Here is a 72,089-nt window from a genome sequence, read left to right as displayed (position 1 = left end):
CTTTTTAAAACGCTGTCTAGTTTGCTCATAGATTTTCTTTCAAGGAGAAAGTGTTTTTTAATTTCATGGCTGCAGTTACTGTCCACAGTGATATTGGAGCCCAAGAAAATAAACCCTCTCACTGTTTCCATTGTTTCCCCACCTATTTGCCATGAAGTGATGGGACAGGATGCCATCTTTGTTTTCTGAATGTTGAGCTTTAAGCCAACTTTTTCACTCTCCTCTTTCACTTTCATCAAGAGGCTCTTTAGTTCTTCACTTTCTGCCATAAGGGTGGTGTCATCTGCATATCTGAGTTTATTGATATTTCTCCTGGCAATCTTGATTCTAGCTTGTGCTTCATCCAGCTCAGCATTTCTCATGATGTACTCTGCATATAAGTTAAATAAGCAGGGTGACAATATACAGCCTTGACGTACTCCTTTCCCAATTTAGAACCAGTGCTGTTCTAACTGTTGCTTCTTGACCTGCATACAGGTTTTTCAGGAGGCAGGTCAGGTGGTCTGGTATTCCTATCTTTTGAAGAATTTTCCACAGTTTGTTGTGATCCACATAGTCAAAGGCTTTGGTGTAGTCAATAAAGCAGAAGTAGATGTTTTTCTGGAACTCTCTTGCTTTTTCCATGATCCAACAGATGTTAGCAATTTGATTCCTTGTTCCTCTGCCTTTTCTAAATCCAGCTTGAACATCTGAAAGTTCACGGTTCATGTACCGTTGAAGCCTGGCTTGGAGAATATTGAGCATTACTTTACTAGCGTGTGAGATGAGTGCAATTGTGTGGTAGTTTGAACATTCTTTGTCATTGCCCTTCTTTGGGATTGGAATGAAAAGTGACTTTTTCCAGTCCTGTGGCCACTGCTGAATTTTCCAAATTTGTTAGCACACTGACTGCAGCACTTTCACAGCATCATCTTTTAGGATTTGAAATAGCTCAATTAGAATTCCATCACCTCCACTAGCTTTGTTCATAGTGATGCTTCCTAAGGCCCACTTGACTTCACATTCCAGGGTGTCTGGCTCTAGGTGTGTGATCACACTATCATGGTCATCTGAGTCATCTTTAGCAGTACTTTAATTTTTCCCCAGCCACATCATATGTCTTTTGGGTTCTTAGTTTCTTAACCAGGAATAGAACACAGGTCCTCAGCAGTGATAGAACAGAGTCCTAACCACTGCATCACCAGGGAATTCCCTTAAAGTATTTAAAATTTTTTAATTTATTTATTTATGCAGTTTTGACTGTCCCAGGTCTTCGCTGTTGCATGGTCTTGGGTACACATAACAATATCTTTGAGTTCTCCTGCAGAACTTTACCCCATAACAAAAAAAAGACTTTAACTCCTGATGAGGCATTCTTTATTCCAGAGAGAAGGTCATAGTTTGATAACCTTGAGAACCACAGAAGCTCAACAGGAGACTGCCTGAGGCAAGATCAAAGGCATGCAGGCCCTGCACACACGCTTACTGGCAACCCCACCCTAGAACCACTGCCGTAAAACTCCTCACCAAATTCCCCCTGGTGAGGACACACAATTTTTGAGAGCACAAGCCCACGGTGCCCCTCTTTGCCTGAATTAAGCTATTCTTTTCTACTTCACTCAAAACTCTGTCTCTGAGATTTGATTTAGTACCAGTACACAATACACATACAAGGCATCAGTATGTATGTTGTTTTTTCAGACATAATGCTATTGCACACTTAATAGAGTACAGTATAGTGCAAATATAACTTTTAGATGCACTGGAAAGTAAAAAACAATCTGTGTGACTCCCTTTATTGCACTGGTTTAGAACTAAACCACCGTATCTCTGAGGTATGCCTGTACCTGGTCGGTACTAGTAAGGTAATCTGCCTGATAGAGCTCACCTTCCCACACCAGAAGGTGACCTTGCCTGAAATAATCTACTCCTTGCTAGAAACTTCCTCTTCCAGCCCCCTTTTGTCTATAAAAGCACTTCACTTTGTATAGCTCCTTGGAGCTCCTTTCTGTCTGCTAGATGGGATACTGCATGAAACACTGAATACAGTCAATTAAATCTTTACATTTACTCAGTTGAGTTTTGTGTTTTAACAAATCTTATAAGATAGCCCACCCCTGCCTCACCTCCCCACCATAAGACACACACTTCAAACACTAATCACAAGCCCAGGCTTGGACCCCTGAGCTTTTAACCAAATGGCTATAAATCAGAAGTTCCCACGACATCCTACTTGGGTTCAATTAATTTGCTAGAGCAGCTCACAGAACTCAGAAACATTTTACTTACTAGATTACTGGTTTGTTAGAAAAGGATGTAACTCGGGAACAGCCAGATGGAAGTGATATATAGGGCACAGCACAGGAAAATGGTGCAGAGCTCCCATGCCCTTCCCAGGCTCCACACTCTCTCCAATCTCCACATGTTCACAATCAGGAAGCTCTCCAAATTCCATTCTTTCGGGTTTATATGGAGGCTTCATTACATAGGCATGATTGATTGAATCACCAGTCATTGGTGACTGATTTAACTTCCAGCCCTTCTCCCCTCCCTGGAGGTTGGGAGTAGGATTAAAATTTCCAACCCTCTAATCTCATGGTTGGTTCCACTGTCACCTCATTAACATAGAAGATAGCTTTATCACTCTCCACACTGATGAAATTCCAAGGGTTTTGGAGCCTATTGAGCCAGGACCTGTGGATAGAGATAAATATACACGAGAAATATATTCTGGTCATCTGACTGACCAAATATATATTTCTCATAAATTATAATATCTCAAGTACTAAATTAGTTTTCTGCATTAATGTTGAGGGGTCTCCCTTCATTTGTAGGACTTTTATTTCCCCAGTACATGCAAATGATTTATTTTATCCTTTAGAAATAAAGCAAGAAAAAGAAGATGTGCCTTATATTGGGGACTATGCTCTAGAGAATAGAGATGGGATTTATTTATCAAAAGCAGAAATTTGGAACCAGAGAGACAAGGAGAAATGTGGTACTGCTCTTCTATTCTCCCTCCCCAGACATATCTTAACTCCTAGAGCTGTTCAGAATAACTCTGGGTTTCCAGTTATGAAGCTGGAAACAATTTCATGAGACTCTTCTTACATTATTTAATATCCTGGGTAAATAAATAAACCATTTAGTGTTTGACCTAACTGGCATCATCCTGTATAGATTGCTTTCATTTCTTTTTTTTAAAAAAGGAATATTTATGTTACATTCTCCCATGTTAAAGAACATTTTAAAAACATCAGCTTTGATGATGACTTGAATGGATATATAAAAATTATTTAATACTTTTTCTCTTTTCTTTTTTTGCTATTACAGATATTATTTCAATAAGTATCTCTGTTTTTTAGTTTTTAAAACTTTTTATTTGGATATGGGTTCAAACTCAAAGAAAATTTGCAAGAATAGAACAAAGAACACCCATATGCCTTCCATCAGATTCCCCTGTTATTTACATTTTGCTCCATTTGCTTTATCTTTTGCTCTTTATTGGGGGAAGAACTGTTCCTCTACCACCTCAGAGTGGGGTGGTGGAGGTCTGTGAATTAACTGACAATAGCCACATTCCAGGAGGAAAGACAATTATTTACATGCATGTAGCACCACTCATAACAGTTTGTATAGCAGTTTAAAAGAGGAAAAGTTTGAAAGTGGTTAAGGACTTTAGTTGGAAAATACAAAAGATTCTACTGGCTTTTTCATCGAGCCTCCTTCTTGGCTGGAAACTCCCCTGGAAGGGAAATTATGGCAGTTGAATTCTTACCTCTTGGTGCTAGAATTCCATTTTATCCCAAACATGCAACTCCCTTGTTTGGGAGGTGTTAAATGGCAGCTGCATTTTGGGGGGCTCTAATTTAGTCAGATACTGGCAATTCAGATAAGATATCCTAACGCATATTTTGCTCAAATTTTTATCATTGAAGGTTATCTTTAAGCCATTCTGGTAGATTATTAGTCCTCTCATCTCTATATATATCTATATCAATATCAAGATAGATATACAGATATAAACTCATTGAATATATGTATTTTCTGAACCACCTTTTTCCCACTGTATTTACCCCTAATACTTCAGTTTGTATGAATTATTAAAAAAAAAACTAAGGCATATTAAAAATATTAAGAGTTTACATGAACAAGAACTATTCCAATCAGGCAATACCAAACCAGAAGGAGAAAAGAGTGCTCCACCAACAGGAACTCAGGGAAAGATTTTTATAGAGAACAGGTAGAAACAAAGCAAGGAAATTATTTGATTGCCTCATTTGTAAAAGCCTAGTTTGCTGCTAGTGACTGGTTGTCCTTTGGTTTTGAGTTCTTCACCTTGAAGCATTTACAGACCTAGACTGTGGTTTGCTTATGCAAGCAAAGCACCTCAGTCTAATGGTTTCCTTGTTTAATTAATTTAACCTTACAAAGAACAAGGGTATCCCTCTCATTTAATCACAGTACCATTCTCAACTTTAGTACACTTAATCTGGATATAATTATATTTCCTAGATCTACCATCCACATTCCAGTTTTGTCAATTGACCCAATAATATATTTATAGCAAATATTTCCTTTCCAGCACAGAGTCCAATATAGAACTAGTTATTATATAGCAGACCCTTGAATAACATGGGTTTGAACTTCGTGAGTCCACTTATATAGGGATTTCTTTCACTGAATACATACTACAGTACTGCACGGTCCACAGTTGGTTGAATCCGAGGATACTGAACCTCAGATATGCACGGACCTCTGTAAAGCTAACTGTAGACTTTCAACCGTGAGGAAGATTGGTAACTCTAATTACCTCATTGTTCAAGGGCCAACTGTAGTTAGCTGTAACATCTCTTTAGTCTCCTTTAATATGGAACATTTCCTTGGGTTTTCACTGACTTTTATGAACTTAAAATTTTGGAAAAATATAGACCCTGTAAAATAAAAAAGTGGAATTTGTCTTATTTTGAGCTTGTTAATATTTCCTCATCATTAGTTTCAGATTTTGCATCCTGGCTACCTTGGTGGCATTGTGTCCTCAGTCCCTCATTTGTGATAATTTGTGCTCATTTTGATCTTCTGGTTAAGGTGTTATTCACATAGTTAGATATTGTTTACTCTTGTGACCAGTAAGCAACCTGTGAGAATTATTATTCAATAGCACACATTCGGTGGATACCAGAATCTAGTCCTATAAATTGTCTTTGAGATTTTTTACCTACATGTAAATTAGGCTGCATACTGAGTTCTTCTAATTTCAAGTATCTTGTGATGACTCTCCAAGCTAACATTTCTAATTTTCTTCCATTCATCTGACTTAAAGTCACTGAGAACAAAGGCTGCCCTTTTCTCTGTAAACCAAAGCTGGAAAACTTGATATAAACTTCAGAGCAATCACTGCAACAGTTCATGTGTGGCCAGCCTTCATGCCTGTTGATGTGTGGGCCACACGTAAAGTTCCTTAGATACCTGAGGACATCACCAGAGAGAGTCAAACCACAAAAATGCTTCACACCCAAATATTTCAAAATCACTGGCTCCCCTCAGAACTCAGAAATTGAACTTACAGTCTCTTTCAATTACTAACCTTTGTTACTATTTTGTTTCCCTAGAAATGCCTCTTATTAAATACCTAATGGCTTGAACCATATAAGCCTCACTTTTGGAGCCCAGCTATATCACCTATAGCCATAGGGGTTCAGAATCAGTTCAGTTCAGTTCAGTCGTTCAGTTATGTCCGAGTCTTTGTACATCACCATCTCCCAGAGTTCACTCAGACTCACGTCCATCAAGTCTGTGATGGACTTTTTTAAGTCTGTGATGGACATCAAAGTCTTTTCCAATGAGTCAGCTCTTCGCATGAGGTGGCCAAAGTACTGGAGTTTCAGCATCAGCATCATTCCTTCCAAAGAAATCCCAGGGCTGATCTTCAGAATGGACCGGTTGAATCTCCTTGCAGTCCAAGGGACTCTCAAGAGTCTTCTCCAACACCACAGTTCTAAAGCATCAATTCTTCGGCGCTCAGCCTTCTTCACAGTCCAGCTCTCACATCCATACATGACCACAGGAAAAACCATAGCCTTGACTAGACAGACTTTAGTCGGCAAAGCAGTGTCTCTTCTTTTGAATATACTATCTAGGCTGGTCATAACTTTTCTTCCAAAGAGTAAGCATCTTTTAATTTCATGGCTGCAATCACCATCTGCAGTGATTTTGGAGCCCCCCAAAATAAAGTCTGACACTGTTTCTACTGTTTCCCCATCTATTTCCCATGAAGTGATGGGACTGGATGCCATAATCTTCATTTTCTGAATGTTGAGCTTTAAGCCAACTTTTTCGCTCTCCTCTTTCCCTTTCATCAAGAGGCTTTTCAGTTCCTCTTCACTTTCTGCCATAAGGGTGGTGTCATCTGCATATCTGAGGTTATTGATATTTCTCCCAGCAATCTTGATTTCAGCTTGTGCTTCTTCCAGCCCAGCGTTTCTCATGATGTACTCTGCATAGAAGTTAAATAAGCAGAGTGACAATATACAGCCTTGATGTACTCCTTTTCCTATTTGGACCCAGTCTGTTGTTCCATGTCCAGTTCTAACTGTTGCTTCCTGACCTGCATACAGATTTCTCAAGAGGCAGGTCAGGTGGTCTGGTATTCCCATCTCTTTCAGAATTTTCCACAGTTGATTGTGATTCACACAGTCAAAGGCTGTGGCATAGTCAATAAAGCAGAAATAGATGTTTTTCTGGAACTCTCTTGCTTTTTCCATGATGCAGCATATGTTGGCAATTTGATCTCTGGTTCCTCTGCCTTTTCTAAAACCAGCTTGAACATCAGGGAGTTCACGGTTCACGTATTGCTGAAGCCTGGCTTGGAGAATTTTGAGCATTACTTTACTAGCACCCTAAAATATGCCACATTGGTATGCTGACTATTTTGAATTAAAGTTACTTTAGAAATGGCTGATGTAAGAATTCTGACCTTATTTTGTCCCCCCCTAAAAGTAGGAGATAAATCTCTCATGTGCAAGGTACCCTCCCTGTACCAGGAGAGTAGAAGGCATTTTTATCACCAGAGACAGGGAATTTAGGACCAAGAAAGCTGTAGAAACAAACCTTGCTACTTCATCACGTTACTACTCCAAGCCAAAACCCTCTTGTCTTGTCAATTCTTCACATGTTTGTTGTTTCTTTGTCTAAAAAGTATTGAAGGAGGAAACAGATGGAACAGGCTCCATCTTGAAAGCAGGATTCCATCTTGGGATGGACTGTGGGCTTTGAGCTATATGCCCAGTATCTATGGAAAGGACATACCAACTGGAAAACCAGACACCCCAGACGAAAGAGCCACAGGGCTTATACCTAGACTCTCCGTCACCTAAAAGAATACACTAATTATCTGTGTAACTAGATAGAATCATAAATTCTATTGTGCTTATTGGGGTATGACCACAGTTCTATTGGTAATTGTCCACTGTTAACTACCCAGGCTTAAGTCACATGAATCACGGGTTAACTTTGATTGTATCTTTCTTTTGTTCGGATTAGTTTCAGAGAATTTGGAGAGGTGGCTTTGAGCACGTACACTTAGGGTATATAAGGTTTTCAAAAAACCGGTGGGGGTCCTTGGCTAAGAGGAGACTCTGCCTTGGGCCCCCTGGTGTAATAAACTGCACTCCACTATCTGTATTGTCCTTCTGAGTGAGTTTGTTTCCTGGAACACATGGCTACAACAGTATAAAGTGTCCTGCTTTGCTCACTTTGAGTTTCATGTCTTTGTAGGGGGGCAGGGGGAGGGGACTCCCATATAATTATGTTTGTTTATCTCCTATTACTCTTTCTATTACAGGTGGGTCTCAGCCAAAAACCTGGGAGGATAGAGGGGAAATTATTTTTCCTCCCTTACACCACCTTCTGAAGTGAGACACAACTCTGTAACTGAACTGACCTATTCTCAGTACTAAGAGACTAGTTCAGTGAGACTACCAACTTCACAAAGACTGTGAAACTTAGCAGGGAACTTTCAAAGGATGGAATGAAAAGTAGCAGAATATGCCACTCCAAAACATACCTCTTTGGCATAAGGATTATTTTGAACTGATTGTTATTATTATTATTTTAAGAAACAGCAGGCACAGGAGAAGCTCCGAAAAAGAGCTGAATTTACCCTTTTCTAAGGGAAATCATATATTTCTAAGGGAAATCTTTTTTCTAAGGGAAATTTACCCTTTTCTAAGGGAAAGGAGTGGTGGCTGCATGGGCGCAGGAGGGCCTAGAGGAGCTATCCCACGCTGAAGGTCAGGAAGGGCAGTGCTGAGGAGATACCCTTCATCCAAGGTAAGGAGCAGCAGCTGCGCTTTGCTGGAGCAGCCGTGAAGAGATACCCCATGCCCAAGGTAAGAGAAACCCAAGTAAGATGGTAGGTGTTGCAAGAGGGCATCAGAGGGCAGACACACTGAAACCATACTCACAGAAAACTAGTCAATCTAATCACACTAGGACCACAGCCTTGCCTAACTCAATGAAACTAAGCCATGCCAGCGGGGCAACTCAAGATGGGCGGGTCATGGTGGAGAGGTCTGACAGAATGTGGTCCACTGGAGAAGGGAATGGCAAACCACTTCAGTATTCTTTTCTTGAGAACCCCATGAACAGTATGAAAAGGCAAAATGATAGGATACTGAAAGAGGAACTCCCCAAGTCAGTAGGTGCCCAATATGCTACTGGAGATCAGTAGAGAAATAACTCCAGAAAGAATGAAGGGATGGAGCCAAAGCAAAAACAATACCCAGTTGTGGATGTGACTAGTGATAGAAGCAAGATCCGATGCTGTAAAGAGCAATATTGCATAGGAACCTGGAATGTCAGGTCCATGAATCAAGGCAAATTGGAAGTGGTCAAACAAGAGATGGCAAGGGTGAACGTCGACATTCTAGGAATCAGTGAACTAAAATGGACTGGAATGGGTACATTTAACACAGATGACCATTATATCTACTACTGCAGGCAGGAATCCCTCAAAAGAAATGGAGTTGCCATCATGGTCAATAAAAGAATTCAAAATGCAGTACTTGGATGCAATCTCAAAAATGACAGAATGACCTCTGTTCGTTTCCAAGGCAAACCATTCAATATCACGGTAATCTAAGTCTATGCCCCAACCAGTAACACTGAAGAAGCTGAAGTTGAACGGTTCTATGAAGACCTACAAGATCTTTTAGAACTAACACCCCAAAAAGGATGTCCTTTTCATTATAGGGGACTGGAATGCAAAAGTAGGAAGTCAAGAAACACCTGGAGTAACAAGCAAATTTGGCCTTGGAATGCGGAATGAACCAGGGCAAAGACTAATAGAGTTTTGCCAAGAAAATGCACTGGTCATAGCAAACACCCTCTTCCAACAACACAAGAGAAGTTTCTACACATGGACATCACCAGACAGTCAACACCGAAATCAGATTGATTATATTCTTTGCAGCCAAATATGAAGAAACTCTATACAGTCAACAAAAACAAGACCAGGAGCTGACTGTGGCTCAGATCATGAACTCCTTATTACCAAATTCAGACTTAAATTGAAGAAAGTAGGGAAAACCGCTAGACCATTCAGGTATGACCTAAATCAAATCCCTTATGATTATACAGTGGAAGTGAGAAATAGATTTAAGGACCTAGATCTGATAGATAGAGTGCCTGATGAACTATGGAATGAGGTTCGTGACATTGTACAGGAGAGAGGGATCAAGACCATCCCCATGGAAAAGAGATGCAGAAAAGCAAAATGGCTGTCTGGCGAGGCCTTACAAATAGCTGTGAAAAGAAGAGAGGCGAAAAGCAAAAGAGAAAAGGAAAGATATAAGCATCTGAATACAGAGTTCCAAAGAATAGCAAGAAGAGATAAGAAAGCCTTCTTCAGCAATCAATGCAAAGAAATAGAGGACAAGAACAGAATGGGAAAGACTATAGATCTCTTCAAGAAAATTAGAGATATCAAGGGAACATTTCATGCAAAAATGGGCTCGATAAAGGACAGAAATGGTATGGACCTAACAGAAGCAGAAGATATTAAGAAGTGGTGGCAAGAATACACAGAAGAACTGTACAAAAAAGATATTCACGACCCAGATAATCACGATGGTGTGATCACTAATCTAGAGCCAGACATCATGCAATGTGAAGTCAAGTGGGCCTTAGGAAGCATCACTATGAACAAAGCTACTGGAGGTGATGGAATTCCAGTTGAGCTGTTTCAAATCCTGAAAGATGATGCTGTGAATGTGCTGCACTCAATATGCCAGCAAATTTGGAAAACTCAGCAAGTGGCCACAGGACTGGAAAAGGTCAGTTTTCATTCCAAGCCCAAATAAATCTAATGCCAAAGAATGCTCAAACTACCGCACAGTTGCACTCATCTCACATGCTAGTAAAGTAATGCTCAAAATTCTCCAAGCCAGGCTTTAGCGATACGTGAACTGTGAAGTTCCTGATGTTCAAGCTGATTTTAGAAAAGGCAGAGGAACCAGAGATCAAATTGCCAACAGCTGCTGGATCATGGAAAAAGCAAGAGAGTTCCAGAAAAACATCTATTTCTGCTTTATTGACTATGCCAAAGCCTTTGACTGCGTGGATCACAATAAACTGTGGAAAATTCTGAGAGAGATGGGAATACCAGACCACGTGACCTGCCTCTTGAGAAATCTGTATGCAGGTCAGGAAGCAACAGTTAGAACTGGACATGGAACAACAGATTTGTTCCAAATAGGAAAAGGAGTACGTCAAGGCTGTATATTGTCACTCTGCTTATTTAACTTATATGCAGACACATCATGAGAAACACTGGACTGGAAGAAGCACAAGCTGGAATCAGGATTGCCGGGAGAAATATCAATAACCTCAGATATGCAGATGACACCACCCTTATGACAGAAAGTGAAGAGGAACTAAAAAGCCTCTTGATGAAAGTGAAAGTGGAGAGTGAAAAATTTGACTTAAACTCAACATTCAGAAAACGAAGATTATGGCATCCAGTCCCATCACTCCATGGGAAATAGATGGGGAAACAGTGGAAACAGTGTCAGACTTTATTTTTTTGGGCTCCAAAATCACTGCAGATGGTGATTGCAGCAATGAAATTTAAAGACACTTACTCCTTGGTAGAAAAGTTACGACCAACCTAGATAGCATATTCAAAAGCAGAGACATTACTTTGCCGACTAAGGTCCATCTAGTCAAGGCTATGGTTTTTCCTTTGGTCATGTATGGATGTGAGAGTTGGACTGTGAAGAAGGCTGAGCGCCGAAGAATTGATGCTTTAAAACTGTGGTGTTGGAGAAGACTCTTGAGAGTCCCTTGGACTGCAAGGAGATTCAACCAGTCCATTCTAAAGGAGATAAGCCCTGAGTGTTCTTTGGAAGGAATGATGCTGACGCTGAAACTCCAGTACTTTGGCCACCTCATGCAAAGGGTTGACTCATTGGAAAAGACTTTGATGCTGGGAGGGATTGGGGGCAGGAGGAGAAGGGGACGACAGAGGATGAGATGGCTGGATGGCATCACTCACTCCATGGACGTTTCTGAGTGAACTCCAGGAATTGGTGATGGACAGGGACGCCTGGCGTGCTGCGATTCATGGGGTGGCAAAGAGTCGGACATGACTGAGTGAGTGAACTGAACTGTACTGAACTGAACTGAATGGAAATCTCCACTGATTACTGTGTCTTCCTCTCTGTACCAGGAAGAGAATGACTCTAAATCACAAAACTCATCCATGAAGAAGGTGCTGGCTTAAATCTGCATAACAACCTTACCCGGTTTACTGTGTTTTTCCTGATAACCTCCTGTAACTGCCCCCCCTAGTCCCCAACATCTTTCTGTTGTCTTTAGCTGAAGATAGTATTTCAAGTCATGGATTGGGCCATTTTAGAGTATTTTACTGTTTTTGTGGGTATCTCCCATGTATACATGATTTATATATGTTAATAAAACTTCTGTATGTTTTTCTCTTTTTAATCTGTGTTTTATTACAAGGGGTCTGATCACAGAATCTAGAAGGGTAAAGGAAATTACTATTCATAATAGTAAGAGTTATATGATAGAACTGTTAATTTAAAAATTGTGTGTTTATAAGAGTTCTTTTAGTATCAGGATCAGGATCTCCTTAGGATCAGGAGAGGTTGAAAGGTAACATGACAACATTAAGCAAAATATTAGTTGCTGTTGTTCATTTTTACAAAAGACCAAATGGAGTAAAGATGCCCTCTAGTGAAAGGTTAGGTACATTTTACAATCAAACTGAAAGAACAGAAAATCTATCCATAATTACATGGCAATTGCAATGTGGAGCTTTTGCTTTCTTTATAAACAATAAAATCAATAACAGAATTAAGAAATTAATTGACTTATATAATAAATTATGTTCTCATTCATATGTTCTTCCTGAATGAATTTTATTTATTTTAATTACTTCTAAGTTGTTTTCTTCTGTAAATTCGAATAACCAAATTGTCATTCTGTCAAGGAAATCTGTTGTTTCCGATTTGGGGGAGAAAAAAAAGGTCACTCTTTATTGACAAATATACTCTTTCTCACAAGTTTATAAAGTAAATATTGACTTGTCAACAGATAATCTGAATGTGTTATCAGAATTTAATTTTATAAAAGAAATATTTGAGAGAAAGTAATTTGCAAAGTTATGAAAAGATCTAATGATAAAGAGCTTCCCTGGTGGCTCAGTGGTAAAGGGTCTGCCAGTGCAGGAGATGTGGGTTTGACCCCTGATCTGGGAATATCTTACATACAGTGGCACAACTAAGCCTGTGTGCTACAATTGTTAAGCCTGTGCTCTAGAGCCAGTGGGCCACAACTACTGAGCCCACATGCCAAAACTACTGAAGCTCACACACCCTAGAGACCCTGCTCTGCAACAAGAGAAGCCACCACAATGAGAAGCCCACACACCAGAGCTACAGAGTAGCCTCCCCTCGCTGCAACTAGAGAAAAGTCCATGCAGCGCTCAAGACCCAGAACAGCCAAAGATAAGAAAGAAAGTTACTTAAAGCAAAAAGATATAATGTCAAATCTCTAGAAAAATAAGATGTTGACAGAAATTCTTATTTTATGACTTTCGGGGTCAAGGTGCTTGAGAAAAAGATAAAAGAATAAAGGGACTGTGTATAGAGTTGATGGTCACAGGGAGCAGAAGATTATGCTCAGCCCAGAGTCTTGTTTACAGTGAAAATCAATAAACATTGTTGACTGGAGGCGAGACAAGTTGTTCCCTAACAAACTGAAATAAAATCTCTTCTGGATGAATTGCTAAGATGGTTGGCAAATGCCAAAATTCAGTGTTTCATTGATTTAAAACTGTCCTGTAAGACAGGCTCACAGTCCCTTGGCTATGACAAAAGGAATACTAAAATACAGTGGTGAAAAGATGATCTTTTCAACAAAGGTTCTGAGCTTATTGAATGTCCATTGGCACACACACACAAATCAATCTTAGCTTCTACCTCATACCTTAAAGAAAAATCAGTTCCTATTAGATTGCAGATCTAAATGTGAAAGGTAAAACATCAAAGCTTCTAGAAGAAAACACGGCCACCTCAGGGATTGCAAATATTTCTCAAACTGGACGTGAACAGCACTAACCACAAAGCAAAGACCGTACTAACTGAAAATTAAGAACTTCTCTACTTAAAAAACACCACTAGAAGACCTATGCAATACGTATGTTCAATAAAGGACTTTTATCAAAAATACATAAAGAATTCCTACAAATCAATAGAGAAATGAACACAGAAGAAAAATGACTTAAAATTAATAGGGACTTTACAAAAAAAAGATAATCTACTGATTAATAAACTTATGAAAATGTGTTCAACTTTCTTAGTCATCAGGGAAAGAAAACATTACATCACAATGTGACAGCACTATAACCAGAGGTATCCTGGTAAATGTTCGACAGTCGGCTTTCTAGAAGGAGGAAAAGTGTGTATGTGTGTGTATCACAAATTGGCAAATAATCAAATATACAGTGTGTACTCTTTACTGTAAATTCCATACAGCCAACTGGTTCTTACAGAATTCTTTCTGATTTTTGTTGAACTTTTGCATCCTTATCTAAGGCTGTAATTCAACCATGCTTTGATAACTTTTTTAGCTATTCACAAGATACCAACTATATACATGAGACTTTTAAGTTTAATCTGCATTATTAATATTTCCCCCATCACTTTCTGAAGTCTGTATAAATCAAGCCCTGATTAGTGGCATGTCCCAGTTTTCATAGTATAAATATTCCACTGTGGTCAATCTCATACTACCTAGAAGATATTGCTAAAGAGATGCATAAATATTATGTATTATATAGTATTTCCATCATATGGATAAAATTACTATAAATAAACTCAATAGCATAGAATGATAGTTAAATGTAGCACAGTAATTAGGAGGTGATAGATTTTGAATACTTTTGTTTTAATATAACTTATTTATGTTTATGTAAGTTAATTTTTAATAATGGTTATTTTTAACAACCAGCTGTCAAAATTACTACAAATTTAACCTTTGGTCCCTGAGAGCTGGTCTGAGCCAACTCAGACATACCTTTGAACCTACCAGAATGAAAAGATAGCCAATACCACGAGATCTACGACAATTAATTCCTAGATAAATCCCCAACAGAAATGAACACCTAGGTTCATCAAAGACATGTATAAGAATGTTCACAGCAGCACTATTCATAATAGCCCTGAATGAAAAGCAACCCCAAAGTCATCAATAATAGAGTAGATAAATAAATCATATAATATTCAACGAGAATGAACACACTATTGTTACATGTACCAACATGGACGAATTTAATAAAGGTGAAGTAAACCAGACCCAAATGTATACATGGGCTTCCCTGATGGCTCAGACAGTAAAGAATCTGCCCACAATGCGGGAGACTTGGGTTCGATCCTTGGGTTGGGAAGATCCCCCAGAGGAGGGCAAGGCAACTCACTCCAGTATCCTTGCCTGGAGGATCCCCATGGATAGAGGAGCCTGGTTGGCTACCGTCCATGGGGTCACAAAGAGTCAGATACAACTAAGTGACTAAGCACAGCATAGCAAAAGAATACATGCTGTTTGTTTCCACTTATATAAATTCAAAAACAGACAAAAGTAGTCTACAGTGTCAAAGTCAGGAGAATGGAGTAAGTGCGCAAGGGAGACAATCGGTGTTCTGGTTGTGTTCTTTTTCTCAGTTGGCACAGTCTCCATAGTTGTGTCCAGTGTGTGAAAATTCTTTAAACTGTACCACTTAAGGTTTGTGTGATTTTCTGTGGATGTGGCATTTCAGGGTTTAAAACATTAAAATAAAAAAAATCTACTCCCTGGATTTAAAAAGGTAAAACTGACCTAACTGATAATTCTGAGGTAATATTAAGTTGGCTAATTTAATTATCTATAACTGAAGGAGTTGTTTAGTCATCAAGTCATGTCTGACTCTTTGCAAACTCCATGGACTGTAGCCTTGCTAGGCTCCTCTATCCATGGGATTTTTCAGGCCAGAATACTGGAGTGGACTGCCTTTTTCTTCTCCCAGGGATCTTCCTGACCCAGAGATCAAACCCAGGTGTCCTGCTTAGCAGGTGGAGTCTTTATCACTGAGCCACATGGGAAGGCCACTGAAGGAGTAAGGGAGTAGAAACCAGAAGGTTGATGAATGGAGTCCCACTGTCTCATCATGAGAGCCTCTGAAAGAACTTTTATTCCTTTTGTGACTCAATACTTTCTACTAACAAATAGAAGTGGATTACAAAAATCAGAGAATTAATGAAACACAAAGCTTACCAAATCTCTATACTAACCTTCAAAATAGCTTAACTCTATGAAGCCGTTTTGTAACAGAGAGCAATATATCCCCCAATAATTTACTTGGTCCTTGGAAATATGACTCTGTTAAGAGTCATATAGCCTTTTAAAGATTTTTCAGAGACATAATAATAACCTTGTTCATTTTTTCCCCATCTGGCCTGGATCCACACAGAGAAAATAGCCGCAAGCCAATAAAATAAAACGGAAGGAGTACTTCTCAGTAAAAGATAAGGGTAAATGGGTAAATGGTTAAATGGATGTTGGAAATGGAGTGAGAGCTCCATCAGCCGTAAACCCAGTGGAAGGAGCAGCTTTCTGTTGAGTGGAAGTTAATTTAACATTGTATGTTGCAGATAAAAATGTTTGCCAGAGATTATTCATTCCTACAGACCTATACCTAGATCTTCAAATTATTTTAAAATTACTTTTGAAAGCTTTCTCCTTCCATATCACAATATCGCATACAAAAATACATTAGACTCTGTTGCTACCTGAAGACTTTCCTTCTAGAAGCTTTATTGCTTTACAGCACATTTCACATTTCATAAATTTTGATGTCTGTTTTGCCCTAGACTTTCCTTTCTATGTGAGTTTATTTAGCAGAACTTAGTTTAAGATTATGTGATACATCTAAAAGAGTACTCATTTTAGATGGATGTGATAGAAATCTTTTCTCGAAGTTTCATTCATTACATTTTGTAAGGATAAGAACCATAACAGTATCAGTTTCACCATAAATCTACCCATCTCCTTTGCAAAGAGTCTATAATCAGCAAATCAGTGATCTGGGAATTATTTTAGACATTTAGCTCTGCACACACACCAACTTAATAAATGTGAATAATAGGCTCACACTGACTGGACAGTCAGAAGCAAACGACACTTGGGTAAATCAAACAAGGTTTATATATTTGAAGGTGCAGCATGAAGTCAGAACGGATTAGCTGGGTAGTCAACTCTCATTTCCTATTAACAGTCAGAAGTGCTTTTACTTGAGAACCCATCAAGGGGGCCACACCAGCAGATACACAGTTGGGGATGGTAAGTCTGAGCAAATGAGGCTCCCATCAGACCTTTCAAAGACTAGGACTGTCAGACCTAGTCTCATATACATAATGCTAAAGCAGTCCAGGATGTCTTGGTCTTGCTCGGGTACTTGCTGGAGACAAATGCACCCTGGCCAGGTATACCACAAGTACCAGGGAATCATAGGACCCATGCCAGATTTGCAGGAGTACATCACACTCACATTGTTTGTTTAGTCACTAAGTCATGTCTGACACTTTTGTGACCCCACGGACTGTAGCCTGCCAAGCTCCTCTGTCCGTGGGATTTCCCAGGCAAGAGCCCTGGAGTGGGTTGCCATTTCCTTCTCCAGTATAGTATTTGTACTGCTAAATAAACTCTTTGTTCATTGCTTTTAACCCCTCCAAACTATGACAGCATGTAATAGCATGGATGTAATTCTGAACTCCATGTCATGGAACCAGAGTAATGGGTAATCTGTTACCCAAATGGCTCTGGGAGTCATGCTAAATAACCCCTGGACCAGTTTTAGGATCCAATCAACAAGTCCAGAGTTATGTTGACAAGGAGTCATGAGATTAAATAAGGAAACAAAGGCTGCAAAATACACGCCCTGCTAAGTCACTTCAGTCATGTCCTACTCTGTGCAACCCTAAAGATAGCAGCTCACCAGGTTCCCCTGTCCCTGGGATTCTCCAGGCAAGAACACTGGAGTGGGTTGCCATTTCCTTCTCCAATGTATGAAAGTGAAAAGTGAAAGTGAAGTTGCTCAGTCATGTTTGACTCTTAGCGACCCCATGAACTGCAGCCCACCAGGCTCCTCCATCCATGGGATTTTCCAGTTAAGCGTACGGAAGTGGGGTGCCATTGCCTTTTCCGATACATGCCCTAGTGATAGACTATCCAATCATGTAGTCACTAAACATTGCAAGACAATTTTCTACATCATTATTATTTTTTTAAAAACTTTCCATGTTGCATTGGGGTATAGCCAATTAACAATATGATAGTTTCAGGTGAACAGTGAGAGACTCAGCCGCACACACACACACACACACACACACACACACACACACATATATATATATATATATATATATATATATATAAATTCTCTCCCATACTCCCCTCCTGCCACATAACACTGGGCAGAGTTCTATATGCTATACAGTAGGTGCCGGGAGCCAGCGTGAGGAATCCCGCCAATGGCAAGGGTCATGAAGAAGGAAGCCCTACAAAATGCAAAGGCGTGATCTGGCTTCAGGGGTTCCCCCTGAGTTTTCCTGAACATCTACCCCCCAAAACTAGAGTCGGCCTGATTTTATTGTACTGTGCTTTCCACTCTTCTGCCACTCCCGGAAAAAGTTAACTTAGGGCTTCAGTCTTCTGCGTTGAAAGGAATGTTTCAGCTCAAACCCCCTCTGATGGCTCTCTAACTTGCCTAACAGGTTCCCCCGGACTTTTTACAACTTGTGAATTGTTTACAACCCCTCAACCACGAGAGGCACGAAGCTTAGAGCATCTTAGAGATACAGAGCCTTTTCTAAAAAGCTAAAAATTATATTGGTGATGGGTTTTCACTGTTGAGTCAATGACTGCTGCCAGGCCTGCATATTCTTTATCTTTTAGGCACCTGAAGGATATTAATCAATGTAATTGGGATATAGAAATAGGAATATAGTAATTTTGATGTTAGCAACCCTAGACTTTGGAGTTAATTACTTTTCTTTGTTATTTATCACTACACTCCTCTTGTGTCCTTGATATGTAAGAATGTAACTTTATTTAGTGCTTTCTGACAGTGGCACCAGACTTTGGGAAGAACAATATAAATAAGTCTTCTGGTTGACAAACCCTTATTAAAAAAAAGGCCGTAAAATGTTAATTGGCCCTCTGGCCAGAAGATGATGTAAATCACCTAAGACTTGTGTATACAACTAGGTATGCAGAGAGAAAGCCTGGTCTCGATAAGAGTCAGGGCTGCTGACACTGCATAATTTTATATATTATCCATTGATCTCTATGTAAAAAAAGGTATAAAAGGCCTTTCTGGACAATAGAGGAAGGGCCAGTCACTGGACTGGTTTCCCCGTGTCTCCTCTTTACTCTATTTTCAGGCTGAATTCCCATCTGGGGCTTGGAGGCTCGCCATGTCTACTTACTTGCCCCGGCTTCTAAGATCCACAAGAGAGGGAGCCCAAGGCGGGGCACCCCCTGCTATTCAAGAGGATGCCGGTGGCCTAACATAGATGGTGCAAGTTTCTTGTCTGGAACTTTATTGGCTTTCCACATAAACCAAGTTATTCAGCCTCTTTTCTCCACTAAATTTTCCTACTGTACTATTTCTTCTTAATTTGTTTTATATTTCTAATTAAATAAATAAGCTTTCCTCGCCTATGCCGTTCACCCTTCGAATTCCCTGGATCCACCAGGGTTGGACCCCGGCAGGTAGGTTCTTGTTGGTTATACATTTTAAATACAGCAGTGTGTACATGCACATACCAAACTCCCTAACTATTCCTCCCACCATTCCTTCCCCCAGTAACCACAAGTTCATTCTCTAAGTCTATGAGTCCGTTTCTGTTTTTTAAGTTCATTTGTATCTTTTCTTTTTAGATTCCACATACAAGGGATGTCATATATTTGTCCTTCTCTGTCTGACTTACTTCACTCTACATCATTATTTTATATGTGCTTTTATTTTGCTTGTTTTTGTTGCCTTCTAAACCTATGCAGTGAAATGTGAGGAGGTTTCTATTTAGCCATCCTCCATCATCTGGGGGCATCCTTTTACCAGGTGAAACACCCATTTGCTTTGGATGGTGTCCTTCCTTTCAACTCAGTTTTGAATAATAGGATGCCAAACTGCAGTGCCACAATGAGATCCCAGCAATTTGGGGTCATCATTGGCTTAATCTATGACTTTTTTTTTTTTTTTTTTGGCTGCACCGGGTCTTTGTCGTTGTGCTCAGGTTTTTCGTTGCAGTGGCTTCTCTTACTGCGGAGCACAGGCTCTATGGTGCCTGGGCTGCAGTAGCTGTGGTGCACAGGCTTAGTTGCCTCATGCCATGTGGAATCTTCCCAGACCTGGGACTGTCGTCTCCTGTGTTGGCAGGCAGATTCCTCATCATTGGACCACCAGGAAAGCCCCCATGGCATTTTAATCAAAGAAGAATTGCTAGATGTTACACATCTCTGCCTAAAGCTTAATCTACCTTAACCACTCGGTCATGCTGAAACCCTTACTCACACTGGATGGTTCCACTGAGGCAGAGAGCTGATTTAGATTGGGAGCCAGGCTCAAACCCTGGGTATACCAACTACTACACTTGTGATCTCCAGTAAGTCCCATGGGGCTCGAGTTTGTTTCCCTCACCAGTGAAGTGGGATCTAATCTATTACCCTTATGAGTTTGCAGCAACAGTGTAGAGAATGCTTGTAACTTTGGCTTGAACAGTGTTTGACACACAGTCTGTGCTCGATAAACATAAATTGAATCTAAATCAGTTTAGTCTCTTGAAATATCGCATGTACAAAAAATTGTTTATTGTCTATAGATTTTACTGACATGGATGGGTTTTACTGAAAAGTCTCTAAACTTCAGCAATAAATTCATCGCTAGGATTTTAGAGGGTAAGTTTGTTGTGTTGTCAACAGATGTAAAAGTGCCTGCAGCTAAAAGCATTTCCTTGTACATGAAATTAAGACTTGCAGCTACATGCCAAGCAACTCATGAATCAATATCATATTCTCGGCCACCACTTACCCTCTTAGAAGCTTTTTGAAAAAATTAGTAAGTGTAACCAAGAATTTGTTGAACTCAAGTAAATTTTCACTGAGCTGTTTGATTGCTCAGTCTGTTAGATGGATTAAAGGTTATTAGAGAGGGACTGTCATTGACAGTGCTGCTGATGGATCAGCAAGCAGCAAGACTGCACGGTAATGAAGAGAAAGAAAATCATTCCATACAGGGATTAAGTTTTTAATTGGTTTCTCAAGGCACTTACAGACTCTATTCAAGAGCTAGTTCTGAAGTTTAAAAGAATATTGGAAGACTGCAGTCATGACCATTTAGGGCTTTCTGTTTTACATTCACAAATATTAATTGAATACATCACTACTGTCTAAAAATAGCCCAATAAACATTTACCAAGAAAATCTGGCTATTAGACTTCTTAACTGAATGCACCCAACTGTGTTAATTTTGGCAATGAATGTGCAAATTGCTAAGCTGGTATAGGGATTCTAAACTTGGAAAGGGCAAAAGTAGGAGAGTAGGAGGTAGTTCTTGGAAAATTAGCATGAATAGGACTGGACTACAGGGGTCAGTGGCTCAAACTCTCTGTGCATCTTTAGTTACTGCCCAGTCTCAATCTGCTTACATGATGTACGCTCTGCCCTTAACTTCTGAGTTAATGATGCAAAGAATCAAGGACAGCAGGAAGCCTCATAATGGCCACACAGAGTTCTAGGGAAGCAGGGACTGAGGTTCTAGCAGCAATAGCTGTGTCTGCAGGGCAGGCTGCCGTGTATATACTGCGATAGTGATATCTGTGCGGTTTTGACTGAATATGTTAGCTCTGCTGTGTGATTTCAGGTGGTGTTCCTGGCTGCATGGCCCTCAGTCTTGTCTTTCACCTTCCTTTGGATTCTGGGGCCTACCAAGAGTATGTCACAAATTCCTTTTGCTAACTAAGCCAGAGTCAGTTTCTCATGCTTATAATTAAGAACATAGTACTTCATTTGAAAAGACCCTGATGTTGAGAAAGATTGAAGGCAGGAGGAGAAGGGGACAACAGAAGATGAGATGGTTAGATGGCATCACCAACTCAATAAACAAGAGTTTGGATAAACTCTGGGAGTTGGTGATGGATAGGGAGGCCTGTCGTGCTGTGGTTCATAGGATTGCAAAGAGTCGGACATGACTGAGTGACTGAACTGAACTGAACTATTCATTCAATTTTTTAAAAGCCAATGTAGGATATCAAAAATCCCCATGGACTGGCTTTGTGATGGTACATCACTTTGAGTCCTCCCTTATAAATTATAAGCTCCTGGGAACTACCTGATGGTCCAGTGGTTAGGACTCTCTGCTTTCACTACCGTAGCCAGGGTTCAATCCTTGGTCAGGGAACTAAAATTCCACAAGCCACATGGTATGGCTAAATACATAAATGAATAAATAGCAAACTTCTTCATAAATAAAGTGGGGGAAAAGAAATATGAACACAATTCATACAAGCTGGGTTTCTTCATTTTCTCCTAGCATCCTATTTTTTTTAAAGAGTATTTTAACAGAGTAATAATTATTAAGTATTCTTTAACAAATTGTTACCAGATCAAAGAAAAGACAAAGTTCAGGGGTAAAATGGCTGGGTCATAGTGCACATCTGGTTTGCCTGAATTCCTGACATAACATGCTGATGGGAAAATAATATATGGAATATATTATATTCCATAATATTTAGAACAATCAGGTAGCCTGAAGAGAAAGACAAAGGAGACTTTCCCCTTTCATTCTTTTAACACTTAATTCCAATTAGTAAATGCTGTTTACTTTGGACAAAACAAGGTGTTAACAATCTGAAGAAACTCAAAGAAGTATGGACCTGACTGGCCTTCAAGGAAACACATTTATTCATCTTTCAAATGTTTATTGGACTCTCCTGTATTAGACCTGATGGATATAAAGATCTGCAAGGTATAGTCCTTGTCTGTTGAGGCTTATGCTTAATAGGAATAATCATCCACATGACTAGAAGCCTGTGTGGCCTTGTGACACACAGACACCTATTAGATATATGTATATATATATATTTTTAGCTTATTTACTTTTGGTTAATGTTTTAAGCATGTACAACCAATTGCCATAACCTGTGGTATTTTCAAAAGTTTGATACTCATTGCATGTCTTGAGTTTATATACTTAAGCGGTATATAATATAATTAGAAAGTTATAAATAAACTCATAAAGGCAAAGGTATGTTCCCCAAAGTGGCATGCACATTAATTAAATCAGGCATCTAAAACTATGACCAAAGTCTTTTTAAAATGCAGAAATGTAAATTTATACTTTTTTAAAAAGTGAAGAGATTATCTATGTACTTTAAAAACCAAATGTGTTTTGTATCAGAGACAGAAGACAGATACAGGATTGCACTCTTCAAAGCCAATTACCTAAGATTTTTCTTGTTACCTAAACAATAGCAATGGCATTAGAGGAAAATTACACCTGCATTTTTTTTTAATTTTAAAATTCTTTATTTAAAATTTTTTTTTTTAATTTTTACTTTATTTTACTTTACAATACTGTATTGGTTTTGCCATACATTGACATGAATCCATCACGGGTGTACATGAGTTCCCAACCTTGAAGCCCCCTCCCACCTCCCTCCCCATATCATCTCTCTGTGTCATCCCAGTGCACCAGCCCCAAGCATCCTGTATCCTGTATTGAACCTAGACTAGCAATTCGTTTCTTACATGATAGTATACTTGTTTCAATGCCATTCTCCCAAATCATCCCACCCTCTCCCTCTCCCTCAGAGTCCAAAAGTCTGTTCTTTACATCTGTGTCTCTTTTGCTGTCTCGCATACAGGGTTATCATTACCATCTTTCTAAATTCCATATATATGCGTTAGTATACTGTATTGGTGCTTTTCTTTCTGGCTTACTTCTCTCTGTATAATCGGCTCCAGTTTCATCCACCTCACTAGAACTGATTCAAAGGTATTCTTTTTAATGGCTGAGTAATACTCCATTGTGTACATGTACCACAGCTTTCTTATACATTCATCTGCTGATGGACATCTAGGTTGTTTCCATGTCCTGGCTATTATAAACGGTCCTGCGATGAACATTGGGGTACACGTCTCTCTTTCAATTCTGGTTTCCTCGTATACTTGCATTTTAATTGCCAATCTAGCATTAAGGTAGTTCTGTAAAAAGGTAACACAGTTGAAAGACTTCCAATCTCCAAATTAAAAAACCTGCGAGGCCCAGATTAAAGTATGGAATATTGCAGATAAAAATAATGATACAATTGATTTACTGAATGGAATCAAACATTGCTGACATTTCTATGAAACTTGGAACTACTAAATTTCATTTCTCTAAATATTTCCATTATTTTTTTCTTAATGGTATGAATTATCTCAAATAGCTTACAAAGCTATTCTCTACAAAGCACTTTTGTTTGCTGCTGTTCAGATAGAACAAAAACTTTTCCACATTAACTTAACAATATATGTATTTTTGTTATAAGATTTTATCATGATGGATAGCCAACAATTTTTTCACTAAAACAAAACAGTAAAATATTTTTGTTCTATCAGCACTGCATCTTAACCATGTTACATTAAACACAAAGAACCAATATCTTATTTGGCTATGATATACTGAGTTGGAAAAAACCTATAATTCTCCGGTGTTTCTCTTTATTCTCACACTACTGTCACATTCATAACATGCCTGACACTTCTGGTCGTGAAATGTGAGGGCATTTTCCCTACACCAAGCAATTTTCCAGGAAACCAGGTGGATTTACGATTTAATTCAACTGTGGCACTGTCTACCTGGAGACAGTGTCAGATTCCACTACTTAAGGGCTCAATCCCACAAGACTGCTCCCAACTTACTTCAGATATCAGTCCTAAGTCCCTGGGTCTCTAGGTTTCCCACAATTTCCGACTTGGCTACAATCAGGAGGTTCTCACAGCTCTCTCCTTATTGTGCTGTGCTAAGTAGCTTCAGTTGTGTCTGACTCTTTGCGACCCTATGGATTGTTACTTTCCAGGCTCTTCTGTCCATGGGATTCTCCAGGCAAGTATAGTGGAGTGGATTGCCATGCCTTTCTCCGAGCTCTCTCCTTAGGTACTATTAATTTACAAAAGTGGCTCACAGAACTCAGGGAAACACATTTACCAGTACAGATGAACAGCTAGATGAAGAGATGCACAGAGGGACCTGGGAGGGTCCTGAGCACAGGAGCTTCTGTCCCCATGAAGTGGGGTGTGTCTACCTACCGGTGTGTGCATGTTCACCCACCTGGAAGTTCTGTGAGCCCCTAACTATTGGGATTTTATGGAGGCTTCCTCATGTAGCCATGGTTAATTGCTAAATCCACTTCCAGTCCCACTCCCCTCTCTGGAGGATGGGCAGTAGAGATGAAAATTCAAAAATTCTAATCATGGCTTGGTCTTTCTGGTGATCATCCTTCATGCAGGAGCCAGCCAGGAGCCCACCCAGAGTCTCCTTGAAAAAAGTTTCTCCCTGTGCTCCCTGTGCTCAGGAATTTACAAAGGTTTCAGGAGTCCTGTGTCAGGGATTTGAGATAAAGACCAAATACAGATATTTCTTATTATATGGCAAAATATCACAGATATATTTTAAATCTCTTATTAGAGAGAAAGCCTGGGAAGAAAATGCAGAATTTCTTGAAGTTTATAGGTTGCAGAACCCCCAAAGACAAAATCCATTCAAGTGGTTTAACAGCCTAAAGGGAGGTTAAAGACACGTAAACTTCTTAAGACCTGAGCCAGAATAGGCTTCCCCTCTTTCTAGGTATTATACTGATGACAAACTGAAATTATAGTGGAGTGATCACAGTTTAGGTATACAAAAATGGAGTTGGGTGGCCATGTCCCTAAACTTCTGAGACATGTCCCTTCAACTACTAAGAATTGAACATTCTTTAAACCAATAGGGACACAACTAGCAGCTGCATTTAAAACAAATCCTGCCAACTGCAATCTTATGTTCTCAAGATCTCCCCTTATAGCTATGCAACTATTTCAGACCTCAACCAATCCTTACTTAACAATCACCCTTACTTCTTGCCAGCTCCAATTATAATTCTTAGTAAGTAACTCATGTAATTAACTGTAGCCTTGCAGTTTTTGCCTTTTACAGTCTCTCTCATTTTGTAGTCTGGCAGAACACAATTCAAGCGCATCCTGGATCTGTGTGTCCTAGGAGGCAGTCCTAACAAACCCCAAATGAGCATTTTTAAAAATCTGAATCAGGTCTCAGTTTCTAAAATTAGGCTAATGGCACTTTTGCTAAGTAACCCCTCTCTGAGCTTTAGTTCCTTCACCTGGCAAATGGGGATTAACGCCTATTTCATAGGACTGCTGTGAAAATTAAATTTTAACAGTGAGTGTAAAGTGTCTGACTTACGGCAGGTAACTTAACAAATATTTATTCATTTTTCTTTTCCCTTGGAGCTTAAGATCTAGTTGGGATGATCAGTGGTAAACCCATGACAAGGTAAAGAAAAATTCAAGATTTAAGCCACAATTCACATTCTCTGAGGTGGCTGGAGAAGATGATTTTTAATGTCCCTTCCAGCTCTAAACATCGATTATTCTATGCAAGCTGTATGAGAAGTGTCATGGGATGCGGCATGATGAATTGGCAGTTGGGAAGTGCAGACAGTAAGAGCTATGGGGTCAAAGAAGTGAGTGACTGCCTTGGGCTGGAATGGTTTAGGAAGACCATTAAAAAATTCTGAGCTGTCTGAGCTAGAACAAAAGCCCAATCCAATTAGGAGAATGACTGGCAAGAGTCTAATTATAATACAAATTCAGGCCAAGCTGAGAAGAATAAGAAACAGAAAATATTGTAGAGAAAGGAGAAAGGAAAAGGCAGTGTCAGCAGTTTGGTTTCTGAAACAGAGAATATTAAGCAGCTATCAGACTTTTCAACCTTTAATAGTCTTAGAAGGTAGCTGTAGTGTATTAGTCCTGCTGAGAATCTCCTGTGAGTGAAGAATCTGTTAGAAATGTGTTTGGTGACAAATAATAGAAAATCTGGCCAATAGTAGCTTACACAAATAAAGTGGTGTTTTTTTTTTTTTCTCCTTCAAGGGAAAGGACTCCTGGGTTGGTGCCATCATATAATAACACAGCCTAGACACAGGCTCTTTCTAGCTCTCTTCTGCCTCACCCTCTGCTTGTTGGCCCTTGCCCTGATTGTTCTTTGCCTATGGTTAGGAGGTGGCTGCTGTGCCTCCATACATCACATTTGCATTTCAGACAATAGGCAGACAAAAGGGCAAAGGAGCAAAGAATGAGGGCAAAATGGCATACCCTCTGAGTCTGTGCCTTTGTATTAAGAAAGCTAAAATTTTCTGGAAGATTGCCCAATAGGCTTCCCCTTTGTAACCTGTTGGCCAAAGTCATGCCTCGTGGTTGCTGCTAGTGGTAAAGAGGGGGAAGGGGAATGTGAATGGGGTTACTTAGCCGACTGCTGAACAAAAGTGTTGAAGCCTTGTGAAAAAAATTACTATAAATTCAATTTCAGTAGTTATCAGGTTATTTAAACCATCTACTTTATCTGGGGTGAGTTGTGGTAGTTTGTGCTTTTTAAGATATTGATCTATTTATCAATAAGTTTTCAAATTTTTGTGTGGAATTTTTTCATAGTATTCCCTTATCAATATCCAACTATTTGCCAGTTACCAAACTCTTTAAGATATTCAGAAACCCTATATGCCATCAATTTTTAGTTTCTTGTAGAAATCTTTCTCAGAGCCATCTGATTGCTCCAATCCAGAGTGAAGTCCTCTTTGTATAGCGTATAACTATCACCTTGGGATTTTGCTTTCCTCCTATTTCCTGAGTCTTGTGTCTTCCTTCTGCTTGATTTATATCCATCAGTAACTTCCTCAGATAGGTGAAACTGAGACTATCTTTATTCAACTCTCACACTTTATTGATAATTCAGTCTAGTACAGAATTCAAGGTTGGAAACAATTTTTCTTCAAAAATTTCAAAGTATGTCTTCTTGTATCTGGTGTTGCTTTTGAGAAGTCTGAAGCTATTCTGATCTTGAGCCTCTGTTGGAGACCTGTTTTTTCCTACCCAGAAACTTTTAGGATTTTTTCATCACTAATTGGGAGGCCGTGGTTCAACTAACAGATAAGTATCCTAAAGTAAATCAGCTACATAACCAGAAGTTTTAGAAAGTGCGTCTATCTAACATCCAAGTTTGCCTACATACACTCCCTGTATATCCTTGAAATCTCCCCTGAAACTCTACTTCAGATGATATAAAATGCCCACATAGGCAAAGTCAGTTCACTTCTTAACAGTTTTGGCAGAAAAATTCTCCCCATTACCTCCAGACTGACTGGTCATTACAAGTACAGTTTTGTGTGTCCCTTCCATTCTTTCTACAGGAGTGAAATAAAAAACAGACACCAAACATCTTTGAGATCATCGGAGAGGAAGAGGTAAGGAGGCTTTTAGGATGAATGAGACACTGACATGGTAGCAATTACTGAAAAGAAAGATGAGAGGAAAAAGTTTCATATCCCCAAATTCTTAGATCTTTGGGACCCAGTGGAGATAAAGTTTATTTTTTTATTTTTTAATTGTTATTGGAGTTTAGTTGATTTACAATGTTGTGTTAGTTTCAGGTGTACAGCAAAGGGAATCAGTTACATATATATACACATACATATATATATATATATCTCCCTTTTTTGATTCTTTCCCCATATAGGTCATTACAGAGCATGGAGTAGAGTTCCCTGTGCTATACAATATTTTGTTTTGTTTTTGAAAGTTATTTTGGTACATCTAAATTTGTTCACTTCTATTTTTTCATTGTTCATCTTCTCTTTTAGGATACCTATTTTCCCACTTTGCAAAAGTGGGGAAATTTCTCAAATATTATTATTTTGATTTATCATTTTATCTGTTTTTTTAAAAACTTTTCTATGTACAAGTTTATTTGTATTTATAAAACTTTTTGTTGAAGTAAAATGCACATGCAGACATACGCACAGATGTTATAGCTGAATGCATTTCACAAGAATGAACACTCAAATTTTATTTTGTTTATAATTTCTTTATCTTGTAAATTAATAGTGAAGCAAGATTACAAGTGTGATATCTGAAATTCTATACAATGGATGTATCAAATACTAACCATTTCTTGCCATTTAACTCAATTGCTGTTAAGGGACTTTGGCTGAGAATGACATACCTCCATCCATAATAGTTTTTGCAGTTTACTAAACACTTCCTCTTATAGCTTACAGCTTACTAATATTTCTACATAACTTATCTTAATCATTTCTCATAACAACTTTATGAGGGACAAATAATTACACAGTTTTAGAAAGAAAAAACCAACAAGGACCTACTGTACAGCACAGGAAACTACTATACTCAATATACTGTAGTAACCAATAATGAAAAAGAATCTTAAAAAGAGTATATATATATATATGTGTGTATGTATATATATATATATATATGTGTGTGTGTGTATATATACACACACACACATAAATATATACATGGGTTTCCCGGTTACTCAGTGGTAAAGAATCTGCCTGCAATGCAGGAGATGTGGGTTCAATGCCTGGGTTGGGAATATCCTCTGGAGAATGAAATGGCAATCTACTCCAGTATTCTTGCATGAGAAATCCCACGGACAGAAGAGCCTGGTGGGCTACAGTCCACAGGGTGGCAAGAGTCGCATTTGACTTAGCAACTAAACAACAACAGTATGGATATATAACTGAATCACTTTTGCAGTACACTTGAAACTAACACAACACTCTAAATCAACTATATTTCAATAAAAAATTTTAAAAAAAGAAAGAAGGAAACCGAGGCTTAAAGAGGTGAAGCGATTCCTTGGGGGCAGAGGGTCTAAAAGCCGTGGGACATGAAGCAAGGACCTGAGAGTCCAGCGTGGAAGGGAATTCATGCATGCTCAGTCATGTCTGACCCCATGGACCCACCAAGTTTCTCTATCCTTGGAATTTTCCAGGCAAGAATACTGGAGTGGGTTGCCATTTCCTACTCCAGGGAAATCTTCCTGACCAAGGGAATAATGATCATCCAATGACGCATCAGTGAACCATGGCCCAGCACCCTGGGGAAAACTGAACTCATCTCAGCTTCAGAGCTTCTGGCATTATGGTTGGTGAGGCCTACATCAGAGTGCAGGGCACCACATCTTCTCTCCCTACCCAACTGTGGGTTCCTCCCTCCCCTTCCACAGGTGTTGATTCTAAGTGTGCTCCATTATAAACCTCTCCTACACTAATCTCTGGATAATGAGACACACGTGCTATCACATGGGGGTAAGAATAGCCATACTCTGCATTCGAAAGTTTTGTATAGAATTTCACTAACAGCTATTGAGCAGTTATTAGTTTCTAGGTATAGAAGATACTTAAAATTAAGAAAACTCTACTTTTAAAACACTTATTCAAGTTGTCTCCAAGAAAAGTGAAAGTCACTCAGTCGTGTCAGACTCTTTGTGACCCCATGGACTGTATAGTCCATGGAATTCTCCAGGCCAGAATACTGGAGCGGGTAGCCATTCCCCTCTCCAGGGGATCTTCCCAACCCAGGGATCGAACCCAGGTCCCCCACATTGCAGGTGGAGTTTTTACCAGCTGAGCCACAAGGTAAGCCCCCAAATACTGCAGTGGGTAGCCTATCCTTTCTCCAGCAGATCTTTCTGACCCAGGAATTGAACCGGGGTCTCCAAGAAAGTAATGTAAGCTAAAACAAAACTGATGAAAATATTTACATTTACCTTAATTGGTCACGAAAGAGATTTTATGGATTCTGATATAAATTTGTAAAATATTTATATGAATGTCATGTTTGTGACTTGTGGTTATATGCTCCCCCTTGTAACTTGGGAGGGAAAATTTCACAATATCTGGAGCCCCTGAGAGCCTGCAAACAAAGGAGGAAAATGTCATCAAATCCCTCACAGCAGAGCCCAGTTAGGGGGTGCCAACATGGCTTCCCAACAGGATAGCACATCTACAAAAGGAAAAGTGATGGTGTTACCTTGTGAATCTGAAGAGAATCTTGGAGAAGCTTCTGCTGGGCAGCTCATGCTCTTGCTGACATTGAAAGCCCAGCTGATGCCAGTATCACGTGCTCCAGGAATGCTGGCCATTTGGCCAAGCTGTGCTGAAGTTTGCTTTTGCTATGGGAGCTACTTCCATTGTGGGGTCATCCACTCCTGTAATCATCACTAACCAGATGTAGGCAGCTTCTGCCCTGTCTTCTGCGCTTACAGACCCCTGGGGTGACCACCAGTATCACAAAGGCATCTTACAGTAACCCGCCTACTGTTGCTCCAGGTCACTCAGACGCTCCCCTGTGCTGTGTGGGCACTGCCACCCCCACAGCAAGAGGGGAGCTCCTGCGGTCTGATGTGGCCATGCTGGCCTGGGGATTCTGTGCCTGCGAGGCTCCATCTCAGGTGTGCACCTGTGTGAGGTCAGGTCCTGTCTCTGCTTCACCAGGGATCCTGAAGAGACTGAAAAGGAAGAGCAGGTAGTGCTGATAAGGCTGAGACTCAGGAGGAATTTCAGGGTGAATGAATCACTCCAGGTCCCGAGTTTATTTCTACTCAACCCCAAGTTGCAGACAGGTCTGCAGGCACAGGTGGCCTCGGTGCCTTCCTGCAGCTCCTCCTGGAGGACCATGGCACTCTGCCCGCCTCTGAAGGCCGGTCTACAGCTGCCACGGCTCAGGCCACTGACCCAGGAGGAACAGCCACAGTGGTCTTACATGGCTCCTTCACATACTCTTAAACAGAAAATGAAAATAAGTCTGATGGAAAATAAATAGTTTCTTGGGGAAAAAAAAAAATGCCCATGAATAAGAATAGCTGATCTGAGCCTCAGAAGGGCTGGGAGCCTAGTATAGTGGCACATGGACACAGACTTAGACAAACTGTTGTTTGGGTCCTGGTTCTGCCACTTGCTTGCTACAGAACTCTCAGCAAATTACCTAGTTGTTTGGAATTATCAGCCTCACCTGTAAAACACAAGCTCCATGAGGGCAGGAGCCATGTCTGAGTTGATCTAATGCCTAGCAAACCTGGCACTATGGCACTTGGTGACAAATCATACATAGTATAGAAGCACTGTATTGAGAAAGAAAAAAGGAACAGCCCCAGACATTCAGAACGTGGCTCGTACTCACAGATCGGCCACAAAAGGATTAGTTCCTGCAGGACCTGCCGGTTGGCTTGTACGGCTGTGTGCTTAGGAATGTGACAGGTTATGTCCAGGCCAGATCCTGAAGAGTTTTTTTCTATGCAGAGCAATTTGAATTTTCCATATAGGCAATAATCCAGAGCAGAGACCTTCAAAGGATTAAAAGCAAGGGAATATAACAAGATTAAACTTATACCTTGGAAGGATGGGGTGTGGGAATAAGAAGGAATGGGGGACTACTTCGGAGAAGGCAATGGCACCTCACTCCAGTACTCTTGCCTGGAAAATCCCATGGACAGAGGAGTCTGGTAGGCTGCAGTCCATGGGGTCGCTAAGAGTCGGACACGGCTGAGCTACTTCACTTTCACTTTTTACTTTCATGCATTGGAGAAGGAAATGGCAACCCACTCCAGTGTTCTTGCCTGGAGAATCCCAGGGACTGGGGAGCCTGGTGGGTTGCCGTCTATCGGGTCACACAGAGTCGGACACGACTGAAGTGACTTAACAGCAGCAGCAGCAGCAGCAGCAGCAGCAGCAGCAGCAGCAGCAGCAGCAGCAGGGGGACTACTTAAGTTCCCTACACAAGACATGGGAGGCCTTCTCTGATCACAAGGTAACCTTGCTTATTCCTTGAAATTTGGGGTGAGAAGACAGAAAAAAAAATATGGTTGCCCTCTTCAAATATTTGAAATTCAGTCATAAGAAAGAGTGATTATATTCTTTCTGAGCTGCTCTAGGATCAAGGTATAAAGTCATTAAGTGCACTATTGGGGAGCATTTTCTAATAATAAGTGGTCTTAAAATAACATAGACTTCACAATTACTTCTTGCATTTCTTTCTCATCTATTCAACAAATATCCACTGGAGCATTTATGATGTGACAGGCATTAGGCATATACCGGTGAGCAAAAGGGACAAAAGGCACTGCCCTCAATGGAAGTTACTCTAATTTCTTTGTGTAATGTGGTGCCGTGGATAACTTTTATATAATCATTTAACCAAGAAGCAAGTTCCCAATAGGAATATCTAAAGAGTGGCTTTGAATGAGTTCTGGCCAAGGAAGGATGATAACCCAATAGAAGAGTTGTAAAGTCTGTTAAATCTCAGGAGCCATAGGACGAGAGAGCCCCCTATCTTCTCTCTTGGATCCATCCCACCCGTTCGGCCTCCGCTCCGCCCAACTTTCTCCAGCGCCCTCCCCTTCCTCCGCCCCGACTCGCAGCTGTGAGTCTCGTCTCGCGACTCGCGGGATTTCGAACTCTTCTCTCGCGAGATCTGCGCTGTACCAGCGTCAGCTCTGGCGGCTACTCTCCGGGCCACTGAAGCTGGTTTCGTTGTAGATTTTTGAGCACGTTTGGGTCAGGCCCAGTGGTGTTAAGTAAGTTCTGGTGGCCGAGTCCGGCGCTGCAGTCTCGGGGGGTCTCTAAGAAGAGACCGGGACGGACTCCCTGGTCGTGGGCCGACTTCGGGCCGCTTGGGCGCAGCGTGCGCGCCGCCAGCAAGAGCTTGCATGAGGTCTTATCCGCGGGGTGCGGGGTCAGGTCGGGGTGGGTGGCCTGCAGGCCCGGTGACACCGCCCGCGGACTTCTGCAGTGGGTTCTAGGCGCGTCGGCAGCAGGGTTTGGGCCTGGTGGTGTCCGGAACGGCCCTGGCCGTTTCTGGCCCCTTTTTGAGTTCGCCAGGGTTGGCGCCCAAGTGACACCTGAGGTCAGCGCCCAGTTTCGTGGCTCCGAGGGTCTTGCATATGGGATCCTCCAGTCGCTTCCTTCTGTTATTAAGGAAATTACTTCTTGCAGAGATTGTAGGTGGAATGGGTTTTTCTTATTTGTGGCTGTACGAGGCTTGGTTGTCTTATACAGAAGAGGCAGAAGGATGATTTGTATAAAAGAGTGAATAGAAAAATGTCTAAATTTCACTGTTCTCTGTCCTTGAAATCAAGGTGTACAGAAAAATGGAGTATATGACGGAACCCGTCAAGCACACACCTGGACATATGTGAGTCACGTCCTTTTTCCCCTATCCCCATTATATTTAAAAACGTTAAAATGAGTCTTTAAAATTTACTATGGGGAAAGCTTTTCTTTTAGGGGGATTTGTCTTAAGTGGAAAAGATGAAAAGCCTTGTTTCCTGGAAGAAACGAGGTCGTTTTTCGCTAGAAAGTTTGTTGTGGTAAATACTGTTTTAAAAGTATTAAAATAGTCTCTGTACATTCTTCTAGATTGGCATCAACCATTGGCCATATGTGGCTTTTTAAATTTCAAGTAATTAAAATGTAATAAAACTAAGTATTCACTTCTTCTATTACCCACATTTCAAGTCGTCAGTAATCACATATGCCTGGTGGCTACCACAGTGGACATTAATGATTATAGAACTCTTATTTTGGATAGCTCAATGATTTTTAAATACTTTCTGTTCTCAATACACCTAGAGTTATGACACTGCCATCAGTTATACTGATACTCTTCCATCCTTTTTACATTTTGGGAGTCCCGGTGCTATATTGAGGCTTTAAGAAAATTTTTGCCTTTGGACTATAAAGCTGTCTAATGATTACTATTAGCAGTTATTTAGATTCTCTAGACCTTTTTTAACCTTTTGTATATCAGTCATATTTTGAGGCTTTTTGGAATTGTGGCCATATTTGTTTTTTTCCTCAATAATCTAAGGCTTTTAAAAATCTAGTGCATCTTTGAAGATTGCTCAAAGTCAGATTTTTAAAAAGGGCGGAGATACTATGGCCTAACGTGAAGACTTTGGTTGGTGTTAATTTTATTACTATTTTTTATTGAAGTATAGTTGATTTTTCAATGTTGTATTAGTTTCTGCTGTACAGCAGTGTGATTTAGTTTTATATATATAACTGTGATTCAGTTGTATATATATATATTTCATATTCTTTTCCATTATGGTTTATTATAGGATATTGATTATAGTTCCCTGTGCTATACAGTAGGACCTTGTTCATTTTATATATAGTAGTTTGTATCTGCTAATCCCTGTTTGATAGTTTTTAAATCTAACTAGTACACTTATGAAATGTAACTTGAAAAAATGTATGCTTTATTTAAGCTTGTGCTGCGATTGTGGTGTCCCAATTAGTCCAAATCCTGCTAACATTTGTGTGGCTTGTCTGCGAAGCAAAGTAGACATCAGCCAAGGCATTCCGAAACAAGTCTTTATATCTTTCTGCAAACAATGCCAAAGGTATAGTGTGATACTTTTTTATCCTACTTAAAGTTGAAATTCATATATAAGAGAGCCACTAGAATATAGTGAGATTAAGATACATATATTAAAGTGCGTGTAACTGAGATTTTAGTTTTATTTATGGTGTCAAAGCTAGAGATTATAGAATTTGCAATTTTGTAATGTAGTTTTCTAGTTTTCCCTGCTAATGTGGTGAAGTTAGTATAAAGGGATAGAATTGATATGTATAATTAATACATAAAAGTTAATGTTTTCAGGAGTGAGAGCAGATTTTAAAGACATAACTGTTCCAATTACCATGAAGTTTTTGTTTTTCCCTTCAATCATTCAAAGCCATATATGATAAAAAGCACCTTATATTTAAAAGTAATTTGGCAGTGTGTTTTAAAAATCCTATATTAATGTTCCTGTGTAACTAAAATGACTATGGCTAATGGGGAAAAAGCTCAGTATATCATGTCTAGCATGGTCAAAAATTTGAAGGCAAACTTAAGTTACTGTTTTGTACATTCTTTAGCTGTTGCATAAATAGCTTATGTCTAGTCTGCTATTGAGTAATACAAAACTGCCCACTGAAGCTACCCATAACGTGGTATGTCTGTGACTTCCCAGCTGGGTTAGGACTCTAGTGGTGAGTAACTTTTTTGGGAGGGAGGGGTTCATGAATCCCTTTAAGAATTTAAAAGCTGCATTTCCCCAGAAAAATACATAAAACATGTACATAAATATAAAACAGGAAACCTGTATTCTGTTTCAGGGAGATTATAGTTAATAATCTTAATCTGTAATATTCTCTATTCTTTATAGTGATGTGGAGTGAGAAAAACACTAGATTCCTCATGAACTAGGTCTCTGAAACTTGGCCATGTAACCTCTCTAACGCCTTAATTTCCTCCTCATAATGAAGGGGCTTTAATAGATGACATATGAAACATTTTCTAAATCTAAAAACTTGGCTTACAACAAAGGGACCTGTGTAAGTAAGGTTTATCAGTGAACCTTTAAAAGTGAAGATCAGAATATTTACTTAACGAGTATGAACAAAGCATTCACATAATACATTTAGAAGTATTATGTATTTAACAAACACTTGTTGAGCATTTACTATATGCTAAGCACTGCCCTAACTCCTTGCCTGGTTGGGCTATAAGACTTCAAGTACATATATAAAAGATTTTAATTTAGTCACGTTTTACATAAGACTTTAAATTTTACAATTTAAAATTTGAAAATTAAAATTAAGATTCGTGTGTTAGTCGCTCAGTCATGTCTGACTCTTTGTGAACCCATGGCCAGTAGCCCACCATGTTCCTCTGTACAAGGGATTTCCTAGGCAAGAGTACTGGAGTGGGTTGCCATTCCCTTCTCCAAGGATCATCCCTACCCAGGGATCAAACCTGGGTCTCCTGCATTGCAGGCAGTCTCTGTAGTGTCTGAGCCATCAGGGAAGCCTGAAAAGGGATTTGAACTGCGTGAGTAGTCTTGAGCTCTTATTTATACATAGTATTAGGTACTAATTTACATTTTTTGTGCGTGTGAGAAACAAGCAGTTCTTAAGCATTTTATTTGTTCACTATAAACCATTTTAATGCTATTGTGAGATGAATTTTTATCCGTGTTTCAGAACATAGCACCAGGAAATCCTAAGCATTTTGTCATCGTTGTAATTCTTATTGGTGCTTGAAGTAATGACCTTTTAATAAGTTATTACAGATTGACTTTCTCAAATACTCATAATTTCACCTTTTTAACTAAACTACTGGTCTAATTGAAAGTTTCTGAACCTATTAAAATATATTTGGGTTAAGTGCCTCAGATCAACCTTGAGTATTATTATATCTGGTTAATAATTGTTGTTGTGTCTTCATATTTAAGTGATTTTTTTTTTTTTTTTTTTTTTTTGCTGAGAGATACTGAGTTTCAATATGGTACCTTTTTCCCAGGTATTTCCAGCCACCAGCAACTTGGGTACAGTGTGCATTAGAATCCAGGGATCTTCTTGCTTTGTGTTTGAAAAAAATCAAAGCCCCTCTGAGTAAGGTAGGTAAAATAGCTAAAATCAGTTTTTGTAGGTATATGTGGGTGTGGGTGTGAGTGTGATTTAATGTCTCATTTTCAGATAATCTTTGTATGAGTAGATTTTATAAAATAACTGTTAAATGCTGCTGTTGATAAGCACACTACTACACATGCTGTTTTCATCTTTCAGTTCAGTCGCTCAGTCGTGTCCGACTCTTTGTGACCGCATGAATCGCAGCATGCCAGGCCTCCCTGTCCATCACCAACTCCTGGAGTCCACCCAAACTCATGTCCATCAAGTCTGTGATACCATCCAGCCATCTCATTCTCTGTTGTCCCCTTCTCCTCCTGCCCCCAATGCCTCCCAGCATTAGAGTCTTTTCCAGTGAGTCAACTCTTCGCATGAGGTGGCCAAAGTATTGATGTTTCAGCTTTAGCATTATTCCTTCCAAAGAAATCCCAGGGCTGATCTCCTTCAGAATGGACTGGTTGGATCTCCTTGCAGTCCAAGGGACTCTCAAGAGTCTTCTCCAACACCACAGTTCAAAAGCATCAATTCTTCGGCACTCAGCCTTCTTCACAGTCCAACTCTCACATCCATACATGACCACTGGAAAAACCATAGCCTTGACTAGACGGACCTTAGTCAGCAAAGTAATGTCTCTGCTTTTGAATATGCTGTCTAGGTTGGTCATAACTTTCCTTCGAAGGAGTAATCGTCTTTTAATTTCATGGCTGCAGTCACCATCTGCAGTGATTTTGGAGTACAAAAAAATAAAGTCAGCCACTGTTTCCCTATCTATTTGCCATGAAGTGATGGGACCAGATGCCATGATCTTCGTTTTCTGAATGTTGATCTTTAAGCCAACTTTTTCACTCTCCTCTTTCACTTTCATTAAGAGGCTTTTTAGTTCCTCTTCACTTTCTGCCATAAGGGTGGTGTCATCTGCATATCTGAGGTTATTGATATTTCTCCCGGCAATCTTGAGTCCACCTTGTGCTTCTTCCAGCCACCGTTTCTCATGATGTACTCTGCATATAAGTTAAATAAGCAGGGTGACAATACACAGCCTTGAGGTACTCCTTTTCCTATTTGGAACCAGTCTGTATGTATACTTTAATGGAAATGAAAGTCCGTTTGCTTTAAAAGATTTAGTATAGAATCAAACTTTTTAGGTGATCATTTGAGAACCCCTTTTGTGCAGTAAACTTTTATGAAAAAAAAATATATATACGACCATCACTAAACATAATTTTGGAGACTATAATAATATTAGGGTTATGGTTGTCAGTTTTTTAAAAAATTTTCATTACTTTCTGGAAGGAAGATACCTGTACTTATTATTTAAAGTCAGTACATAAACATCTCCAAAAACCAAACAGGGTTTGTTAGTCTAGTTAGTCTCTCTACATAACACTTTCAGTTTTCTTTGTGCTGAACTTTATTAATTATTTCCACCAGCTATGTTTTTAATTGAAATGGACTGTTTTGGTTTGAAGGCCTTCAGATTCTCTTAGCCTCTGAAAAAATTTTGTGTAATAGTTCTTTGAAGTTTCTCTCTTTATTTTCCTGTTTCTTTCTCCCTGGAATTCTCATTTGTCAAATGTTGGCCCTACCAGCTTAAAACTTTGTAAAATGCCTTTTTGCCCTTGTGTTGTCTTTAATCCTTTTTTCGGTGTGTTCCTGGCAGTTTCTTTTATCTTCCAATTTTTGTATGAATTTTTTCCAGTACTAGTAGTTTAAGTTTAGAATTTTTAATGTTCTTGATTCAGTCTGTTGAATATTTCTGAAAGTTTAATTGTTGTCTTTATACTTTCCTTCTGTTCCCTGATTTGTCTCAAGTTTTTCTTGTTTTTTCCCCTGGAGTCAGTTTTTTTGTGTAACTTGGTCTTTTGCTTTGATTCCTCAGGCTTTTATCAAATGTTCATTACTAATTCATTAGCATTTCACAGATGTTTATTAAGTGTCAGCCTTGTACCAGTCTGCTTGTGGTGTCAGAAATATGGCAGTGAATGAGAGAGGAAAAATCTCTGCCTTGGAGACCTTTTATTTTGGTTGAAGAGGAGGGTGTGGAGTGGGCAGTAAGCAAAATATATATTAAAAGGTATAAATTCTGTGGAGGAAAAATTGAGGAAGGGGATAAAAACTGCTCAGGAAGAGATGCACTTCAAAATAGAGTGGTTAGAGGAGACCTCGTCGATAAGGTGATCCTGCTGCTGCTGCTAAGTGGCTTCGGTCATGTTCGACTCTGTGCAGCCCTATAGACAGCAGCCCACCAGGCTCCCCCGTCCCTGGGATTCTCCAGGCAAGAACACTGGAGTGGGTTGCCATTTCCTTCTCCAGTGCATGAAAGTGAAAAGTGAAAGTGAAGTCGCTCAGTTGTGTCTGACTCCTAGCAACCCCATGGACTGCAGCCCACCAGGCTCCTCCATCCATGGGATTTTCCAGGCAAGAGTACGGGAGTGGGTTGCCATTGCTGTCTCTGAAGGTGACACTAGAATAAACATTAAAAGTAAGGGAGGAGGCCACAGTTTAGAGAAGAGCACTATGGGTAGCAAAACAAGTGTAGAGGCCAGGGACAGGAGCAAACCTGTATGGTTAGAGTGGAACTGGGAGGACAAAGTACTTGGGGGTGAACTAGGGAAGACATGGAAAGTCCAAGTAGGTCGGGCCTATGGGCCCTTTTGAGGACTGGTTTTTACTCTGAGTGGGGCTCCCTTGGTGGCTTAGATGGTAAAGAATCTGCCTGCAATGCAGGTGACCCGGGTTCTATCACTGAGTCGGGAAGATTCCCTGGAGAAGGGAATGTCAACCCACTTGGATATTCTTGCCTGGAGAATTCCATGTGTTTAGAATAGATATGAGGGCGATGGGGGCCTTTAGGAAGCGATTGTAGTAATCATGAGAAATGATATTTGAATCAGTAGTAGAGGTAGCGAGAAGTGGATTGATTCTGGCTCTGTTGTTGAAGGTAGTCAGTAGGCTTTATTGATGAAGCTGGATGTATGCTTAGGAGTTGAAGGAGTCAAGGGTGACTTCTGTGGTTCTTGAGCAACCAGGAGGAAGTTGCTATTAGTGAAGTAGGAAAGACTTCAAAAGGAGGAGGTCAGGTGGGAGAAATCAAAACTCATCTCAGGTGGTACTTAGCTGTTCATTAGACATGGAAGCAGAAATAGTGGGGAGCTGGATGAATAAGCAAGGGCATGGTCTAGACTGAAGATAATGAATTTGGGGATGTATATGGTATTTAAAGCTATGAAATTGGATGAGCTTTCCTAGGGAGTTTAGAGAAGGAGAAATTTGAGGACTGAATCCTGGGATCCTTTGATGATAAAAGTTTGAGAAGATGAAAAAAAAAAATCAGTCATTACTTGTCATTTCAGTTCAGTCACTCAGTCGTGTCTGACTCCCTGCGACCCCATGAACTGTAGCACACCAGGCCTCCCTGTCCATCACCAACTCCTGGAGTCCACCCAAACCCATGTCCTTTGAGTCAGTGAGGCCATCCAACCATCTCATCCTTTGTCGTCCCCTTCTCCTCCTACCCCCAATCTCTCCCAGCATCAGGGTCTTTTCCAATGAGTCAGCTCTTCACATCAGGTGGCCGAAATATTGGAGTTTCAGCTTCAACATCAGTCCTTCCAATGAACACCCAGGACTGATCTCCTTTAGGATGGACTGGTTGGATCTCCTTGCAGTCCAAGGGACTCTCAAGAGTCTTCTCCAATACCACAGTTCAAAAGCATCAATTCTTCGGCACTCAGCCTTCTTTATAGTCAGTCCAACTCTCACATCCACTGGAAAAACCATAGCCGCCGCTTCTGTGCCATCGCGGCCTCATTAGCTGTAGGGAGAGCTATATATGTAGATAATCAGGAGATCTAGAAGGTGAAGGGGATGTTCAGGAAAGAGATTCAGGATTTAGAAGGTTTTGTTGTTAGTGAATGTTGAATTCCAGAGGCCACAATAAAAAGGTTTTCAGGATTTGGGGAGGAGTGTTGGATGGGACAGAAGAGGGCGTATATGTTACACGTGGAGATTGGAGTGTATGAGATGAGCAGGTGGCTGAGGTAATGGTAAAGAAGGTTAAAGGGCTCAGTAAGTTGGATCAGTCCTGGTTGTCTGAGGACAGATAGTGTGATGAGACTGAGCTGGGGAGTGGTGAAGTAGATCTGTTTCTCTCTCCACTCCTACAGATGGAGATTGGAGGCTGAGGAAAGGGCAGTCTTATACAGGCCCATGGAGCTTCCTTGGACTGCCGCAGATGGAGACTGAGGGAATAAACAGCTCTCTGTCACCCTTTGTACCTGGTGACTTGTCTACTGGCTACTAAGCTTTGGTTTAAGGGAGCTAGTCATATGAGGAGGGTTTTATTCTGGACTGCTGTATCTACACTAGCTTATTTACTTCTTGCCAGACAGGTCTTGATAAAATTATTATCTGCCTGCTGATGTCTCCCAAACCTGTTATCTTTAACTCAGATTTCTCCATAGAACACCAGACCAAATGTGTATATCTCACTATCTCCTGAACAGCTTCACTTGGATATCTCAGATAAATCCTCTTGAACTTAAGTGTCTGAAACCAAATATAGCACTTTCCTCTGCATTTAATCTCTTTTTTATTTGTGTCAGAAAAATAGTATTACCTTGGTGTCCAAGCTGGATCCTTGACTATCATTCTGAAATCTTCCCATATCTATTTGTTATTAAATGCTATAGATTTTATCTCCCAAATATCTCTCGGTTTGGATCCTTCTGCTGCTGCTATTTCCAGCCCCTCAGTTCAGGTTTCCTAAACTCCTGCTCAGATTAATGAAACAACCTCTATTTTTTGTTCTCCAACCTCCTTTCTTAAAACGCTCATTTTAGCCATATGAGCTGCATTGAGTTTGTCACATAGGGCAAACTGTTTTTGGCCTCTGCTGACTCTGCTGATTTAGCAGTGTGTTACCATTGTGGATTCAGTATTCAGTGCATGAGACTCCCTCCGAAGAATGAATGTCCATATATATTTTTTAAGCCACAAATTTACTATAGAGAGAATAATAAAAGTAGAAACCTTTGTTCATGAGATTTCTAGTAGATGATGAAGTCATCAGGTCTTTGTTTTCTCCTAAAAAATGTACTTTGAATTAGGAAAACTACTGTTTTTAGGGGAAAGGAGTTTTTTTCCGTTTTAGTTTTTGCTTGAATTATACCAGTTGCTTTAATATAGTCATTAGATTTTCACTTTACTTGCTGTTTTTGTTGCCATACGTCTCATGGCTTTTTTTTTTTTTTTTTTAATTGGTGATGTTGGGTAGATTAGTCATGGGATTGCATAAGCATCTTGAAATCTTTTTATTTTGAGTTATTCTTTCATCTTTTTTCTCTTCCGAAGGTAACTTATGTTTCTTTTTGTTTGTGTTTTATTGAAGGTACGGCTTGTAGATGCAAGCTTTGTTTGGACTGAGCCTCATTCTAAGAGACTTAAAGTTAAACTGACTATTCAGAAAGAGGTAAGCTATACATAATTTTTTCGGCATGGTTAAAGTGTAGGTAGTGAAAATATGAGGCTATTGGTACATTATGACTTGACAGCTTAAAGAGAAGCAAATAACGTTCTTAATTTTAATTCTTTGTTTTCTTTTGGATCATCTGCAGAAATGATCAGGTCACTAGTAAGACCAGCCTTTGTTCATGATTAGTGGGCTAAGTTAACTTTCTCAAAGTCATTTTTATTTGAAATAAGATTGAAGTAAAAACATGAGCTAAGGCAGTGCTTCTCAAACTTGGCTGATGATTATGTCTCACAGTGACTGATTCAAACTGGATTCACCTAGATATAAGACTCAGAATCTATAAAGCTTCCCAGGTGATTTCTGATGATTGGTCAAGTTTGGGAACAATTAAGGAATGACCTCTTTCTTTGAGAGTTTTCTTTGTCTCCTAAGGATGAATTTTATACACACACACATGCATATATACGTATATATAGCTATAAAAAATCTTGAAAGAATATCTTACAACCACTTCAACTGAAAGGTAAATTTGAAATGTTAATCTGGTAAATCCTATGAATTAAACCTATATACGTTTCTGGAAATAGTATAACTTAATGACTTTAATTATGACTTATTTATTACTAATGTCCTCAGAGCATTCATAGAAAAAGATTTTAAGTTAAATATTAAAGGATCTTCTTCTGATAAAGGAAAGAATGAAGGAGTGGGTTGTTTTCTTTGTCAGGTGATGAATGGTGCCATCCTTCAGCAAGTGTTTGTGGTGGATTATGTTGTTCAGCCCCAGATGTGTGGTGATTGCCATAGAGTGGAAGCTAAGGATTTCTGGAAGGCGGTGGTTCAAGTCAGGCAAAAGGTAATGAGAGAAAGATGCTGTGTGAGTCCTCCATCTGTATTTTGCCTTTGTCCATTATAAATAGTGGGTAAAGCCTTCTCCTTTCCCTTCTTTCCAAGTAGTTCAGGCACCAAGGATAGTCTAGGTCTTTGGGACATTCACCTTTAGAAGCAGATCACTGCCACACTTTAGATAATCTTTAGATTGTTTTTGTTTTAAAAATTATTGTGCTGTCCTACATGGAAAGGAAATCTGAAAAGAAAAAAAGGGATACATGTGTGCGCATAGTGGGTTCACTTTGCTGTACAGTGGAAATTAACGCAACACTGTGAAGCAACTATGCTCCAATAAAAATTAAAACAAATCAGTGTGCTGTGTCTGTAAGTGCCTTTTGTGTGTGTGTGTGTGTTTCGTCTGTTAATCTAGTGACTCATTTATGTTTAGACTTTGCACAAAAAAACTTTCTACTATCTGGAACAGTTGATTTTGAAGTATGGGATGCACCAGAATACACTTCGTATCAAAGAGATTCATGGTGAGTTAAAATTTAAAGCATTTGAAATGATTTCAGATTTTATTTTAACTATCTTAATAAGGAGTCTTTTATCATTACTGATAATATCTAGAATGCTAAGTCACTTCAGTCGTGTCCGACTCTGTGTGACCCCATAGACGGCAGCCCACCAGGCTCCCCAGTCCCTGGGATTCTCCAGGCAAGAACACAGGAGTGGGTTGCCATTTCCTTCTCCAAATATCTAGAATAGGACTGTCCAAAAGAACTTTCTGTTAGGAAGAATAAAAATCTTATTTCTTTTTCTACATTATCCTACTAATATGGTAGCCACTAGCCATAAGTAGCTATTGAATATTTGAAATGTGATTAATTTTTTAATTTAGTTTTTTAAATAAAAAATTTTAATTTTTTTCTATTTTAGTTTATATTTACACTAAATGGTTACAAAATGAGTAAACCAGTAACTGCATTAACAGAATGTAAAGTGGTAGAAATTTATCAAAAGCTTGTTTTATGCCGAATTCAGTTTCTTATTGAAAGGAAATTATTTTTGAGATCTGTTAGTTGTAATATTTTTGTTTTTCGTATGCCTAGTGGCATTTGTGATGCATACATTGAATCAGAAGGGTAAACTCAGTAATAATAAACAGTGATATACAAATGATATAATTAGATTTCTTGAAGATGGAATTTTAAAATATTTGCATAGTTTCATAATGGCTCCTCAGAGTGTGTTCTGTCTTAGCATTTACTATTAGTGTAGCATACTTAAATATGCTAGTTGATGGATGAATATTTCTTTCATAATAGAAAATATAAGTATTCTGTAGCAAATACTTCAGTCTCTTGCTAAAAGTGAATGTTTTTAGTTGTAGGACATGTACATAGTTTTCCTAGTTGTTACAGTACGGGTTTAGAGGTAGCGTTTTTTGAAGGAATAACCAAATTCTTGTGCTACTTATTTTGAAAGTTTAAGTTCCTCTTTTACTTACTGATGTGTTGTTCATAAGTCTTGAAGAAAGTACTTAGAAGTGTGGTTTGGGGTCTCTTAAATGGGGGGCGGGGGGAAATACCAGTTTTGTCACCTGGAGAAACTCTTAAACTTTGTATGTGATTTGAGTGCATTACCAGTAGACATAAGGTTAATAGTCAAAATCTGTGGAATGTAGCTTGCTGAATACTTATTGTAGGTAAAGTACTTTGCTACCTGTTTTAACACGATGTCTACTATTTGTGGCTAGCCATCTGGCAAAAATGCGCTTTTGTTCTGAGTAACTTTGAGTAACTTGGGAATTGGGATCCTAATACGCTAGCAAAGAAAACAGAAAACTCTGATTATTGTTCATCACCACGGCAGAAATATCCTCACCAAAATTTTGTAGCAAAAGGCTTGGATACATTCTGAGACATACTTTTGCAGTCATTTTCAAAACCAAAAATCTGGAAGTGTAACAATCCTTTTTTTCATCCAGAATTAAATCTGTTTTTTTCCTACTGGTTCTTGGTTTGATGTAAATTAATGTTTTGTTAGTTTGCTTGTAACTGTGTTTTTAAAATCATAATTATAAAATTTCATAAAATTTTAAATTTAAAATTCTAAAAATTACAAAAATTATAAAGAAAACAAGCTTCTATAAATAAAGGACCTCTGCCCCATTTATCCACTTGTTATTCCCAGATATAACCCCTTAAAACAGGATATTACAGTGTTTATTCTATATCTCAATTGTGATAACATTGGTTTCTCCTCATATTTGAGATGGTTCTGTAACATTCTGTGACTTGCCATCTTACTATATTTAGAAACCTTTCCACATCATTGCATATAATCCTGTTTTAATTATTTTTAACTCTGTGGTTGTGTATTTGTTAATCATTGTGTTTTTAATTATTTAGTTGTTTCGTATTAATTGGCTTACAAGATGTTCCAGTTTTTTGCTACTACAAGCAGTACTGTAGCAAACGTCTTTATGGTTGTGGGAATAGCTAGTAATTTTTCTTTGGGACTGAGTTCAAGAATTGAAATTACTGGACAAGAGTTTGCAAATGTTAAATTTTTACATGTGCAACTAGATTGTTTTCCAAAATAGTACCAGTTTATAGTCCCATCACTTGTGAGAATTTCTGTTTTACCAAACACTTGCCAGTACTGCATAAGATTGTATTGGGCTTTCTAATTTTTGCTGTTATAATGAAGAAAGTAATGGCATCTTGTTTTTATTTTCATTTCCTTGATTACTAATGAGGGTTAACATTTTCATATGTATTGGCTGTTTATCTAATGTAAATTATTCTTTATATATCTAATTTTTCCTTATTTATTTCCTGTTATAGAGGATATCAATCTCATTATGTGTATTTATATACAGAGAGAAGCATGCAGAGCATGTCCTTGAGTGTGAGCTGAGAGAGCAGATACTTAATGTCTCATGTCTTCTCTTATCTAAGCTGTTCATATTTTAGTCAATGTGAAGACATGTGAAAGTCACTCAGTTGTGTCTGGCTCTTTTTAATCATGACTTTACAGTCCGTGGAATTCTCTAGGCCAGAACACTGGAGTGGGTAGCCATTCCCTTCTCCAGGGGATCTTCTCAACTCAGGGATCGAACCTGGGTCTCCCTCATTGCAGGTAGATTCTTTACCCGCTGAGAGCCACAGGGGAAGCCCAAGAATACTGGAGTGGGTAGCGTATCCCTTCTCCAGTGGATCTTCCCAACCCAGGAATCCAACTGGGATCTCCTGCATTGCAGGCGGATTCTTACCAACTGAGTTACTATGGAAGCCCATTTTAGTCATACAGCTACTAGGGAATCCTATTTTAGTCTTATAGCTATGGCTTATGACTTTGTATCTTACATAGGATAGAATCTTTCTATCTTTCTTTAATTTTTCTATCTATCTTTGTACTCTCAAGATTTTTTTTTAAAGTAGATTTTTGTTTTACTTTTGGATCTTTAATCTTACCTGGTATGACTTTTTCCCAAAAAGTTGACTTGCATTGTCTCGATACTTACCTACCAAGTAGTCTCTTCTTTACTCACTGATTTAAAATGCCTCCTTTCTTGTATATACTAAATTCCTCTATACACATCCCACAGTTCTAGTTTATTTTGTCTCATTGCTTTTATCACAGTATGTAACTTATACTTCATAATATTACCCTCTTGTTAATTCTTTTGTTAAACTTGGTTGATAGTAAGAGCATTAATTGTGGAACCAGATTTTGTGAATTTGAATCTCTTTCCCACCATGTTTTTGCTGTGTGACCCTAGGTGACCTGGTGCATAATCATGTTTTTTTCAGTTCTTTTCTGTATTTCTTTAACATAGTTTTCCTCATCAAAATTTTGAATGATTCTCACTTTTTTTTCCAGACTATTCTATACTTTTAGTCATTGGGGATGGTGGTTTTTACTACATTTTCTGTCATTATTGCTAATATTTTCGGGAAGCTCTTGATTTTATAGGTTGATCATTCTGAAATTTCTTAATATCACTAATGGTTTATATTCTTGTGTCATTTACGTAATACTCTTGGTTTACTAGGTAAATTATTATTTGTATACAGTGATAGTTTTATTTCTTCCTTTACAGTATTATTCCCTCTTTTTCTCCCCTCTCTTTTTTCCCCTGTGTCTAGGAGTGGAGAATAGCGTTGAGTGGTAATGTAACAGCGGTTATTGTCTGTTTGTGTTTCACCCCTAAATAGAATATTTGTTGAGATTTGTATTCGGTTCATTTGCATACATAATTTTCTCTCTAATCTTGCTAGTCGTTATGTTAGTGATATAGAAGCAATCAGAGTTTTTTATCTTTCTGCATGGTGTTAATCAACATCTTTAAGTTTAATAAGTACCAGCCCATTAAGCCATTCAGTTTGGTATGAGGAGAGGGAGGAAGGAGAACCTTTTCAAATCCTTTAGTTAGGATGTTAATTTTTTTCAGGTATTATACTGCTTCTTGAATCAGTTTTAATAGCATTTTCCAAGGAAACACATGTCATTTGGCTTTTCACATACTTGGCATAGAATTCAACATGGGGGGGTGGTGTGTATGTGTGGGATGTGTGGGATGTGTGTGTGTGTTTGTGTGTCTGTGTGTGTGTATAGAATTCAACATGATGTGTGTGTTTGTGTATTGTGGTCTTAAATCTCATCCATAACTCATCGTTATATCTTCTTCATTTTTGCTAATGTTTGTCTTTTCTCATCTTCTTTCACTTCCTCTCTCTCCCCACTCAGATCAGATTTGCCAGACTTTTGTCTATTATAGTAGTTTTTTCTAGAGGTGGCTTTAGTTTTATCAAAAATTACTTTCTACTTAATTTTTGTTTTTATTACTAACTCCTACTTAAAGTTTTTTTATTGAAATAGAATTGTAAAATTCACATAAAACATTATATTAATTTCAGGTATACAACATACTGATTGCATATTTATGTGTTACCATACATAGCTATACAATTTTTTTCCCTTGTACATTCTTTAGTATTTTTTATTTAAATTAATTGAAAGCTTAGCTTATTTTAAGTTTCTAATATATAGATTTAAAGTTAATAAATTTTCTTCTGAGTATCATATTGGCTCTGTAGCTGGTACTTAAAGCTATATTTTCCCATTTTTTTCTCAGCAAACATTAAGCTATTTTATTTTCTTGAGTGCCTACCTAGGTGTAGAATTGCTGAGTCATATGGTAAATTTGTATTTATCTTTTTAAGGAGCTGCCATTTTCAAAGTGGCGATACCATTTTATATTCCTGACAACAGTCTTTGAGAGTTCCAGTTTCTACATCTTGACATCACTTGCTATTGTTTCTTTGTATAAATAGCTATTCTAGGGGATGAAGTGGTATCTCATTGTGGTTTTAATTTGCTTTTCGCTAATAACTTAATCTTAATTGTCTTTTCATGACCTTATTATCATTTCTGTATCTTGTTTGGTAAAATAGCAGTTTAAATTTTTGCCAGTTTTGATTGTGTTGTTTGTCTTAAGTTGTAAGATTTATTAAAATACACAGTAGATATAAGCCCCTTTTCACATAAGATTTGTTAATATTTTCTCCTGGGCTGTATTTTCATTTTCTTAATGGGTTCTTTCTCTTTTTTTAAAAATTATGATAAGAACACAACATGAAAACTACCCTCTTAAAATTTTAAGTGTATGATACTGTATAATACCTTATAGTTGGGTAAGTATAGTGTTATATAGCAGATCTCTAGCTGAATCATCTTGTTTGAAATTTTATGCCCATTAACTAGTCACTCCTCATTTCTCCTTTCTCTCTGGCAACCATAGTTCCACTCTTACTCTCTGCTTTTGACTGTTTTAGGTACCTCATATAAATAGAATCATGCAGTATTTGTTTTTCTGTGACTGGCTTATTTCACTTAGCACAGTGTTCTCAACGTTCATCCATATTGTTGCACGTTGTAGAATTTCCTTCCTTTTTAAGGCTGAATAATATTCCATTGGAGGTATATATCACAGTTTATCCATTCATCCGTTGTGGAAACAACCTAAATGTCCATCTTCTTAGCTATAGTGAATAATACCTCAATAGACACAGGAGATCTTGATTTCATGTCTTGTGGATAAATACCTAGAAGAAGGATTACTGTATCATTTGATAGTTCTGATTTTAAGTTTATGAAGAATGTCTGCACTGTCTTCCATAGTGACTGTACTGTTGTATATTTGCCTTGGTAGTAGTGTACAAGGGTTCCAGTATCTCCATATTCTCACTAGTATGTGTCTTTTTTCTCCTTGATAATAGCCATCCTGAAAGCAGTGAAATGTAAACTCATTGTGGTTTTGATTTGCATTTCCTTGATGATTAGCAACGTTGAGCTTTTTTCATAGATCTGTGCCATTTGTACATCTTTTTTTGAGAAATGTTTTATTCCATTCCCATTTCTTACTGGCTTATCAGGTTTTTTGTTGTTGTTGTTGATGAGTCATATGAATTCCTGATAGATTCTGGAGATTAACCACTTTTCAGATACATGGTTTGCAAATATTTTTTCCCATTCTGTAGGCACTGGTGACCCACTTCGGTACTCTTGCCTGGAAAATCCCATGGGTGGAGGAGCCTGGTAGGCTGCAGTCCATGGGGTCACTAAGAGTCGGACATGACTGAGCGACTTTCACTTTCACTTTTCACTTTTATGCATTGGAGAAGGAAATGGTAGCCCGCTCCAGTGTTCTTTCTTGGAGAATCAATCCCAGGGATGGCGGATCCTGGAGGGCTGCCGTCTCTCGGGTCACACACAGTCGGACACGACTGAAGTGACTTAGCAGCAGCAGCAGGTTGCCCTTTTAATGTGGTGATTGTTTCTTTTGCTGTGTGTGAGCTTTTTTAGTGTGATGTAGCCTCACTTGTTTATTTTTCTTTTCATGTCATCCATGAAATCATTTCTAAGACTGATGTCATGAAGCTTTTTCCATATTTTCTTCTAGAAGTTCTACAGTTTCAGGTTCTAGTTTGAGTCTTTTTAATCTGTTTTGAGTTGATTTTTGTTAATGATATAAGATAAGAGTTCAGTTCATTCCTTTGCATGTGGATATCCAGTTTTCCCAATGCCATTTGTTGAAGATATTATCATTTTCCCACTGTGTATTCTTGGCACACTTGTTCATGATCAATTGACTATGTGTATGGATTGATTCTGTAGACTTGCCTTTTTGTCTATACCACACTGTTTTGATGACTGTAACTTTGTAATATGTTTTGAAGTTAGGATATGTGGTGCCTACTTATAATAATGTCTTCTGAATCATGAAAGTTTTAAAATTTAATCTTCATATGTATATATTTTATGAATATTCTATCAATTTTTTGAAAATAATAGGTATTCTTTCTTGGACCACATTCTATAATCTCAGTTAAATCAACCTTGATAGTTGTTTCTTCAAGTTCTGTGTACCCTTCCTATTTTGGGTCAGTTTGGGCTTCTGTGGTGGCTCAGGTGGCAGAGATTCTGCCTGCAGTGTGGGAGACCTGAGTTTGATCTCTGGGTTGGGATGATCCCTTGGAGGAGGGCATGGCAACCCACTCCAGTATTCTTGCCTGGGGAGTCTCCATGGACAGAGGAGTCTGGTGGGCCACAAGACCATGGGGTTGCAAAGAGTTGGACATGACTGAGCGATTCGGCACAGCACATTTCATTTTTTGATCATTTTGGTTTTGTTAGTCTTATACTAGTCTCTCTCAGTGATTGCATGTGTTAACATTTGTCAGTTTTTTCTTTTTAGTAGTTTATGATTTCCGTATCTCAACACTATGCTATTAGATGCATTTCTGTTGTTTTTGTGGCGGATTGTCCATTTATTACATAAAATACCCTTTTTTGTTCTGTTTAATATTTTTCTTTTCCCTTTGACCTTGAATTTTGTCTGAAGTTTAAGTTATGAATCTTGTTTTGTTTTGTTTGCATTTGTCTGATTTATCTGACCTTTTGTCAGACAAGTCAAGTGATATGGCATTCCTAGTGTGCTATGGCAAGAAAATTATAATTTAATTATTTAACATGCATTTAATTTGTGATATAGTCATATTAGTAGAAGAAAATTTTGCAGTATTACTTTAATATGGCTTTTTTCTTTAAAAGATGGTCTGGATTTCTATTATTCCTCAAAACAACATGCTCAGAAGATGGTAGAATTTCTTCAGTGTACCGTCCCCACTAGGTATGTTCTGAAACCTACATGTGATTAAATCCAGGCAACAGGGAATGAACGTAGATGACATCCATTCTTCAGGCTTAGGCAACTTACCTTAAAATATGTAAAACTATAGTAGGATTACTTACACAATTAGTAAGCATTTGTTGGATAAACTACTTTTAACAGAAGTGTTAGCCAAAGAGCATTAAGAATCTCTGGGGAGCTGGACTCAGTCTGTGATAGTAAGCACTGTAGTCCTGAACCATTGATTCAATGTATTTAAATAAGAAAAAAGAACAGGGTTAAAGGACTTTGGGGAGAAACCTTATGGAGTCGGAAGAACTTAAGCTCCTAAAATGGGGAGTTTTCGAAAGTAAAGTTTGTGCTGAAGGGTGAGATTAGTGTGAACAGTGACTGGGAGTGGACATTAGTGTGGCTTTTAATGGATGATAGATGTAGACTTGCTTGGTCTAAACCATGGGCATGTTTTGAAGATAAACTGGAAAACAGTACAGTCAGAGTGGTGAAGGTTTATAAATAAAGTGGATGAATTGAGACTTCACCCTAACAGGCATCAGGAAGCTGTTTCAGACCTTGGACAGTGATGATTTAATGAAAATTTATATTCCTAAGATTAGACAAATAAAGACCTTTGCCTTTTTATAATGGTTAACTTTTTCTCTTAACAGATACAAAGCCTCACAGAGACTGATCTCTCAGGATATCCATAGTAATACATACAATTACAAAAGCACTTTTTCTGTGGAAATTGTTCCAATATGCAAGGTACTTTTTCTCATTTAATTAATCCATGTCCTTAATTGGTTTATATGTAATTATTAGCTCCTGATTTCCTTCTGGGATTGGTTAAACATTTAGAAATAACTTCTTAATGATTTCTGACACATTTTAGTCAGGTTAAAAAGATTTAAGAGTAATCATGCTTAAAATTATAAATTTTTGGTGTACTAATTAAAAGGCCTCATTGCAGTTTTTAAGGCATATATTCCTTAAACTTTGCAGTCCTAGTGGACAAGTTTCTATGAAACTTTGAATATAGGAAATTACTTATCAGTGAGCAACTTTGTGGAATGTGTGCAAACTGGATTTTGGCATGATAAAATTAAAGAATATTATGGAAGGAGAGCATTGAGTTATTTTTGTGATTTTAAAAATATCTGAATAATACTTAAGATATAGATTATCATTTTTTTAATGACCATCCATTATTTTATATAGATACAAAATTAAATTAGAAAGGAAATATTTTTCTCCTCATAAGAACTTAGGATTTACTCTCTTCACAACTTTCATATATAACATAAAGATGTGTTAATTATATTTATCATGTTGTACATTATATCCTTCATCGTCATTGATCTTGTAACTGGAAGTTTGTGCCTTTTGACTACGGTCATCCAATTCCTCTTTCCCCTTACCCACACCCCTACCACTTCTGGTAGTTGCAAATCTGATCTCTTCTTCTAAAGACAAAAATTGTCATTTCATTAGCTGTACTAAGGTAAAACTTTGCTTCAAAAAATATAAGTGAATTAAAATTCAACAAAAAGTTATTGGGGATCTGTTGTATAGAAGACTGTTATTAAGGACTGTGTCCTAGATGTCTCTGCTCCATAGGAACTTACATGTCCATGTTTAAATCACTAATAATGATAAGTGCTATAATTTATTGTGAGCATTCTACATAAAGGTACTTTCTGAGTACTTAAGTATATTTCACCTGTTTAGTCTCATTACAACTGGAGTAAATCATACCATCATTCTGAAGATGAGTAAACTGATGCTTGGGGAGGTTAGATGATTTGCCCAAAGTTAACAACAAAAGGAAGCCGGGATTTGTACCTAGGTCTGTGACTCTGAGGCTTTAAATCTGTAATCACTAATTATGATTTAGTACAGTACCATGAAATGATGGCTTAAACAGAGTCAGCAAATTTTTTTTGTAAACAGCCAGATAGTAAATAGTTGCAGCTTTTAGGTTATATAGTCTGTTTTGCAACTACTCAGCCGTGCTGTTGTTGCACAAAATTGGCCATAGATAATAGGTAAATGAAGGGCTAAGGCTGTGTTCCAGCAAAACTTTATTTACAAATATTTGCCTCAGGGTCTTATTTTGCAGACCCCCAGTTTAAATAAAACAGTGAATCTAGGTGAGAGGACATATTAGGCCTTGTGTATTAAGTGCTTTCAGTGATTCATATAGGTATCTGAATGAATACAGAGTGTAAAGAAGTTTTTCCATTAATCTTTAGAGAATCTTAGTAAGTTTCAGGGAAGAAAAAAGGACTGAGCTAGGTGCCAGTAAGGATGTACATAATGTCCTTTCAGTGAGGGAGCCTATGATTGTGAATAGATACAGCTTAAAATATAATCTAGATCCCTTTCATATTTCAGTAACAGCTTAAAAACAGATAGCCACATTGGTGTTAGTATGTCCTGGTGCACACATAGGCATATGTGCTCTTGGGGGGACATTAGATCTTTGATGACACACTGGTACATGTAGACGAGAAGGAGGAACATACGACTCCTCTGAAATTTTTATGGAGAGTAAATGAAGTCACACTATATTAACACAGAATAATAAGCAAGCATTCACACTTCAGTAAAATTGAAATGAACTAAACAGCTTGGTGACTAGAATCTTTAAAATACTTTTAAAAGCCATTTTTTTAAGACAGTTATCTCCATCTTAAGAAGGTATAGCTTATTTTCTGTTTCTGAAAGGTCTGATTCTCTTAAGCCATTTGTTGATGCATAGAATTAAAAATGACATTTTGGTTTGATCAAATTCACTTTGATCAGGTTTACATTGATGGTGTTTATCAAAGACTCCTACTTAAAATTTGCTTCACACTAAATGTTAGTTCTTATTCCTAGGATAATGTTGTTTGTCTGTCTCCAAAACTGGCACAAAGTCTGGGAAACATGAACCAGATTTGTGTGTGTATTCGAGTAACGAGTGTCATCCACCTCATAGATCCAAATACCCTACAAGGTAAGCTTTAGAAACTGCCTTGACACTTGTATTTAAAAAGCAGTAATAATTTGTTAATGTTAATTTTATCAAGTATTCTCAGTAATATTAAGTATTCTCAGTAATATTGTTTTAAAAAATTAGTTAAAATTAATACTGTATGGTGTTTAAAACACTGGAATTTTTTAACACTTTTGGTAAATTGCCCTTGTATTTTTTTTTTTTCTGAAGAAAAATTTCTTTGAATTTTTAAGTTTTTATTAGTCTTATCCCATTATTTTTACTGAACTGGACTTATTTACCTCTTTTATTTTTTATGACTAATTATTTAAGTTCATTATCGAATTTTAGTGTAGAGCGTACGTTTTAAAGTTTGGAACATTTGACTTAAAAGAAGACCCTATATGGATAGGTGTCTCTCAGTACTTGGTTGCATCACCTACTTGAGCTTTTTCATATGTTTACTGTAATACAAGTTTTCTTTTATAAAACATTGAATTTATTTTGATATTTTCTAGAAAGTCATTTATTATCCTTATCAATTAGAATTCTCAGTCAAAATTCTGTTTGCAGTATTGGGATGAACATCTGTCAGGTAGAAATTTATTTCCCATAAACTAAACACCTAAGATGGCTGATAATGTGTCAAATAAAGTGCCAGCACATGAAATAGCTATACAGCTGATTGGATCTGATCTTATTTTAAAGGTACTTGTTAGTAGCTACGTAAGATATTTTTGACACCTGGTATTTCTCTTACTCTCTGGGAAATTTGGGGTTGATGTCCCCTGCACTGTGAGTTACCATTCTGGTTTCTGTTGACCTGATGATTCCCATTTCAGTTTATCAACTTCTTCCTAGTTAACACATTTGATGGCTTTTGAAATACTTCAGTTCTTTCATTCTTTAATGTTCTGTGTTTCCTCTTAGTTGCAGATATTGATGGGAACACTTTCTGGAGTCACCCTTTCAATAGTTTATGCCATCCCAAACAACTGGAGGAGTTTATTGTTATGGAATGCAGCGTAGTCCGAGATATAAAACGCAGTGCAGGTGCTGGAATGATATCAAAAAAGGTAAGTTCCATCCTGTTCACCTTGCCCTAATCCTAACTTACTGTTTTAGTTTCCCTCTCTCACTTTTTTTTTTAAATTTGATAGTAATTCCAAAATGTGGTTCCAAATAAGCTAACACCACATTCAGTTAAAACTGTGTTTTGTGTTTGTATGCTATTTGCTTTTAACATGTGGCGATTGTGGTGAAAACTATCAGATTTACACTGTCTGGTAAGTTAATTCTTTCTCTTTAATATTAAAATGTTATTATGAAAAAGTATTTATTTTACTTTTTGTATAGAAGGAGCAAATGAGAAGCTTAACCCTCTTTCACTTTTTAAAAAATTTCAAACATTTTGAATTAAATGTATATATATTATCACTACTGAATGCTTCAATATGCATCTGTAAAACCTAGAAACATTTGCTACATAATCAAAGTATTATACATATCAGCTATATAGCTTGCCAAATTTCTGCATTTCTCCCAAAGTGTCTTTTATGGTTTGTTCAAACCAGTACCCATCTGGGGACTGACTGTACATTAAATTTGAATATTATACCTCTTAAATATTAATAGTAGTACCCGCTCTCTTTTTCTAATTTTTTTTTTTAATGATACCAACTTTCTAAGGCAACTAGGCCATTTATTTTGGTGGATTTATATTCTCATTTCTTCATGATGTTATTTAACTTGCTTTGTAATCTCTTATATTTCCTTTAAAAGTGGATCTGAAGTCTCATTTAAATTTAGGTTAATTTTTTTATTTTGTCACAACATTTCAGAGGTGATGATATGTACCTTTTGTGATATATCAAGAGGCAAGTAATGTTTGATTGTTTGATAGCCAGGTATCTGTGTTGAAATTTTTAAATTTTTTCCCTTTGTTCCTGCCTTCTCCCTCCTTCCTTCCCGCACTGCCTCCCTCCCTTCTACTCAGATTGCTTCAAATGTAGCCAGTAGGAGCCTCTTCAGAATGGTTTCTGTCCTTTAAAAAAGTTTTTTTTTAAATAACTTTTACTTTTTTGGGGGGTTGGGGGGACTTTCCAGGTACCTCAGATGATAAAGGATCCACCTGCAATGCAGGAGACCGGGGTTCAATCCCTTGGTCGAGATAGCCTGGAGAAAGATTTTATTTAGAGCAGTTTTAGGTTCATATCAAAATTAAGAGGAGATAAAAGATTTCCTGTATACCCCTTGCCTCCACACATTGGTAGCCTCCTCCATTGTCATTGCCTTTCTCCCACCAAAAGAGTGGTACATTTGTTACAATTTATGAATAGATTTATGGACATATAATTTATGTCCACATTGACATGTTATAATCACACAAAATGATTACATATTTGACACTGCAATTCACTCTTAGTATTGTACTGTCTATGAGTTTGGACAAATGTGTATCCATCATTATAGTATCACGCAGGATATTTTCATTCCCCTTAGAACGTGCTGTGCTCTGACTATGCATTTTCTACTCCCTCCTAACCCCTGGCAATCACTGTTGTGTTTTTTTTTTTTTAAAATACTGTCTCTATAGTTTTGCCTTTTCCAGAATGTCATATAGTCTTCTCCTATTGGACTTGTATAGTCTTTTTATATTGGATTTTCACTTAGTAATGTGTGTTTAAGGTTCCTCCATGTCTTGGCTTAATAGCTTTTTTTCTTAAGCGCAAAGTATTATCTTGATATCCCACAGTTTACTCATTCACCTACTGAAGGACATATTGGTTGCTTCCAAGTTTTGGCAGTTATGAGTAAGTTACTGTAAACATTCCTTGGCATGTTTTTGTGTGGACGTGGGTTTTCAGCTTCTTTGGGTAAATACCAAGGAACATACTTAATTCTGTAAGAAACCACTGAAGTGCCTTCCAGAGTGATGGTATCATTTTGCACTCCCACTAGCAGTGTATGAGAGTTCCTGTTACTCCACATCTTCACCAGCATTTGGTGGTGTCAGGATTTTGGATTTATCCGTGTTTAGGATTTGGGCCATCCTAATAGGTATGTGATAGTATCTCATTGTCAATTTATATTTCCCTGATAATGCATGATGAGGAGTATTTGCTCATGCTTATCTGCTCTCTGTATGTCTTCTTTTGTGAGTTGTCTGTTAATGTCTTTGGCCCATTTTTAAAAATCAGATTGTTTTTTTCTTATTTTTGAGTTTTAAGAGTTATTTATGTATTTTGGATGATGTCCTTTGTTAGATGTGTTTTCTGGAAATATTTTCTCCCAGTACAATTTATCTTCTTATTCTCTTGACATTGTCTTTCATAGAGCAGAAGTTTCTAATTTAATGAAGTTCAGTTTATCAACTGTTCTTTCATGGATCCTGCCTTTGTTTTACTTACAAAGTCATTGCCAAACCCAAGGTCAGCTAGATTTTTTTCTTTCGTTGTCTTCTAGGAGTTTTATAGTTGTGTGTTTTCCACTTAGGTCTATGATCCATTTTGAGTTAGTTTTTGTGGAAGGTGTAAGGTTTGTGTCTAGATTGACTTTTTGTTTTGCATGCCAATATTCAGTTGATTGGGCTTTCCTGGTGACTCAGCAGTAAAGAATCTCCCTGCAGAGCGAGAGTTGCAGGAGACATGAGTTTGATCCCTGGGTCGGGAAGATCCCCTGGAGGAGGGCATGGCACCCCACTCCAGCATTCTTGCCTGGAGAATCCTGTGGAGAGAGGAGCCTGGCGGGCTATGGTCCACAGGGTTGCGAAGAGTCGGATATGACTAAAGCATCTTGCATGCACGCATCCACTTGATCAAGCACCATTTGTTGAAAAGACTGTCTTTGCTCCATTGTATTGCCTTTGCTCCCTTGTCAAAGATCAGTTGACTGTTTATGTGGGTACACTTCTGAACTCTATTTTGTTCCACTGATCTATTTGTTTATTCTTTTGTCAGTACCACACTGCCTTGATTACTGTAGCAGTATAATAAGTCTTAAAGTTAGGTAGTATCATTCCTACAACTTTATTCTTCTCCTTCAAAATCTTGTTGACTATTCAGGATCTTTTGCTTATCTATTTAAACTTTAAAATCAGTTGTTGATACCCACAAAAAAATCCTATTGGGATCTTTAAAAAATTGAAATGTAGTTGATGTACAGTAGTTTATTTTCTGTGTACAAGTGATTTGATATTTGCATAATGTTGTGAAATGATCACCGTGGTAAGTCTAGTTACCATCTGTCACCATACGAAGGTATTACAGCATGACTGACTGTTTTCTTTATGTTGTGTATTATACCTGTGTGGCTTAACATGGGATTTTGATCAGAATTGCATAAATCTGTAGGTCAGATTGGGCAGAACTTAAATCTTGACAAAATTGAGTTTTCCTGTCTGTGAACATGTAACATCTTTGTGTTTTAGTTCTTTGATTTTGTTCATGAGAGTTTTGTAGTTTTCTGCATACAGATCTTATACATAGTTTGTTAGACTTAAGTATCTCATTTTTGGGTGCTAATGTAAATGGTGTTTTAACATTTCAAGTATCATTTTTTGTATTGGTAAACAGGAAAATGACTTTAATTTATAACCTTGTATCCTATAACCTTGCTGTATATATTCAGGAGCTTTTTGGTCCATTTAAGTTTTCTGTGTAGATGACTGTGTCATCTGCAAAGATCATTTTATTTTCACCTTCCTGGTCTATATACCTTTCATCTCCTTATCTTTTGTGGGTTTCCAGTAGGATATTGCAGATGAGTAGTGAGAGGGGACTTAGAGGGAAAGCTCCCAGTTTCTGACCATTAAGTATAATGTTAGTTGTAATTTTTAAATAGATACTCCTTATCAAGTGAAGGAAGTTTCCCCTCTATTTCTAGTTTACTGAGAGTTTTTATCATGAATAAGTGTTGGATTTTGTCAAATGCTTTTTATCTATTGATATCATTGTGTGATTTTTGTTTTGTTTTATTTTTAGCCTGTTGTTAATGACTGATGAGCTCCATTAACTTGATTTTCAAATATTGAACTAGCCTTGCATACATATGTTAAATTCCACTTGATAATGGTGTACATACAGTTCTTTTATATTTTGTTGAGGAGTTTTAAATCCGTGTTACTTAAATCTAGTTTACTTTCCTTGTAATGTCTTTGTCTGGTATTGATTTTATGGTAATGTTGGGCTTGTCAATGAGTTAGGAAGTGTTCCCTTTGCTTCTGCCTTCTGGAGAAGATTCTAGAGGAATGGTATATCTCCCGTAAATATTTGCTAGAATTCACCAGTGAATCCATCAGGGCCTGATGCTTTCTGTTTTGAAAGATTATTAATTATTGACTCAGTTTCTTAATAGCTGTAGGTGTATTCTTATATCCTTTGACATGACTTTCTTTACTAGTCTTTGAAAGCATCCTTACATTTTGGGATAACACCACAACATTTAGGTGTTCTAAAATCACATTGTGTAGTTCTTACCCCAGTATCTGAAATCAGATATTTCTTCAAGCATGTCAGTCCTATTTCTTCTACTTTGAAAGTTAGTATTTACGAGAAAACACTTATCATTTAAACACCACCACTTCTTCTCCAGTGTATATAAAGCTAGATATATGGTTTTTTTTTGTTTTCAGACATTATTAGAATTTAGTCTTTCCCTGGTAATTTGGTTTTTTCCTCTCCCCTCCCCCAGTTTTCCCCTAAATCTGGAACCTGTCTGTAACTTCAGTTTTTTCCTCTATCTTTACCTCTTCTTTTTGCCTCATTGAGATTCGTTAATTCTACCTATAATTCTTAGTGTTTTGCTCTGAAGCCGATTTTACTTGGGTTTGTTTTTGTTAGTAAAAGGTATTGGCATGGCTGTACTTAATTCAGCCAGGAAATTTGAAATGTCATTTACAGTTGCTTGTAAAATTCCATGTTGGAAAGGGCCTTTAGTGGTTTTTTGCTTAAAAAGTTCAAACTTGAGAGGATGTTTCCATGATAGTTTTTTTAAAAAGTTGTGCCTCAAAATAGTAGACATTCAGAAAATTAATTTGATGAAGATTTGGGTGCTGTTGTGGCAGTGGTGCTGCTGGAATTGTTAGATTATTTTCTATGAACTCTGGTGTTTTTAACGGTATGTGTAAAACAGAGGTGTTACTTAAGATATTTGCTGTATTTAAATGAAGATTCCCCTGCATTTTTAGTAGGTGGCTTCCCAGGTGTGCAGTGGTAAAGAATCTACCTGCCAATGCAGGAGATGCAGGGTTGGGAAAATTTCCTGGAGAAGAAAGTGGCACCCCGCTCCAGTATTCTTGCTGGGCCATCCCATGGACAGTGGAGCCTGGCAGGCTACAGTCGCTGGGATCGCGAAGAGTTGTACATGACTGAGCACATGCGTGGACGCACGGACTTTATTCTTTCTGCTCAGTCTTTGTTGAGTGATCTCCCTGTGAATACATTTCTTTTGAAAGTTCTATATATGTGTCTGCTTTTAGGTGACAATGTTAATGTTTTCTAGAAGCCTTGAATAAAATCTTAACAAAAATATTTATTTTACGAATTACTTATGAGTTTTTCTCTACTCATAGTTCAGTAATTGGTTAATTTTGACAGTGTTTCAGAGATCTGGAAAGTCAGACACTTTTAATTTAAAATGAAAATCAGAAACCAAAATCAACATTGTATTTAACTTTTCTATGAGATGCTTTTTAAGTTATGCCTAGATTATTGAAGAGTTCATTTTCTTCCCTGTTAAGCATACCCTCGGGGAAGTCTGGGTACAGAAAACATCTGAAATGAATACAGATAAACAGTATTTTTGTCGCACTCATTTGGGACATCTTCTAAATCCTGGAGACCTGGTGTTGGGGTTTGTATTATTTTATATTATTTTAAACTGCCCACTAGTATTGCAGATTTTCTCTGGGAGCCAGCAGAGCTATCTAAAATAAAGTTGTTTATCCTAAAAAGAACTTAAGAGTTCTTAGGAGCTATATAGCTCACTTTATTATTGATGAATAAATTACTCATTGGACAGAAGCTTATAATTATTCCATTTTGGCCATTATCTTAGAGTCATTTGTTACAAGATTTTGAGTAATTGATCCCTGAAATTGTATGATAAGATTATCTGTATAGTTTTCTGGGGAGCAAGTGGTTTTTTGTTAGGCATATGCTGTTGTTAAAATAAATTTCACTGTTAAAATATGGCAGCTATATATGTAAGGAGTCTTTTTGGGCGTAGGATAGCCCATTCTGATGCAGAACGTAATAAGCTTGCCTTAGACATTACTTTTGCTCTTGGGGTTTCAGTTCTTTTTACTGGAGAATGAAGGGTGTTTTGTTTTTGTTGTTTATAAATGAAATGGAGCCATCTAACTGAATCCTTACATTAGACTGATATATATCTGTTTTGTTCTTTTACAAGAGTATGGTAAGATGGGCAATAGTGGATGACTTGTGAAACTCAGAGATAGAATGCATTATTATCTTTACTGTGATCTGTAGAAGCCTATTTACTGTACAACTTCTGAAGTGGGAAAGCATATTAAATGCTTGATCTTAGGAGGAACTGTTAGGTGATCATTTATAAAACAACACGGAAAGAGTAAGTGTGTCATTGTTTCATTGTTTTCATTTCAGGTTTGATTTGGTCAACTGTAACTTAAATGATGAGCATGTCAACAAAATGAAATCAGATAGAGTCCCAGATGTGGTAAGGCTTTAGATTTTTCCCTTTCTCTTGTGTTGATGGGGATTAATGTAACTGTTATGGGGAAGATGCACGAGTTCTCATTTTCTGAAAATAATAAACTTAGAGATTTCTTTTAAAATTGCAGTTATAATAGCAAAATCTTTATGTAAGATTATTCTTTGATAATCTCAAAATCCAAGATTTATTGAGTTTTTTGTTTTCTCTTACCAAATTTTCGTTCTGTCAAATTGCTTGATAGTATCTATAGAGCAAAAATAAATTTACAGCTAAAAATGATGACCTTTATTCTGTTCATTCTTTTAGGCTCAGTTTATTTCATGCATTTTTTCTTCATTTTTTTGGTGGAAGCTCAGATAGATCTTCTTATTATTAGTTCCCTGACTGGTGATCGAGCCCATGCTTCCTACAGTGGAAGTGTGGAGTCTTAACCACTGCCAGGAAAGTCCCTCATGTATTGTTAGGAAGGCATTTAAAGTTAATACCATGATTCAGGTTTGAATATAATTATTAGTTGAAAATAATCTCTACAATATTAAGTCTTAAGAGAAAGGATATTACTTCTGGGAAAAAAAAAATGGTAATTTTTAACATGAGTTTATAAGAATCAGGAGCAACAGTGAATGTGAAATGTGAAAGGCTGTCTCCTGCTTGCTTAACTTAATGTTTTAAAATAAATATTAATCTCTTTAGCTGTGGGCAGAAATCAAGTCATGGCATAAGAAGGACTCCCCTCCTCATCACCCAATTGTGCTTTTATTAATTAATAAATTAGGAAATAGAAACATGGTTTAGGTGTAAGTCTAAATTGGTATTTCTCAAAGAGGTCATAAAGAGAAGATTAAAATGGTCTTACAAGAATTTGTGAAATTATTTTATCCCCACTTTATTAAATTGTTCTAGGACATATAGTTGTGAATGTATATATGTAGCCTATAAGTATTTGTCACTAAGAATATGAGGGAGAAAAATTGTCTTCCTTTGATAATGTTTCAGAATGACTTACATGAATGGTAGCGGAAAACTGAACTTTGATGTAATAGAAGGAAAAAACCACCAGAAACATGAAATTTTTGATATAAAAAAGTCTCAGTCACTGGAAGATTTCAGTTAGTAAATTTAGCAGTTATACACATAAGGCTAAATGCATTCTCATAAATTATTAAGTGCATTAATAAAAATGTTGAAAGTTCTGACACTGCTTCTTAATCTCTACTCCTTTCCTTTGAGGTATAACCGCTATCATCAGTTGGCGGTCTTTCTGACATTCCCATAACTTTTCATTTAAAAAATTTTATTGGTTTTTGAGGTCCTGTTACTTAGTTCCCATTTTTTGTAATTTTGCAAATATTTCTTTAGGTATTAATCAAGAAGAGCTATGACCGTAGCAAACGTCAGCGTCGTAGGAACTGGAAACTGAAAGAGCTTGCAAGAGATAGAGAAAACGTGGATACAGACGATGAAAGGTCCCACTTCATTTATACTTTTTATGTTGTCTTTAATCCTTTTGATAAATCTTTATGGTTTTTATATCATCAAGAAATAGTTACCACATGGTTGCTTCTTGCACTCATTATTAATTTTGTTTTCTTATCAATATGTTGTTTGGATCAGGATGAACAGATATAATAACCTTTACCACAGATCTAGTTATTTTTTCCTGATTTGTGACCTGATGATTGCAATGTTGTTATGGATGATTCATTTGAAAATATAATGAGTTCTTGTGGGTCCAGAGTGTAATCCACAAGGTATAATGATAACCTTGTGGATATCACAGAGAGCAAATGAGTACTTATGACTTAGTGTGAAAGAAAACAGCTCTTTGATACCAAATATGCTGGTTTTTAATTTAAGGAGAAATGAAGATGCTGTGTTGTAGAAAAGTTTATTGTATGATTGAAAGAGTGGCCTTAATGATGACATTGATAATATTGGTATCTACGAAAATGAAATGTTTAAATAAAGTTGTGTCTTGAAATGTGAGTGGGAGATAGCAGTATTTATAAAATATAGTCTCATAGTGTAATTTAAAATAAGTATGTATGTATAAATATATAATGTTAAGTAAATATTTTAAGTACATATTTGACTTTCATCTATAATCTTAAAAATGGTTGTGTTTCAACTTGACTATACATTTTTTGGGGGAGAGGGTAAAGTATGAAGGGGTCTTCTCATTGCCTTATATTTAATGTCCCCTTATATTCAAGTGTGGCTTCCCTGATAGTTTAGTTGGTAAAGAATCCGCATGCAGTACAGAAGACCCTGGTTGATTCCTGGGTCAGGAAGATCTGCTGGAGAAGGGACAGGCTACCTACTCCAGTATTCTTGGGCTTCCCTTGTGGCTTAGCTGGTGAAGAATCTACCTGGAATATGGGAGACCTGGGTTCGATCCCTGGGTTGGGAAGATCTGCAGAAGAGAATGGCTACCCACTCCAGTATTCTGGCCTGGAGAATTTCATGGCCTGTATAGTGATTGGGGTCACAAAGAGTTAGACATGACTAACTTTCACTTATATTCAAGTGTGTATTGTTTATTATTAATCAGGTAATTTTGAAGGAAAATATTTTTCAAAACCTGTCAGTACTTATTTAAGATCCATATTTGACGTTCAGTTATAATTTTTAAAAATTTTAATACTTGGAACACACTTAACTTTGTAATACTGAAAATGAAGAAGACATTAACTTCATACTTTTTGGTAAAGGAGAGATACTTAAATGTTTCTTTTTCCTTCTGTAGGCAATACCAAGATTTCCTTGAAGATCTTGAAGAAGATGAAGCAATTAGAAAAAATGTGAACATTTATAGAGGTTGGTGAATAAGGAGTATTTAAGTTGTATCTTCTGTAAATAAATAATTACTGCAGTATGAATATCTTGATATCTTAAACTTCGATTCCATAAATGACTTTTACTGTATGTTCTAAAACTACTCTAAACATTTACCCATCTTCCCCCTAAAAAAAGTCCCAAACTTTCGCAACAGTAAAATATTGTTTACTTTGCTACATTTATATAATTTGCATCCTAGCATGATCCCTCAATTTGCTGTCCCCTATGCAAATAGGTGGTTATTCATACATTTATGCAAGTTTAGTCATTCAATGCATATTTAAGTGCCTGCTCTGGATGTGATATAAGTGCTACAGATATAATATGGTTAAATAGTAGTAATGATGGGGAGGGCAAGTATTTGCGTATTTCCATATTTGTATGTATTTGAAGTTCTCTTTATATTTTGTCGTAGATTCAGCCATTCCTGTGGAAAGTGACACAGATGATGAAGGAGCACCTCGAGTTAGTCTGGCTGAGATGCTTGAAGACCTTCACATTTCTCAAGATGCCACTGGTGGTGAGGGTGAATCGATGATGACCTGAGAACACGTTGTATGTGGTTTCCACATCTGTAGGGTCAGGATGTTGGACAGAATACTTTCACTGTCTGTTCTGTCTATGCCTTCACATTGAGAGAAGAGAAATTTAATTTTAAACCTGAGTAAATGCAACTATTTCAGTTGCTCACTTGAAGAACTAAAAAGTTGATGGCTTTGAAGTTTTAGATAAAAAATTATGGAGAATGGAATTATTACTGAAATTTAGGCCATTAACAAATAGAAGTTTATTGGCTTGCCTTTTTTATGAGACATTAGTATTTTCATATATTGTATAGCTCTGGCTTTAAAAGCTTGCGAGTTGTGATTCCTTGGAGGTTACCTGAACCTTCAAGCACTAAACATGCTTTTACATTCTTTTTATATTGATTGGTTTAGTAGAAGAGCATATGAAAAGTCAGTTTTAGTATGAACTTATAGGGCACTTTAATCTACTTTAGATCATTTTTATATCCTTGGGATAGGAAAATTGGGGGTTCAGTTTATAATTGGACATTCAGTAGGAAAGTTGCCTTTTTTATTTATAATATTTACATCTTCAAAAGCTGTTAAGCTGGGGATAATCTTTTTGTTGCAGAAGAAGGTATATTTAAACTATTAACAAATTATATAGCAAACAGTATTGAAAGGTTAAATAATAATTTATCCCTTAATTGTTTTGGATTGTAGCTGCTTATGTTATAAAAATGTCTTCCTGTCTCTACAAGGGTTTTGCTTTTAAAATTTTGGTTTACAAATTGAGAAGGAATTCTGTCTTTATAAGTTTGTTTCATTGAACACATCACCATCAAAAAGAATGGTAGAATCCAGCATATGGATGATGAAATAATATAAGTGATCTTCTTGCTTTATAAAACCATGAATCAGATTTAAATAGGAAATACCTTTCATATCCTTGAAGGGAAAGCATTGGTTTGGTTTTTAAAGTGTTCCGAAAATGAAGTTTTAAGATCCTATTTCTATAAGTAAGATAACTGAGCATGCCAGAACTAAGAGCCAACGCATAAATTCTATATACATCACTAAATAAGGAAACCGAGTAAGTGCTGAATGGAACACTTTCCTATTTAAGATTTGACTCCTTAATCCTGAAGTTATGAATAAAGCCTTGTTCTTTCTAAAGTGACTTCTTTTCTGTCCGCATATTTAAAATTTTTACCTGTGGTCTGTCTGTATCTCTTCTATGTCAGGACTTCAAAAGGCATGAAAATAAAAACAATCTCCCCCTTTTTTGTGTCCTTGAAGTGATTATGTTTGTGTCATATTTTAGTTTCTTGCAGTTTTCTGAGATAGAGTTAGTGTTTTTGATGTTGTGTCTTTATGAGTAATGAAATCTGTTGGTTGAAAGAAGGCTGTGACAAGATGAGGGAATATAGCTAAAAGCAAAGATGTTAGCCAAGAGTGTGCACAGTTACACTGCCTTGCTGAATCTGCCATTTTAGAAGATAGTTCCCAGGCTTATGGGTCCCAAAATACTCTTGTTGATGTCCCAGAGTTGATATAATTTGAGAAGTGCTGGTATTAATCAGAAACACAGAAACCTGGTTTATAACCCAGTTTATAAATATGAATAATTTCTAAGGCAATATGATTATTTTTTTATAGCTAGATCTGCATGTCAAGTCACTTATTTTATAGGCAAAAGGCCCTTGATGAACAGGGAAGCAGTCAAGGGGAGAGAGTTGCTTCAGTAGTTAAGATGGTTAACAGCGTCAAGCTAGTTCCTTGCCACAGTAGAACCCAGAATTCCAGGCTTTGTGCTGGGACACCAATCTCTGGTCAGTTTTGAAGTAAGTACTAAGAGCATTCCCGTGACTCTTAATTTTATTAAATGTGTTCATGGTGATTCTTACCTTTAGATAACTTGATCTGTTATTTTTAGCCTGAAGGATGTTTATTTAAAAAAATAATTGAATTTTGACATAATTTCAGACAAAAGTTGCAGAATAGTGAAAAGAATTCCTGGAAACCCTTCACTCAGGTTTGCCAAATGTAAACACAACCTTATTTTTTTTCTTTGTCTTTTAAAATGTTTTTTTTTTCCCTGAGCCATTTATGAGTAACACCCTAAATACTTGTTTTTTTTCCTCTTCAAAGAAAGGAATTTTCTTATATAATCACAGTGCAATAATCAATATCAGAGAATTAACATTGACACAATATTGTTATCTAATCAGTGGACCACACTGAAATTTTGTCAGTTATCCAGTCTATAATAAAGTCCTTATCTAAGATTGTGTTGTGTGGAGTTCTCTTACTGGACTTTTTTGATCTGAACCTGTTCCTGAGTTTTTTTAAAGGTGTAATTGGCGTTTTTGAGGAGTCCAAACCAGTTGTTTTTGCAGAATGCCTCAATTTAGCCTTGTCTGATATTTCCTCACAGTTAATGTTAAGCTCTTTTAGCAGGATTACCCGAGATATAGTGGTCAGTTCTCATTGCACTGCGTCAGGAAATGTATGGTGTTGATTAGCCCAGGTGTTTTCAGACCTTGGGTTATTTTAAGTTGGTTTTCTCTTTGAAGGGATTAAAATACTTGATCCTTTGCAGTTGTTATTTTAACTTGATTTTTTAAAAATTCATTAATTTTTAAATGGTAAAGCATATACTTTGATTTACAGTTCTTTGAATTTTAACATGTATAAATCCTTATCAGACTTTGGGTTATTTTAAGTTGGTTTTCTGTTTGAAGGGATTAAAAGACTTTATCCTTTGCAGGTGTTATTTTAACTTGATTTTTCTTTTTAAACTCATTAATTTTTAAATGGTAAAGCATATGCTTTGATTTACAGTTCTTTGAATTTTAGCATGTGTAGATCCTTATAATTGCCACTACAATTAAAAAAAAAAGCCTATCATCCTCCCCAGCTCCCCTGAATTCCCTTTGCTACCCTACCCCTTTGTTTTCAAACTGCTCACCTATCCTTCACCCTTGCCAACTTTCAGTCTGTTTTTTAACTTTAGGGTTTGCTTTTTCCAAAATATGTAATATGAAATCATACAGTATGTAGCCACTTAAGTCTGCTTCTTTTCAGATAGCATGGTGCAGTTGAGATTTGACTAAGGTGTGGTATATATCAAGAGTTTGTTACTTTTTATTTTGAATACTGTTAAATTGGTTGTACCACAGTTTATCCATTCCCCTGTTGAGACACATTTGAATTTCCAGGTTTTGATGATTAGGAGTAAAGCTCTTGTGAACATTTTTGTATAGGTTTTCATTTTACTGGGACAAATAACTAGGGATCTGATTGTTGGATCTTTATAGTATTGTGTATTTAACTGTTTTCCAGTTGATTTGTGCCTTTTTGAAAGTTTCCCACCAGGCTTCCCTGGTGGTTCAGAAGTAAAGAGTTCATCTGTACTGCAGAAGGTGCAGGAGCTGTGGGTTCGATCCCTGGGTTGGGAAGATCCTCTGGCAAAGGGAAAAGCAACCCACTCCAGGATTCTTGCCTGGAGAATCCCCATGGACAGAGGAACCTGGTGGGCTATAGTCCTTGGGGTCACATGACTGAAGGGACTTGAGCAGTCACACATGCTTTCCCACCAGCAGTGTGTCAGCATCTCAGTTACTGTGTATCCTCACTACCACTTGATGTCTTTTTTTTTTAACCATTTTGATAGATAGTAAATAGTGTGCTTTGTATTTTCCTGATGGAGTCGCAGAGTTGGATATGACTGAGCAGGCACACACAGACACACAAAATGGCTTATTATGTTGAGCATCTTTTCATATGCTTACTTGTTATATGTATATTTTCAACTGATAAAATCGCTGTTCAAAACCTTTGCCTACTTTTAAAAATCAGATTGTTTATTTTCTTTTTGTTGAGTTAACTTTTTCTTTAGATGTTCACGTCCTGTAATTGGCTAGTGGGTGTGCCGTCAGTCTGGCTCCTGGGTGCTTTTCACATGTTCTCTATATATTTGACTTTATTCATGGATGCCGATAATGTAACTCTTTGAGCAAGTTTTGGGTTTCCCTTATTCAGGGCCTTTGTGCAGTCTGCTTTTGGCTTGTTTTCATGATAGGGGCAAATTTTCCTAAAAATAGACCAATTTACTTAAAAATAGGTCAGCCTCAGTTGAGTCATCCTAGGAATTAAGGAATCAGGAAATGGTGTCATAAAAAGCACAGATGTAGGCTGTTCATTCTCAGTTTATCAATTCTGTCACATGTTAAACTAACTTGAGCAGTAAGGTGGTGAGCCTTGATGAAAGCAAGAAATCAGTCTCACTATCTCTCTGTACTTAAAAGTAGTTTAAGGAGAATAATCAGTTTGATACATTTTGAAATAGCTGCCTTATTGCCTTGGTAAGAGGCATGTTGGAGGATTCCTTCCGGTAAAACAAGATCTATAATATTTCAAACTTATTAGAAGTAGGTTTGACAGTCACTGTGTTTCTGTAGCAATTCTACTTGTACAGATGGTCACTGATTTATGATGGTTCAATTTAGAATTGTTCAACTTTATGATGGTGCAAAAATGATGTGTATCCAGTAGAAACTGTTTCGAATTTTGATCTTTTGTGGGGCTAGAAATATGCAATACAATACTCTTGTGCTGTTGATCAGTGGCATTGAGCATAGCTCCAAGTCAGCAATGAGGGTAAACAATCTATAAACTTAAGGTCATTCTGTATCCATACAACCATTCTGTTTTTCCCTTCAGTATAGTGTTTCATTGTAAATCAACTAAACTTCACTTTTAAAAAATTTCGTAAAAAAATATTTGGGGAAAAGTTACAGTGATTTATATAGCATTTACATTGTATTGGGCTTCACTGGTGGCTCAGATGGTAAAGAGTCTAAACCAGGTTTGATTCCTGGATCAGGAAGATCTGGAGAAGGAAATGGCAACCCACTCCAGTGTTCTTGCCTGGAAAAATCTGTGGAAGGAGGAGCCCAGTGGGCCATAGTTCATGGGGTCGCAAAGAGTTGGACATGACTGAGTGACTAACACCTTCACTTTACATTGTATTAAGTATTTTAAATAAATCTAGAAATGATTTTAAGCAATGTGCAAATATTATGCCCTTTATCCTTGTATTTTGGAGCCTCTGGGGTGTCCTGGAACTAATCCTTTGCAGATTCCCAGGGACATCTGTACTAGATCAGTCATTTGTTTTGTGCAACATGGACTCAGAAGTACTTAGTTTATATTGAGGTTATTAGCTAATACTACTGTTCTTTGCTGTTTGAGTTGTTCTGCTGCTACTAAGTTGCTTCAGTCGTGTCCGACTCTGTGCGATCCCATAGACGGCAGCCCACCAGGCTTCCCCGTCCCTGGGATTCTCCAGGCAAGAACACTGGAGTGGGTTGCCATTTCCTTCTCCAGTGCATGAAAGTGAAAAGTGAAGTTGCTCAGTCGTGTCCAACTCTTAGCGACCCCACCATGTTCTAGCTTCAGCTGTTTGTAGCTCTTTTGATTGGTCTTCCTTTGACACAACCCCACTGGGCTTGTATATGTGGTTTTTTTCCTTTTCCTCTCCTTTCTTCTCCTTCCCTCTCTCTACTTCTCCTTTCCCCATTCCTTGTCTCCCTCCCCCTTCACATTCCCCTTCTCTGTCACCGTAATTATGGTGCTGCAGACTCATTTTGTATATTTACTGCTTTAGAATCAGCCATTTTGCCAAGAAATACTGGTTCCATATATTGGAGAATGGTTTTAAAGGCCAGTCAGTATATAGGCACAAGGTATGCTTGTTGCTACTGGGTATCATTTCTTTCAGGCCTTGAGTGACTGAAAAAAATGCTTTTATAGTAACCTATGTATTGATATTTATACTTATTTATATCTGTATTAAGCTAAATATGAGTTCATATTATCTCCAGCTTTTAATTCTTTACCTCATGGATCCGTCTGACTTCCATTGTTTATCTGTAAACTCCCACTCCAACAGTAAAAAAAAACAAACAAACCCTAAAACTCTGGTTCTCTCGTCTGCCATTCATTTATCTAATTACTCAATTCCGGTATACATGTATAGGCTTCCCAGGTGGCTCACCCAGTGGTAAAGAATCTGCCTGCCAACACAGGAGATGCAAGAGACTCAGTATCAGACCCTGGGTTGGGACAATCCCCTGGAGTAGGAAATGGCAGCCCACTCCAGTGTTCTTGCCTGGAGAATCCCATGGACAGAGGAGCCTGGTGGGCTACAGTCCATGGGGTTGCAAAGAGATGGACATGGGACTGAACACACAACGCATCTTCAGTGAAGTTTCTGTACATTGGTAATTCAGGTAGAATCTCTTGTCACAGTCTGCATTTAATCCCCTGACTTCCTAAATGATTTTAGAAAATTTTCTTAGATTAAGGTTCATTTTGTGCTATAAAGTTTTATGGGTTTTTATAAATGCATAATGTCTTCTAGTCACCATTATAGTATGATGCAGAATAGTTT

The 72,089-nt window shown here is 37.7% G+C and overlaps 1 protein-coding gene across 1 annotated transcript; it reads left to right on the top strand.

Annotated features, from left to right (window-relative positions):
- Positions 1-33,137: 33,137 nt before the first annotated feature.
- On the top strand, positions 33,138-66,915 carry NMD3 (NMD3 ribosome export adaptor). Its single transcript, XM_004003199.5, has 16 exons — positions 33,138-33,229; positions 33,791-33,846; positions 34,925-35,059; positions 37,006-37,102; positions 42,502-42,582; positions 43,313-43,441; positions 43,865-43,955; positions 51,541-51,619; positions 52,285-52,381; positions 54,497-54,614; positions 55,524-55,669; positions 61,333-61,445; positions 62,219-62,291; positions 63,648-63,754; positions 65,035-65,105; positions 65,542-66,915. Exons 2-16 carry the CDS (start codon positions 33,803-33,805, stop codon positions 65,670-65,672), a joined length of 1,512 nt encoding a protein of 503 aa, XP_004003248.3. The 5' UTR covers positions 33,138-33,229; positions 33,791-33,802; the 3' UTR covers positions 65,673-66,915.
- Positions 66,916-72,089: the final 5,174 nt, after the last annotated feature.

This window comes from Ovis aries, chromosome 1, assembly GCF_016772045.2.
Source record: "Ovis aries strain OAR_USU_Benz2616 breed Rambouillet chromosome 1, ARS-UI_Ramb_v3.0, whole genome shotgun sequence".
Lineage (NCBI taxonomy): Eukaryota > Metazoa > Chordata > Mammalia > Artiodactyla > Bovidae > Ovis > Ovis aries.
This window is presented reverse-complemented; position numbering and strand designations above follow the sequence as displayed.

Coding starts and splice junctions, on each gene's coding strand:
- NMD3 (XM_004003199.5), top strand. CDS start 33,803: ATGGAGTATATGACGGAACCCGTCAAGCACACACCTGGACATAT. Junction 52,382..54,496: donor AAATTGTTCCAATATGCAAG/GTACTTTTTCTC, acceptor TCTTATTCCTAG/GATAATGTTGTTTGTCTGTC. Junction 61,446..62,218: donor CCTGGAGACCTGGTGTTGGG/GTTTGTATTATT, acceptor TTTTCATTTCAG/GTTTGATTTGGTCAACTGTA.